This window comes from Triticum urartu, chromosome 3, assembly GCF_003073215.2.
Source record: "Triticum urartu cultivar G1812 chromosome 3, Tu2.1, whole genome shotgun sequence".
Lineage (NCBI taxonomy): Eukaryota > Viridiplantae > Streptophyta > Magnoliopsida > Poales > Poaceae > Triticum > Triticum urartu.
In genome coordinates this window covers 293,827,714-293,899,802 of record NC_053024.1, presented here as the reverse complement: position 1 = coordinate 293,899,802, position 72,089 = coordinate 293,827,714, and positions in this window count along the sequence as shown.

The window sequence follows — 72,089 nt, the reverse complement described above, 5'->3', positions numbered from 1 at the left end:
TTTTGACCAGGACTGGCTAACAAAGGCGAAGTTGATTCGGTGTTCGGCCCCCCTCCCTGAGGGTTTGGAAAATCTGGTATTGGAGAAGATGCTCCAGCCCGCACCTTGCCCAGAGCCTTTGAAGGAATATACTGTGGAGGATAATGCGGGCGGACGCGGGCCCCCAACGCTGCCCATTCTAGCCGAGGGAGCGAGCGTCTCCTTGAGGGAAGGCGACCAGAAGAGGAAAAGGACTGCGCCGGGGGATTCTGAAGCCGAAGCTTCCAAACGGGAGAAGAAGTCTCCCACAGAGGGTCCTACCTTGGGGAGCGCTGTTGCCGCACAAAGTCCGCGGGGGGATCAATTCTCCCATGAGTCGTAAGTGACCCGAAATACTTTTAATAGTACAGATATGCCATCTTTTTCTTCTGAGAAAATAACCGCCACATATATTTTTGCAGTTCGGGCCTTAGCCCCTCTCAAATGAGCTCATCTTCGGGGGATCTTCTTCCAGAGATGATGGAGAGCGAAACGCCTCCTCCGGACTCCTCCGCTCCAGAAGCAGGCGACCCTGAAGTGTCGTCGCGGAGGGCCTCTCCGAGTCCGGTGAGGCCAGAAGATAATCCCATTGACCCCCGAAGCTCCCAGTGTCTGGCTCCCGAAGAGAGCAGACAAAAGAGTCTGGCCCCGTCTAGTGTGCGATCGGATGTTCTGAGGGAGTTGGTGGGGCGAGCGGCCATCTCAGATGAACACCATGTGATGATAAATACGGTGATGGAGAGAATATCGTCTGCCGAAAGCGGATTGCATGAAGCTTTTATGAGTCTACTGACAGGCTTTGAGGTACGTAAAAGAATGTATGATAATCCTGCACATGCTAGGTGTGCCCTGTGTAGATAGTAGCCCCTGAGACTCTGGTTGTTGTCGGAAACAACGATGAACAGAGGATCATATTCCCAGGAAATAACCATACTGCCTCTATGTGCAGGTGATGGAAGCTCCGGTGGCTAGCCGGACTAGCAAGTTTGCCCATTTAGAACGGCAGTTGGATGCGGCAGACACCGACATCGAGCTTGTTAACAAAAGGCTTGACGAGGCACAGGGTAAGTGCAATATCTGGTAAACGCCACATAGGAAGAGCAGCATGATGCCAGTATCTTTAATATGTTGTGACTGCAGATGGAGCTACCACTATTGAAGCCTTGCGGGCAGAACTTGCCCGAGCCAAGGAACAAGCGAGGTTGGGTAATGCGGCTGCTGTGAAGGCGGCCGAAGAGTTGCAAGCCGAGAAGGCCGCGCATGGCGAGACCCGAGACAAGATGGCCAAGATGGCTATAGAATTAAAAGCCGCCGCCGACCGTTGCCGGGTTCTTGAAAAGGAAAACCAAGCGAAGGCATCGGACCTTGAGAAGGCTGCTGCGACAAAAAAGGATCTCCGCTCTGCTATGAGGGCAAGGAAGGAGGAGCTGGGAAATCCTTGATGTTGCGGAGGAAATTCGGAGATCCATGGTATGCCCCTCTAGATCGGCTGTGGAGTTTGGAGGATGTGTATATGGATTTGGTGGCGAGCACTGCCGATGCGGCCAAGTACTTCCAGGGTCAGACTGACCGTGGAGTAGACCAGCTGATTTGGAGAAAATTCCATTCTCCCGAGCATCCACTTTCATTGACTGACCAATTAGCCGAATGGGCCGAACTAAATAGGTTGTCCGGACTCTCTATGAGGTCTGTTGTGGATTAGCTATGGCCGGGAAGGTCAAAACCGAACAGCTATTTCAGCTTGGTGCAGCAGGTCCTTGACGTGGTGCCGCGCATTAATGCAATGAGGAGGTCGGCGTGCATAGAGGGCGCACGGATGGCCTTTGCCCGTGTTAAGGCATATTGGGTGGAGATGGATGCTACCAATGTTGCAGCGGGGGATTCGGCTATAGGTCGAAAGGCTGCCGAGCACTACTTTGAAGAAGTTCTTGAGGGTGCCCGTTTGATAGAGACCCAGTGCTCAAAAAATATTATGTTTGAATGATATGTAATCTCATTGTAAGCGAAATGCTTTTATAAATTTATATAAGGCTATTTTTATACTTTTGCCTGAAAGTAATATGATGCCTCCTGGGCGGCCGTTTATGTATACATGTGTATAACCTGAAAGATTGCAGCCGTCGGCTTCAACCCTCACGCATATAATGCGGAGGTGCTCGCAAAAACACGCATTCACACTTAACCCAACATCTTGGTCCTATTAAGGAGGTGATAGCGGAGCGAGCGAGGCAACCAGACTATAATGCTTTAGCACTTTCACTTAGCCATAGGAGTTTGACAGTGGGGCTACTAGATAGCCCCTGGTGGCTCCGCACTCTCCTGATCTCGGGGTGCGTACATGCCTGGCCGGGAAACGGCCCTTCGTTAAGGCGGATGAATTCTAACATTCCCACATGTCATCGAGTGGTTGACCAGTCTCACGTTATATCATGACAGTCAGTTTTCAGCTTTCTCTACTGAGGTGCTCGTCCGGATGAACCAGGGTACAATCGCAGTAGTTCTCCTGGTGCTACCTTAGCCGGCAAGGCGGAACGTAAGGCACCAAAACACAGGAGCCGGGCAAACCCAACATTTGACAAAAGACGATGATTCAGAGCTGATGCATATAGGGCCAAACTCGCGACGCCGAACACTCCCTAAGGTATTCGGTCTTTGTGGTATAAACCGGGCCTAAATAGTGGCCTTTGTAAGAAGCCCCATGTGTCCAGGTACGTGCATTGTTCTGGCATGGCCACATGCCAAGACGTCAGCATCCATCTCAATGGTGGATATGTATCAACAAGAGACAGTAAAAAAGGTTTACGCAGGGTCTTAATCTAAAAAGAATCCTTGGAGCGGGTCCCTGCTGCACGTCTGCGCCCGTGTCTCCGTTGTGCCGTATCCTGGACGGGTGTAGCACGATGATCGTCTGTAAAAGAGAGGAAGTTAAGTGAAAAAGTTGTCGTGAAAAAGGATAGTTTTTAAAGAAACCATGTATAATTCAAGATGATAAGAAATTGCCACTTGTCTGCGCGCGTTGAGCCCCTTGTATTGACAAATAGGGGTGTGACCACTTATTTCCGTATAAATAGCGGCGCCGGACTTGATTAGTTGTATCTGAGGTCTTGACGACCTATTGGATGCTTTCGCTTGTCCGGGCGCCTTTAGTGTGCTGCGGCCAAGGCAGCCTCACTCTCTTTGGCGTGCAGAGATCGCTTGATATTTCCATGCACTGTAATGATGCCACGTGGACCGGGCATCTTGAGTGTGAGGGAGGCATAGTGTGGTATTGCATTAAAGCGAGCGAAAGCTTCGCGTCCGAGCAGTTATTGATAGCCACTTTGAAACGGAGCGATGTGGAAAGTTAAATGCTCGCGACAGAAGTTATCGGGGGAGCCGTATGTAACTTGTAATAGGAGGGAGCCCGTACAACGAGCCACTGGGCCTGGCGTTACTCCTTTAAAGGTAGTATTGCTATGGCGAATTTGTGTTGGGTCTAACCCCATCCCGTGGATTGTATCCTGATATATTAGGTTTAGGCTACTGCCGTCGTCCATCAAGACCCTTGTGAAGTGATATCCGCCAATTACTGGGTCTAATACCAGGGCAGCCCATCCTGCGTGTTGGATACTTGGTGAGTAATCGCGATGGTCGAAAGTGATCGGTTGAGATGACCAGTGGCAGGACTTCGTGGTGACATGCACTTGGGTATACTTTCCTGGGAGTGCCACATTGTTTTTTCCCTTGATTACGTGTAACACGTTTACTATTTTGACATCTGGTGGAAATTGCTTTGGTTCCCCCGTGTCTTGCTTGGGGGGCTCGTCCTCGTCTTCAATTGGTGTATCCTCCCCCTTGTGTACGGCGTTGAGCTTGCCGGACTGCTTGAAGACCCAACATTCTCTGTGGGTATGATTAGCAGGTTTACCAGGGGTACTATGAATCTGACATACTTGGTCCAGAATTTTGTTGAGGCTGGACAATTCATCCCTGGTGCCTTTAGGGGGCGGCTTTTGTCCTGGCCGAGAGCTTTTGAATCCGGCATTTACTGCCGTGCCCTTTGTGATGTCTTCTTTATTCCAGCGTTTGTTATTGCTGTTGCGCCGTGATTTCCCGTTTCCATCTCTAACTTCAAATGTACTGGGGTCGCTGGTGCTGCATCTGGCTAGCCAGCTGTCCTCTCCCGCGCAAAAGCGGGTCATGAGGTTTGTTAATGCGGCCATCGTTCTCGGCTTATTTTGGCCGAGGTGTCTGGCGAGCCATTCGTCACGGACGCTATGCTTGAAAGATGCTAAGGCTTCGGCGTCCGGACAGTCGACAATCTGGTTCTTTTTAGTAAGAAACCTGTTCCAAAGCTTTCGGGCTGACTCTCTGGGCTGTTGAGTTATATGACTCAAATCGTCCGCATCCAGAGGTCGGACATAAGTCCCTTGAAAATTTGCCCGAAAGGCGTCTTCGAGCTCTTCCCAACTTCCAATGGAGCTTTCGGGGAGGCCTTTGAGCCAGTGACGAGCTGGCCCTTTGAGCTTGAGGGGTAGGTACTTGATGGCGTGGAGATCATCTCCTCGAGCCATATGGATATGAAGGATGTAGTCCTCAATCCAGACCCCAGGGTCTGTTGTTCCGTTGTATGCCTCTATGTTTACGGGCTTGAATCCCTCTGGAAATTCGTGGTCCAGCACCTCATCGGTGAAACATAGGGGGTGTGCGGCACCCCTGTAGCTGGGTGTACCGCGTTGTTCGGATGTTTGTTGTGTTGCATTGTATGCTGGGGCGCGCTTGCGTGGTCCATAGATGGATCTTGTTGCACCATTCTTTGGGTGCGAGCCCTCGCATTGGTTGCGTGTTTTATGGTGAGTGGCGTTGTATGCCACTCTGTGTTGGTAGAGGGGTCGTCCATCCGACCAGGTGGCTGCTTTGATATTTGGTTGTGGGGGGTCTGAGGCTTCCTCGTCGAATTCGGGTAGCAACTTCCGCTTTGGGTAGCTCTTGTAGGGGCGATTGTTGCCGTACCTTGCTGCTGTGTTGAGTATTTTACTCCATCTGATTTGGAGTGTGTCTTGCGCGGCCTTGAGCCTTTTCTTCTGCTTTTTCAGACTCCTGTGGTGGCAACAAGCCTTTTACGGGCAGTCTGCTGCTCCAGGTGCCTGTCCGGCGTTATGTCGTCCGGACCATGATCCTTGATAGGATTTGTTTGTTCGGTTTGATTATCCGGATTGCCGTTGTCCGGCAGCGGTTCGTCCTGCTCCAGCGCTGGGTCTGTGTGATCGCTATTTCTGTCGAGGCGGGATTTGGGGCGGCGCTTGCGTCGCTGCTTTGACTGCTTTTCGAGGGAACAAGCCTTCGGTGCGTCCTTCCGCTCCTCGTCGTCATCTTTTGGTGCGTTCACCATGTATACGTCATATGACGAGGTGGCGTTCCAGGGCCCAATAGGCGCTGGTTCTTCATCGTCTCCTTCATCGGCGTCCATACCGTCGATGTCTTCGGAGTCGAGGTCGAGCATGTCAGTTAAATCATCGACGGTGGCTACAAAGTGGGTGTTGGGTGGGCTTTGAGCCCAACCTTGCTGACCGTAGTCCGGCCAGGGCTCTCCTGATAAAGAGAGAGACTTCAGTGACTTCAGGATATCGCCGAAAGGCGAGTGCTAAAAGATGTCCGCGGTAGTGAACTCCATGATCAGCGCCCAATCGGATTCGATCGGCAGGGGCGCGGCGGGTTCGGAGTCCGGAGAGGAGTCCGGCTCCTTGGAGTCATGAGTCTCGCAGAGTACGGGGCTGGTGTTCGGCTCAATCGCCATTGGGGTCGCAGCCCCCGAGGTGGCGTCCAACCATCCATCCTCGATCGGTGCGGTTGGTTCCGAATTAAGGGTCGAAGCTGATGCGGGTGCGGCCTCCAGGGCACTGTTCAGTGGCAGAGCTAGATCATGCTCGTCGGGACAGTGCGGCGCGCTCGGCAGTGGCTCGAATCCGTCGAAGATCAAGTCCCCGCGGATGTCAGCCGTGTAGTTTAAACTTCCAAATCTGACCTGACGGCCAGGGGCGTAGCTTTCGATCTGCTCCAGACGGCCAAGTGAATTGGCCCGTAGTGCGAAGCCGCCGAAGACGAAGATATGTCCGGGGAGGAAGGTCTCACCCTGGACTGCATCGCTATTGATGATCGTAGGAGCCATCAAGCCTGACTGCGACGACACAGAGGAACTCTCAATGAAAGCACCAATGTCGGTGTCAAAACCGGCGGATCTCGGGTAGAGGGTCCCGAACTGTGCGTCTAGGCCGGATGGTAACAGGAGGCAAGGGACACGAAGTTTTACCCAGGTTCGGGCCCTCTTGATGGAGGTAAAACCCTACGTCATGCTTGATTAATATTGATGATATGGGTAGTACAAGAGTAGATCTACCACGAGATCAAAGAGGCTAAACCCTAGAAGCTAGCCTATGGTATGATTGTTGATGTGTATGATGTCCTACGGACTAAAACCCTCCGGTTTATATAGACACCGGAGAGGGTTAGGGTTACACAAAGTCGGTTACAATGGTAGGAGATCTACATATCCGTATCGCCAAGCTTGCCTTCCACGCCAAGGAAAATCCCTTCCGGACATGGGACAGAGTCTTCAATATTGTATCTTCATAGGCCAGGAGTCCGGCTGAAGGTATAGTCCGGCTATCCGGACACCCCCTAATCCAGGACTCCCTCAAGGCCCATGCCCAATACATGGACACGGTGAGGCAGAACAGTGAGGAGCAGTTCTGGGAGGCGCAGGTCGACGCCGTACAACCACCATCTCCTCCTGGAGTACCTATTGGCATAGGGGCAGATTGCCGTGGAGCGGGCGGAGCAGGAGGCGCTGCTCGACTCGTACCGCTCTGCCCGTGAGGGCCAACTTGAGCGCTGGCGGTACCGCATGCGGGTGGCGGAGGCTGTGGCCGCCTACAAAGAGGGCGATGAAGCAGGCGAGGCGTTGTTTGGCGAGACCGAGGATGAGGCAGAGGACAATGCCGGCTCCGACGAGTCCCCGCTCCGCTGGCGTCGATGAGGCATGCTCCGCCGAGGCCCCGCGACGCCAACAACGAGGCAGAGGACACCACCGGCTCTGCCGATGCCTTGCACCGCCGGCACCGAGGCGAAGGATTTCACTGGCTTCGGCGAGGCCCTTCTCCATTGAGGACCCTCCGCGACAACAACGAGGCAGAGGACATCGCCGGCTCCGTTGAGGCGCCGCCCCGCTGGCACCTAGGCGGAGGACCTCGCCTCTTCGGCGAGGCCCTACTCCGCCGAGGCCCTGCCCCGCCAACAACGAGGCAGAGGACATTGCCGGCTCAGCCAAGGACCCACACTACCGGCAACGAGGGGGAGGATTTCCCCCACTCCACCGAGGCGCCGCCCTGCCAGCAACAAGACAGAGGACATCGCTGGCTCCGTTGAGGCCCTGCCCCGCTGCCAACGAGGCCGCGCCACACAGAAAACGAGGAAGAGTAGAACACGGTTGGTCGCTGCCGCTCGGCTCCAAGTAAGGCCACCACTTCTACCCTCCGGTTGATGCTAAGCTAGGCGGTTTGACCATTGACGGCCGATTAGCTTCTTGGCGGCGATGTGGAGTCAAAGAGCTATGTTGGAGAAGGACGCTGCTTCAGTTACTTAACTGCTGGTGTAGTTGGGTCATTGACACGTGGGCCCAACAGGCATCTGGGCCACATGCCAGTTACGCAACTACACGTGCAGTTAAGTCACTGAAGCTCAGTCTGCTGGAGAAGAAGCTTCTGTTCGGGTCAGTCGGACACAGGTGGGTAGCTTCGGTTAATTAATTATACCTCCAGCACACCCCTTTTTAGTTCAAGAATGTATGAAATGTAATGAAATCTGGCATGTTTATATGAAATCCGATTGTGTATGAATGAATTTAGTTCGATTAGTTCGAATTCTTGTATCACTGGCATTGGATGAACATGCAAAACAATACGTACTAGCATTATTTCCAGGGTGATCACTTGCAGCAGTTTCACATGTACTTCCTCCGGTCCTTTTTAGTCTGCGTACAAGTTTTGTATGCAGTCAAAGTATCTCTACTTTGACCAATCTTATAGAAAAAAGAATGAACATTCACAACCGACTTGAAAGAAATCTAATATGCGAAGTAAAAAGGAACAGAGGGACTAAAAAGAGTTTGAGCACCTTTTTAGCGTTCCTGTACATTGCAATCAAACACACAGGCCTGGCAATTCATAGAGAACATTCAAAACAATCCATGATTATGCATCTCAGCGATTCATATGTCAGAGCCAATATTTACTTCACAACTAAAGAATAAAGAAAAATTGATCGATGCTGGGCGTCCCATTCGAAAATATCAAACGCATGTCTTCTTGCGAACATCAATGAGCAAAATTTGACAAGGTTGTCCAATTCCAAAATGTCAAATGCGTGTTGTTTTGCGCACATCAATGAGCATACTTTGAAAAGGTTTTCCCATTCCAAAATATCAAGTGCCTACAATTGTGGAATGAGCAGAGTTTGCCATTAGTTTAGACATTGACATGGCACCTCGTGCTAAATAAACTAGTTGTTCTTCTTGTGCAGTTCCACAAAAATCAAGCAAATTCGTGCGTAGCTTGTATGATTTCGCCTTTATATGTTGCAACGCCTTGAACATATCGGCACCTCCTTTCTTGTGGTGGAAATGAATGATTCGATGTATTCATGAAAATTTTGTGCAGTTCCCATTGAAATCAAGCCGAGCACCCCTGTTTGCACAAATACAAAAAAAGTGATTAGTATAAAGCAAACTGTACTATGAATTGACAGTTTAAACAGGCACCTACATGGTCCATGTAGAGCACACTTTTAAAAAAGTTCAACTCACCGGAAAGAATCCTAGAACAACATTGTACTTGCGCATCACAACAAAAAAGATGGAGATCTGTCAGTCCTTCTGAGCTGAAGTTAGTTTGGTCTTGTGGGGAGTAATTTAACAATCCTTCAACTGCTCCTTCTAATGAGAAGATAGACAAGGCTTCTTCATCCTGGGATAATCAAAACTAGTCAATTCACGTACTCCATATTCTTATTTAGAGGATGATGATCCTGTTGTGCAAAGACAAGAGGACAACTAAATTCTAGCATCCCTGTTTGCTCGAAAAAAGGAAAGGAAATATTTAAAACAACACAGATGAAGCACTTCTCAAGGAGAATACCACTTTCTCATGACAATATCTAAATAGTAGCACAACACCAATAGAGATGGCAAAGCTCAATCATATGGATGAAATCCGTGGGCGAGTACCAACCTTTCTCAGGAGGCTTATTGTGTAGAGCATATAGATCAAGCACTTCTCCGGAACCATCTGTTGTTATCTACTGTGGTTGCCATGCTTACTATATACTACTCGATTAGTTTAATGTTTCCAACATCTTCTTGTGTAGTTCCACTAAAATATATGGTATCTTCAAAGAAGATCCCTATTTTCACAAGTAGAGATAATTACATATTACATTAAGAGTGGCATCAAATCAGTGGCAAAACAATTCCTCGTTCCAGCCATAGCAATAAATTAAGATGCAAAACTATATAATTACTTGTGTCATCACAGTTCCAGTGCTTCATTACAGCACCGGGAGTTGATTTTTGTTTTTCTTCCGCTTGTTCTCCCCCTTCATCACTTGGTTCAATAACAGAAAAGCTTCGCCTTCAATGTAAGATTTGGCATGTCAATTAGGGAGCACAAGTATAGTACTAAACAACGACATTAATTTTCTGATGGAAGTGGCAAAATACAAGCCAACAGTTGTGAAATATCCTTATCTTACCTCAATGGGATATTACAGTGCACATACAGATTGGAAGTCTTGTCTCCGTTTGTGTAGTTCATTAAACTCAAGCAATATTACCGTACAAGTAGCACAACATATGAAAGCACACTACACAATCGTGTGAAAGAGGGCTAGTACTGACCTCTCATGATGCGGAATTCAAACAACTCACAAGAAGAAGATCTGAACCAAATTTGCCAACATGGATAGGAAGTAAGATCTCCTCTTGTGCAGTTCCACTAAGATCAAGCAATTAAACAATGTTGTTGGTGTGACATTTTGGTTGAACTGCACAAAACATTCTTAAAACAAAAGTGTTTTGTTTAGTGCAACAGAAGGTCACAATAACAATGAGGTGAAGTAGATAACCCTGTTTACAGAGAGGTGCAAAGGAAACAACTAGTGGTCAATAACGGCGGATGACACAGAAGCCAACAAAAAGAAGCATCTAACTTATCTAAATGGGAAACAAAGCAAGATTGTAGCATTTTTCTAATGGTGGCATTGATTCATATTAACAGAGAGATTATATTAACAATAAAATTCGTTAAACGTGTAATTTGCTTTTAACTGTGGCATTGCATCAATTTTCCAGCGGCATTATTAGAGGGTGTATTTTTACATGGACTTTTTGATATAGGACTAAAAAAGTCCCTTTCAGTCCCATCTAAACCAAATTGGCGGGACTTTTAGGGACTAAAAGTGGGCATTTGGGACTAAAGAAAGAAGACCCTGAGGGAGAGTCTTTTTGGGACTTTTTCCAACAGTTGCCCCTGGCCCGCATCGCACCTTATCTCTATTTGTTCATTACTAGGGGTAACATGGTCTTTTAGCATGTCATTTAATAACCTCTAGTCCATGTTTAGTCCCTGGAACCAAGCAGGTAGGGACTTGGGAATTTTTAGTTGGGACTAAAAAAGTCCTAGGACATTTTAACCAAACAGGGCCTTAGATTAACAACAGCTAAAGAGTTGCACGAGACAGTGGACGCACCAGCACCATGTGCATCTACCAATGTATGAAGGGGTGATGGACAGTCTGTTGCAACAGAGAACAAACAACCAAGGAGCGTATTTGTGTTGGTCCCCTTTTTGTTATCTTTAGACACTTTTCCCTATGTGAGCGCAACAAATCTAGTCCTGCTCAAACTCTACAGCATTGTCCCCCAAAACAAAAAGCCAGTTCTATCGGATTACGTGTTCTGGCAAACCCTTGTGAGGTTCAAACTCTGGGGTGCGCATTAAGAACACTCTCTTACTAGCTCGCTCGCTCAACGATCTCACGGCCTAGCTCGACGGACCCAAGGAACAAGAGACACTAGGGTTTATACTGGTTCGGGCCACCTTGCAGTGTAATACCCTACTCCATTTTGTGGGTGGATTGCCTCGAGGGGCTGAGGATGAACTAGTACAATGGGTGAACAGCCTCGGGAGGTGAGGTGTTCTTGAGCTATATGAACTGGTGAGCATGTCCGTCCCCTCCCCTCTATGGTGGTGGCTAAGTCCTATTTATAGTGGCCTTGGTCATCTTCCCAAATATTAGGCGGGAAGGGATCCCACAACGGCCAAGTTTGAAGGCGGACAACTAGTACAAGCTATCCTAACAAAAGGTGGTCTTCGCCTGCCAAAGGCTCTGGTGGTGATGCTGCTGTGGGCTCCGCGATGACCTCCGTCCTGGCGGTCATGGTCTTGTTGCACTGATATGGAAATCTTTGCATGATGCCTCGGGACCCTGCGCCTGCGCTTGGCTCCTTAGCACTAAAGAGGAAACTGGTACACTGCGCCCGCTGGCGCCCGCCTGGCCTTGGTCATCATGGTTCACGTCACGCAGACCTCGTGAGGTGCCCCTTGCATAGATATCTACGCTCCTTAGGAGCCGGCCAAGTGAGGCTACCCCTACGGAGGTCTTGGTGTCGTCCACCTCGTGAGGCTCGGCCCCTCGCGAGGGTCTTGAGTTGTTGCTGCTGAAGATGGGTCGTACTAGGCTGTTGGTGGAGCCACGCTCTGGGCTGTAGGCAGGCAAGTCTGGGTACTCCCATTCCCAGGACGCCGACAATAGCCCCCGGGCCCAAGGCACGCTCGAGCTTGGCTTTGAGGCGAAGCCAAAGGGCAAGTGGGGAGCGCCGCGGGCCCCAACCGCCTGCAGCCTTGATTGCCGCATGGTGATCGATGGGACGTGGGCGCCTCCGCTTCCCCATGTTGACTCGGCAACCGTCCGACTTGGCGAGACCCTGCTGCATGCAGAAGAAAACCATCATTACCTACGATCATGGAGGCCAGCGGTTGGCATCCTTCTGGCTATAAATGAGGAGAGGGGCGGATCCCCCATTGCTCATCTCCTTCTCCACGCCGCCTGCTTCTTCTTCTTCCTCCTCATCTCTCCGTCTTGCCGTGACACTCATGGCGCCGATAAGGAGATTCTCCGCCACTGAGAAAGGGAACCCCCCCCCTGCGTAGAGCAGGGGCCACTTCCGCCGAAGAAGAGGTTCGTTTGCTCCTACGACACCATCGTGAGGCAGGAGGTGAGGAGGCCTTGGTACTAGCGGCCTCCTCCCGGCTACCCGCTGCCTTTGTACGCCCATGCGCAAGTCTCCCGAGGAGGAGGCAGTGCCCGACGCTGCTCGCGTCACGACCGTGGTGGCTAGGCTGTGGTGGCACGTGCTGCTGGCCCACGAACTCATGCCGAGGGCTCCTCGCGCGAGCTCGTGGTGTGGGCAGCGAGCCACCACACACATGGATCAGATTCCCATAGTTCTTCGCTATAGAGATGCCGCTGAGAGGGCCGCTCGAGCTATGGTTGCAGCATGCCGATTGTAGCACCCCGAGGACGGGGGCGAAGGTCGAGGCCGTCTCCCCAGGCAAGATCTTCCTAACTCGTGGATGGGGCGAAGTCGCCTGCGTTTGCTGCACGGAGGGGGCCCTCGCCATCCACTTTGAGTACAACGGCGCCTCCACTATGTTCTTCAAGGTCTTTGACGAGGAAGGCTGCTGCCTAGAGTGCTGCCCTGGAGGGGGCCGTTAGGATGCCGCGGTAGTGGGCGCCGAGCCCGCCACCGGGCCTGCTGGCAGTTCCTCCAGCAGCAGTGATGGCTCGTGGGAGTCCAGCAAATCTCCAGCTTGACGAGTCTCCAGAGACGAGCGACAACAGCTGTCGGTGTTCTGGGAACGGAGGACCCCAGACTTTCCTGCCTGCGGCCCACGGCATGGCTGAGCTAGTAGGCCCGTATGGCCCATCTTCATCGACAAGGCATTCAAGACCCTCGCGAGGGGCCAAGCCTCGCGAGGTGGACGATGCAAGACCTCCTCAGGAGCAGCCTCACCAGGCAGGCTCACGAGAGGCAGAGAGATCAAGGCAAGGCAAACCTCGCGAGGTCCTCGTGACGTGAGCCATGACGATCGAGGCCAGGCGAGCGCCAGCGCGCGCAGTGTCCTTGCTTCCTCTTTGGTGCCAAGGGGGCAAGCACAGGCGCGGACTACTGATGCATCAAGGAAAGGTTTCCATATCGGTGCAACGAGACCAAGACCAGCAAGATGGCAAGACAGAGGTCACCGTGGAGCCCAAGACGGCGTCATCACCAAAGCCTTTTGCAGGCGAAGACCGCTTTTGTCAGGATAAGCTGTACTAGCTGTCCCCTTTCAAATTGGTCGTTGTTGGCTCCCTTCCTGCTCAATATTTGGGGAGAGGACCAGGGCCTATATAAGTAGAACTAGCCACCACAGTAGAGAACGATGAAAAGAGAGCAGAAGAACACCTCAACCTCAGGAGGCTGTTCTTCCCCTTGTACTGTTCATCATCAGCCCAAGAGGCAATCCACCACCACCACACTGGAGTAGAGTATTACACCACAATGGTGGCCCGAACCAGTATAAATCTTGTGTCTTTCTGTGTTGTGAGTTCGTCGAGTTCGTCCGCGAGATCTTAGAGAGCTAGGGCATGGATCGGTAGGGAGGAAACCTTCGCGCCAAGGTTGTCAGAATCGCGATTCTGTTATACGATTCTACGACTTTACGATCCAAACTAACCCCTCTGATTATATGATTTTAGTTCATAGAAGCTACGTTTTTACGATCCTGATAGTGAAGATTCTATGATTTGCGATCCTACCATCAGAGCTCCGATCCGATTAAAATCGCGATTCTGACAACCTTGCTTCGCGCGCACCCCAGTGTTTGAACCTCGAGGGTTTTGCCGGAACCCGTGATCCGACATTTGGCATGCCAGGTAGGGGTGCGCCGAAGTTTCCTTTCCTTGCTCTGCGCCCTATTGCTCCGTCGTCTCCATGGCAGATGCGCGCCGCGCTCGTGCTGAGCGCCGGGCTGCCCTCGCCGCCCATGTCGCTCAGACGGCTCCCGTCGGTGGGCCACCTCGTCATTCCCCTTCGCATGCCATCAACGCCGCCACCGGCCCGGCGGGGAACGAGTAGCAAGCATCCTCGCTACACCCCTCGGTGCAGCGGGACGGCCGCACCGCTACTCCATCGCTGACCCCGGCCGGTTCTTCTTCCCATGCACGTCGCCCTCCCATGAACACATGGGCCGCGCTTCTCATGGCGCACGAGCTCCTGCGCTACCGACCAGTCGATGACCTCTACGAGGACTAGCTCGATCGCATCGCCGAGCTTGTCCACGCCGCATGGGGCTCCCCTGCACCGTCCCTCTCTCCGCCTCGCCCTCCTCCAGCTACGGGCGACATAGCTCACGGAGCGCCTCCACCACCTCTGCCCCAAGACGGCGCCCTGGCGCCAAGAAGCGAGGCTCCGCGACGCGACCCGCCGCGTCCCACGCCCACGCGTGAAGAAATAAGTTGTCAAGAGGACCCTCGACCGCAAGAAAACGCTCCTGTGGCACCGCGCCGGGACCGGTTGCTGCGGCAAGACCGCACGCCACCTATAGCGGCAGGGCGCGGACCCCATCAAGACCAAACTCCACCCCCAAGGTGGGCCCCAGTGACCACAGCTGGCTGCCGCGCTTTCACCCCCGAGCTGCGTAGCGTTGCCTGGCCGGGCAAGTTCAAGCCGGATCTGCCTCCTCGCCAAGACGGCACCCCCGACCCCACGGAATTCTTGCAGCTCTACGAGCTGAGCATCGAAACGGCCAACGATGACGAGAAAGTCATGGCGAATTGGTTTCCCATGTCTCTCAAGGAGGGCGCACGCTCCTGGCTCCTGAACCTGCCTCTAGGCTCAATTTCCTCCTGGGACGAAATGCGCAACCGCTTCATCGCCAACTTCCAAGGCACTCGCGACCGCATCAAGCAACAACCAGGAGAGACCCTGCAGAAGTACATTCAGCGCTTCAACAGCACACGGATCAAGATCCCCAAGGTGACCGACGAGGCCATCATCTTAGCATTCTCCGACGGTGTCCGTGACATCAAGATGAAGGAGGAGCTCGTCATCCATGAAGAGCTGCGCACGACCCTGGAGCTATTCAACATCGCGACCAAGTGTGCTAGAGCTGAGGAGGGGCGCCTCTCCCTCCTCGAGCTCCCTGTTGCAGACCCAGAGGAGAAGAAAGCCAAGGCCAAGGCGTGAAGCGCAAGGGAGCAGCCGTGCTCGTAGCGGAACCAGACAGCAAGCGTGGCAGAGACTAACCAGAGTCATCTAAGAGCAGCCGTCCGTTCTACGCCTTCCACATCCTAAACACCCACAACACCAGTGAATGTCAAGCTCAGAGCCATTTGCGAAGGATGCTTCGGTCGACGCCCCGAGCGCGGCGACCAGGGCTACGGCCGAGGAGGAGGACGTGGTGGCGGACGCTGGGACGACCGTGGCCCGCGCCAGGAGTGGCGCGATCGGCCTCGTGAGGACTGCTGGCAGGATCAGCCTCGCGAGGGCGCCTGGAGGGATCAGCCTCGTGAGGAACGTCCTCAAGGCAACGCGGGACTACCTCCGCTGCCGCCACCGCCAAGAAGGAATGACGAACACCATCAAGACGAGGGGGCCGGGGGCTTCCAAGAACCGTGTGCTATCGCCTACATCTTGGGCGGAGCCCAGGCCCCAGCCTCGCAGCGTATCTTCAAGCAGTTTGCTCGTGAAGTGAATGCAGTGCTCCTCAAGCTCGAAGCCACACGCCCGCTCAGATGGTCCCATTGCCCCATCACGTTCAACTCGGCGGACCAGCTCAAGTGCGCAGCTACCGTCGGCGCCCTCTCGATTCTTTCCCCCCCAGTCATCAGCAATGTGCAAGTTACCAAGACCCTCATCGATGGCGGCACAGGGCTCAACATCCTGTCCGTCGACACGTTCGACAGCCTCCAAGTGCCATATGACTAGCTTCAACCCACCAAGCCTTTCTCAGGAGTGACCTACGGTTCCACCACACCGATAGGGCAGGTCCGCCTCCCTGTCACCTTCGGGGAACGCAAGAACCACCACACCGAGCTCATCGACTTCGACGTCGTGCACATCCGTCTGCCGTACAATGCCATCCTCGGGTACCCTGCCCTGGCCAAGTTCATGGCAATGACCCATCATGACAACAATGTCCTCAAGATGCCGGGAAGTGGCAGGATCATCACGGTCCCATGTGAAGAAAGAGATGCGGTGTGCTCCCTCGAGCGTGCCTTCCAAGCTGCAGCAATCGACGACCCCGACAGCAAGGGTGAGGGCCCTCCTGAGGCCATCCCCAAGAAGAAGAAGCAGCTGTGCCGTGCAGGACCTCAGGAGGGTGGCGTTATAGCCGGAGCCTCGTCAGGATCAGCGCCCGCTCCAGGGGCGCCTCCCTCCATCGCATAGGAAGGCGCGCCCAGCGCCCTTCTCGGGCAGGGCTCGGGGTGTCGGTGTCAAAACCGGCGGATCTCGGGTAGGGGGTCCCGAACTATGCGTCTAAGGCGGATGGTAACAGGAGGCAGGGGACACGATGTTTTACCCAGGTTCGGGCCCTCTTGATGGAGGTAAAACCCTACGTCCTGCTTGATTTATTCTTGATAATATGAGTAGTACAAGAGTTGATCTACCATGAGATCGGAGAGGCTAAACCCTAGAAGCTAGCCTATGGTATGATTGTATATTGTCCTACGGACTAAAACCCTCAGGTTTATATAGACATCGGAGGGGGCTAGGGTTACACAAGGTCGGTTAAAAAGGAGGAGATATACATATCCGTATTGCCTAGCTTGCCTTCCACGTCAAGTAGAGTCCCATCCGGACACGGGTCGAAGTCTTCAATCTCGTATCTTCATAGTCCAACAGTCCGACCAAAGGATATAGTCCGGCTGTCCGAAGACCCCCTAATCCAGGATTCCCTCAGTAGCCCCTGAACCAGGCTTCAATGACGATGAGTCCGGCGCGCAGTGTTGTCTTCGGCATTGCAAGGCGGGTCCTCCTCCGAATACGCCACGGAAGAGTTTGAATACAAGGATAGTGTCCGACCCTACAAAATAAGTTCCACATACCACGGTAGAGAGAATAATATTTCCACAAATCTAATCTGCTGACACGTTTTGGCAGCATGACATCACGCCATGGCCCGGTAATTATTTGAACCGTTTTTATTTAACCATCCCCGCACATAATGCGAGGCGGTTTCTTCACATGTCTTGTCAAAGCAGAGATCGTGTTCCCCTTATTACGGGATTCTCATCAATACGGACTTGGGTAACCCAACCGCGCCATCAATTATGGTGCTTGGGGGATAAGCGAGTTTTACCAGGGTAGTGGGGGCGCATAGTTTAGTCCGCCCTTATAAAGGGATAAGATCTCACCTTTTTCTACCCATGCCTTCTTCCTCCTTGCTCATCCATTCTCGCGCACTCGAGCTCCAGTGCCCAAGTCCACATCCTTCTCCTCAACTCTCTCCAAACATGTCCGGAGCGGGAGGCAAGTGGATGGCCTCCTCCGTCACGGAGGGACACATCGAAAAGCTACGTGGAGCCGGATACTTAGCCATGGATATCGCGCACCAGCTGCCAACTGTGGGGAAGATCGGCCCTACCCCGGAACCTCACGAAAGGGTGGTTTTCCTCCCCCATTTCGTCCGCGGATTGGGGTTTCCCCTCCATCTATTCGTCCGCGGCATCATGTTCTATTACGGGCTAGACTTTCATGATCTGGCCCCGAATTTCATCCTCAACATCTCGGCGTTCATCGTCGTGTGCGAGGCTTTCCTTCGCATCCGGCCCCACTTCGGCCTATGGCTGAAGACCTTCAATATCAAGTCGAAGGTTGTAGGCGGCCAACAAGCGGAATGCGGTGGAGCCATGTTGGGTAAAATGCCCAACGTTACATGGCTCGAGGCCTCCTTCCTAGAGACCGTAGAGGGGTGGCAATCGGGGTGGTTCTACATCATCGAGCCGCGCGACACCAACTGGGTGGCGGCCCCCGAGTTTCGATCCAGAATCCCCACGCGACTCACTTCCTGGAAGGAGAAGGGCCTGTCCTGGGGTTCATAAGTGGAGCTGGACGGACTCCAGAAGTGTATCCGGAACATGAAAAGCAAGAAACTTCAGCTTGTCAACATAGTCCAAGTCATGCTCTTCCGCCGGATCCTCTCGTGTGAACAACGGGATTTCAACTTATGGGAGTTCGACCCGGCCAAGCACCAGACTCTAAGAGAGCTCTTCGACACGACGCTTAAGGACATCTGGAGGGTGCTGTTCAAGGGCGCCGAGGTCCCTCCTTCTCTTACTGAGGACCGCGGGCTAAGCGCGAAGCGCCCTGCGAATCCAGTAAGTTCTGTACATCTGGTAGGGTGTTTATTTCCCATAGCTTAGCCATGTGCGGGGTCTAAGCTCCCATGCCTTTGACAGTACTGAGTGGAGACATCGGAGCAGATTAACTGTCCGGCCCCTCTGCCCGAAGACCCTGCAGACGCTCTCCTGATGAAGATGCGGATTCCGGCTCCTTACGAGGTGCCGGAGAAGACCAAGAAGAAGGCCAAGGGAAACCGAAAGAGTTCCCGGCGCCAGGTGGTATCGGACTCATCGTCTGATACCTCCAAGGCACACTCCTCTCATGAAAACAAGGATAAGGAAGATAAAGATTCTCCCCCTCCAGCCGGGGGAGACAAGAAAAGGAAGGCCGCCCCAACCGGGGAGGCCGAAGGGTCCAAGAAGGGAAGGACTCTCCTTCCGGACTGCTCCACCTCCGCCGCCGATGGCGAAGACGAGTGGCTTCTTAGGGCCAAGCCCCTGGTGAAGTCGTAAGTATTCAGATACCAGAGTAACTCATAGCATACCTTTGTCGCACTGCTTCTCCTAACGTCGAATATGATTATGCAGTCCGCCCCAAGCCCGTATCGACGCATCATCGTCGGACGGTTCCTTGGACTCGTCGGACATGAACAGTGGTACACTTCCAACCGCCTCCTCTCCTTTCCCTATGGACAATGCCGAGGTATTATCTCAAAGGTCACCGAGCCGGGGGGAGACAGTCCCGGAGGTGCCTCAAGGAGACCTTCCGGACTCCAGGAGCAAAGGGAGCAAGGCTCCTGGGGGCTCCAAGTTCGGCCCTCAGCCGAACACCACGTCGGAACCTCCAGTGGTTCCGGACTCGGGCAGGCGGCCCCTTTCCAAAAGGGGCAAGCCATCCGTGCCGGTGACCTCTGTCCATCCAGAGGCACCAGCCGACCTGCTGGGAGCGCTTCGCGGCGCTTCCATCGACGAAGAGCACCGCACTATTATGAGTGCGGTGATCAAGAAAGTTCAGTCCGCCAAGAGCGGACTGACTAAAGCCTGTGCCAGCCTTCTAACAGGCTTTGAGGTAAGTATTAAAAATATAGGAAAAAATATTACCGCATAGACAATAGCCCCTGATGCTCTGTTTGGTGTTCACAAAGAAAAGCCGAATAGAGGATCAAATAATATCTGCAGGAGTCTAATATAAGTATGTCTATATGCGTATGTAGGCTTCGCTGCTGACCTCTGCCGCACTGACTGCGGAGGTCGCCGCACTGAAGCAGGACCTCGAAGGGTCCAAGAAAGAGCTCGGCCTTGCCAAGAGGTAGCTCGAGGAGAAGAAAGGTAAGTAATACCTTGTCTATATAAAAAAGAAAATGTGGTTGCGAAATGATAGGATCATCATGAATTTCCTAGGGGCCACGACCGAAGTGGCGACCCTAAAGCAAGCTCTGTTCGAGGCCGAAAACAAAGCAGCCAAGGAGCGCACCGAGCGGGAAAAACAAGAGACACGGGTGGGCGAGGTGCAGCAAGAGCTCTAGGCTCTCGTGTAGAAGCATGACGCTTTGGATCTTGATTCGAAGATGCGAGAGTCCGAGCTTGTCGCGGCCCTCGAGAGCACAAAGCATGCCATGGCCGAAGCCCAAAAGGCCCTCCAGGAGATTGAGGCGATGAGGAAGATAGCGGCGGGTAAGGCATTCAATATGCAAAGCAAGCATGTGAAAGTAAATTACTTGTTACTTACCCGAGTCTGGAGCTCTCCAGGAGCATCCGCAGATTTGCCCCGCAGCGTGTCGGATGCCGCGAAATTTTACCAGGCCGAGGACGGAAGCTCGACGGAGAAGTTGTTATGGTCTCAGTACACTGGGACCGAACACCTGATACCTATGAGCGACAAGCTGAAGCAACTGGTCGAGTTGCACAAGGCTGCCGAACAGGCCATGAAGGGCCTTATAGTCCGGATGTGGCCTGGCGACTCCCTTCCCAACAGCTACTTTGGCCTGGTGAGGCGGCTTGTGGATGCCTGTCCACGGCTGGAAGTCATCAAGCGGTCCGTCTGCATCAAAGGTGCACGCCGGGCCTTTGCTCGTGCGAAGGTGCACTGGGCCAAGATGGACGCCGAGAAGCTGGTGAAGGAGGGGCCGTCGCAGGGTAAGGAGCATCGCCACCCCGAAATGTATTATGAGGGTGTCCTGAAGGGTGCCCCTCTTGTGGCGGACGAGTGTGTGAAAGATGTAATATTTGAATGAACTTGCTCGTGTGATCCTGTATTATGAAAACTTGTTCATATGTACTATGCAACGCTTTTTGAATTTAAAATATTACCTTTTGTGCGGCTGTTTATCAAATCTGAGAGATGGCCAGTCATCGGCTTCTGCCCCCATGCCTGAGTGTTGGGGTGTTCAGGATAAATCTGAGCACTCTTTTTCCCATTGTTGGGTCCGTCGAGGGAGGTGCTCAGCTCAACGAACAAGGCAATCGGACTATAATGCTTTATCACTCTCACTTAGCCATAGAATTCTACAATTTTAAATTTTGGCGAAGCCCCTAGTATTCGAAAGGCCGAATTCGGGGTGCTATACACGCCTTAAGTCAGACAAAGCCGACTCCTCGCTCTAAGCGGCATAAGTCTTTAGGGACTCGAGACCTCTCGAACAGCGACCAGCTCTCACCTTATCATGACGGTCAGTTTTAGCTTTCTCTACTGAGGTGCTTAGCCCAGCTGTACCGGGGCACAATCGTAGTAGTTCTCCCAGTGCTACCTTAGCCGATATAGCGGAACGTAAGGTACCAAAACATGGGAGCCGGGCAAACCCAACTATTGACCCAAGACATGATTCGGAGCTGATGCATATAATGCTATAAGTTCGGGGTGCCACACTGTCTAAAGTGTTCGGACTTCTCACGCCGTATTATGGCGTATGCTTAAGCCCCTGGCGTATTGGCAGTACTAGAGTGTACGGGGGCTGAATGTCATGAATGAACATATATATATATATATATAAAGAAGAATAGAGAATGCGATAATAGTCTAGTGCTATGCATTGTTTATTCAATAAGGTGCGTCGAAGCAGAATGATACAAGTAGTGGGATAAGCAAAAAGTAGGACTATTTGACATGTACCCTCCAAGGGCAAGCTGAGGAATGGTATTTAAAGCAGGTATTTCACTCGTTATCAAAAGCCACCTGGGAGTCCCGTGGTGCGACGTAGCTTTCTGCCTCCTTGGTTGTTGCATCGTGTGTCTGGCAATCATACTGTCGGACAGGGTTTCCAGAGAGTAAAGTCCTGAAAGAGAGAAAAATAACAAAGCGGGAAGCCCCTAGTGCAGTTGAGCCGCGTCTTGGGGCGTGCCGTAGTCATGCCCCCCTCCCCACCTGTGCCATGGTATTTTCAATGCATAATTATGTGCGCGTGGCACGGATTTCGCTGTTTGGCAGGGACTGGGGCGGGGGCCACATTCCTATGCGAGCTCGGAATGTGCCAGGTGGCTTTGTTGCCGATAACTCCAGGCGCGCTTGAAGGTGTCCGGGTCTTTAATCGCCGAACTGTTGGATTGCCTTAAGAGGCTGCTTTGCGCTTCTGCTGCGAGGACCGCAGTGTGCTCTTCCGTGCGGAGAGAGCGCTCTGTGTTTCCATTGACTGTGATGACCCCCCGAGGTCCTGGCATCTTGAGCTTGAGGTATGCATAATGCGGCACCGCATTGAATCTCGCAAATGCGGTTCGCCCGAGCAGTGCTTGATAGCCACTGCGGAACGGGACTATATCGAAGATTAACTCCTCGCTTTGGAAGTTATCCGGGGATCCGAAGACCACTTCTAGTGTGACTGAGCCTGTGCAATGGGCCTCTACACCTGGTATGACGCCTTTGAAGGTCGTTTTTGTGGGTTTGATCCTTGAGGGGTCTATACCCATTTTGCGCACTGTGTCCTGATAAAGCAGGTTCAGGCTGCTGCCGCCATCCATAAGGACTCGGGTGTGGTGAAATCCGTCAATGATTGGGTCTAATACTAGTGCGGCGAATCCGCCATGACGGATACTAGTGGGGTGGTCCCTGCGATCGAAGGTGATCGGACAGGAGGACCATGGGTTGAACTTTGGGGCGAGTGGCTCCAACGCATATACGTCCCTTAGCACACGCTTCCGCTCCCTCTTGGGGATGTGGGTTGCGTATATCATTTTCACCGTCCGCACTTGCAGGGGGAACCTCTTCTGTCCTCCGATGTTTGGCTGTCGGGGCTCCTCCTCATCATCGTTATATGACCCCTTGTCTTTGTTTTCAGCATTTAACTTGCCGGCCTGCTTGAACACCCAACAATCCCTGTTGGTGTGGTTGGCTGGCTTGTCGGCGGTGCCGTGTATTTGACACGAGCAATCGAGTATACGATCCAAACTGGACGGGCCCGGAGTGCTTCTTTTGAATGGATTTTTCCGCTGACCGGGTTTAGAGCCTCTGAATCCGGCATTGACTGTCGTATCTTAGGTATTGTCGCTATTGACGCGGCGCTTATGTTTGTTGCGACGTGACCTGCTGTTGCTATCCTTGGTGTATGAGGTACCGTGGTTCTTTGATATGTTATTGCTGCGAGCCAGCCAGCTGTCTTCTCCCGTGCAAAAGCGGGTCATGAGTGTCGTGAGGGCTGCCATGGATTTCGGCTTTTCCTGGCCAAGGTGCCGGGCAAGCCACTCGTCGCGGATGTTGTGCTTAAAATCTGCTAGGGCCTCTGCATCCGGACAGTCAACGATTTGATTTTTCTTTGTCAGGAACCATGTCTAGAATTGCCTGGCCGATTCCTCTGGCTGCTGAATTATGTGGCTCAAGTCATCGGCATCTGGTGGTCGCACATAAGTGCCCTGGAAGTTGTCAAGGAATGCGGCTTCCAGATCTTCCCAACAGCCAATGGATTCTGCTGGCAGGCTATTGAGCCAATGTCGAGCTAGTCCTTTGAGTTTAAGTGGGAGGTATTTGATGGCGTGTAGATCGTCACCACGGGCCATGTGGATGTGCAGGAGGAAGTCCTCGATCCATACCGCAAGATCTGTTGTGCCATCGTATGATTCTATATTTACGGGTTTGAAACCCTCTGGGATTTGGTGATCCATTACTTCGTCTGTGAAGCAGAGGGGGTGTGCGGCGCCTTTGTACTGGGCTATGTCGCGACGCAGCTCAAATGAGTCTTGTCCGCCGTGTTCGGCCCGGCCGGATTTAATTTTACTATATCCGGCGTGGCGGTTATCATCCCGCGTGGTGGCGCGCCCTCGTGATCCGTAGATCGATCTTGCGTGTTTTGCCTTGTCCTCCAATATGTCTCGCAGGTCTAGCGTGTTTCCCCGTGCCTTGACATTTTTATTTGAGTGGCCTCGGGGTGCGGGCTGAGCTTTTGGCTGAAATGCCTCTTTGTCACGGCCACGAGGTGGCCGATTAGCCACGTCATACGCTGGAGATGTGGGTTTTAATGCTTCCTCCTCCAGTCAGGGTAGCAACCTGTGCTTTGGGTAACTCTTGGAGGGGCGTTCGAGTTCATATTCCTCGGTAGCAAGGACATCAGTCCATCTGTCAGCTAGCAAATCTTGATCAGCTTGAAGCTGCTGCTGCTTTTTCTTAAGGCAATTTTTCGTGGCTATAAGTCGGCGCTTGAAGCGCTCTTGCTCGACGGGATCCTCAGGCACAAAAAATTCGTCATCGTCGAGGCTTGCCTCGTCTTCGGAGGGAGGCATGTAATTATCATCCTCCACCTCTCATCTTCCACTCTCTCGGGAGGGCTGGCTTCTCCATCCTCCTGCTCTAAATCTTGCTGGAGGGGATTGTTGTCGTCTTCGGCACTGTCCGGAGTGCTATTATCTCCTGTGCCGGTGTCACCGCTTTTTCTTTGGCGAGACTTAGAGCGGCGCCGCTGACGTCGGCGCTTGGGTTGTTTCTTGGAGGGGTCATCCTCCGCTGTCTTGTCGCCATTGCCTTCTTTTGGTGTGTCCACCATGTATAGATCATATGATGAGGTGGCTGTCCAGTGCCCTATGGGCAGTGGTTCCTCTTCGTCTCCCGCATCATCGTCCATACCGTCGATGTCTTTGGAGTCGAAGTCGAGTATGTCGGTCAAATTGTCGACAGTGGCTACTAAGTGGGTGGTGGGTGGGCGGCGAATTTCTTCGTCAGCTGCATCCCAATCCTGTCGAACATAGTTCGGCCAGGACTCTCCTGACAGGGAGAGAGACCTTAATGAGTTCAGTATGTCGCCGAGGGGCGAGTGTTGAAAGATATCCGCGGAGGTGAACTCCATGATCGGCACCAAGTCGGATTCGACAGGCACAGGCGCAGGCGGTTCGGAGTCCGTGGCCGGGGAAGAATCCGGTAGTTTGGCGTCACGGCTCCCGTGAAGGGTAAGGTCGATCCTCGGCTCGATCGCCGCTGAGAATACGGCCTCCGTGGCGGTGTCTATCCGCCCATCCATGGATGGCTTAATTGGCTCCGAATTCAGGGTCGGAGCGGTTGCCGGTGCGGTCTCCTGAACACTGTCCGATGGTAGAGCTAAATCATGCTCATCGTGACCGTGCGGCGCACTCCGTAGGGGCTCGAATCCGTCGAAGATCAAGTCTCCGCGGATGTCGGCCGTGTAGTTTACGCTTCTAAACCTGACCTGGTGGCCAGGGGCATAACTCTCGATCTGCTCCAGATCGCCAATCGAGTTGGCCCGCAGTGCGAAGCCGCCGAATACAAAGATCTGTCCGGGGAGAAAAGACTCACCCTGGACTGCATCACTATCTATGATTGAAGGCGCCATCAAGCCTAACGGCGATGACACAGACGAACTCTCAATGAAAGCATGGGGGCTTTCTTCTGGAAGGCCATAGACCTTGCCCACATCGCGAGGGAGGCGCTTGGGCACCACTTGGAGGCATCCTTCACGACATGTTTCCCTCAGGAGGGCACAGGGGAAGGATCGCCCACCGTTCAGGATTTCATCACCAAGACCACCCAGGAATTGCAAGACTCAAGGGCCATGCGCGGTGACCGCTGCTCACGAGGAGCAGCTTCCCATCCAGGCGAGGATGCCGGGCGCGCGTCAGCATCGACGTTCCAGGGCTCAACAGGGCCACTTCTCAGGAGCTTTTCTAGCCTTCGCGTGTGGGACACTACGAGGGCCCACCGCACAGCTATGTTCGCATGCCCTTTGGCCTGCCGAGCGTGTCGTCCGCCTACCAGTGCAACTTGTAGCGCATCCTAGCGGCTCAGGAGGCCAGGCACCATGTCGTCCTGATGGAGATGGAGGCGGTCCCCAAGGAACCACCTGAGACCCCAGAGCCTCCCGAGGCTCAGGGCTCCGGTGGCTCGTGAAGGGAAACCCTTTTGCCACACAACTTCAGCTGCCCCAACTCTCCTTCGTCAACATAACAAGGTGAAATCTTTCCAAGTTCATTTAGCTGGGAGCGCCCCTCGGGCTGCATCATTCCCAAGCCGCGTGGGTCCGTCCCTGTGGCATCTATCCCGTTTTATGTCTTTAGCTTACCTTGTTGGGAGCGCCCCTCGGGCTGCATCATCCCCAAGCCGCTCGGGCCTGACCCAGTGGCACGTATCTCCCATGCACTTATTTAAGCCTGGTACTCTCATGTTTGATCTACCTATGACTACTACCTTCTTAATCATCGCCTCCCATGGGGCCTCCTCATGCCGGCACCGCTCTTGTGCATGGGTCCGTCCCTACCACGTCGATAAACCTGAGTGGTCAAGCTCTGGCTCGCGGCACGCCCCGCGCATGTCACCTCACCAGGCCCTCAGTGCCTTCACCCCCTCGTGGAGCAACCAGCGGCAGGCTGGTAACCATAACGGCAGATCATGTTCTTCCTTGTGCTGGCTCGCAGGAATCTCACGAGGATAACACCAGGTGGCACCGCGAGCTCCCACCTCTTCCAAGTAATCCGCGTGCACGTTAAAAGGGGGCTCCTGAGCATCACGACTCAGGAGCTCTTACTATCTCTCCAGCCCTCACCCCCTGGCCTTGACCATGGCACGCGACCTGGCATACCAGCGGCGGTTGAGCTCGCTCGAGGGCCGGGACCTGATGACGTAGAGCACAAAGGAGAGCTTGAAAGGGGGAGGACTCGTATGGGCCTGACCTAGCTACGATGCGGATGTTCGCGCACAGGTCTGGCGCATAAAGAAGAATCGACCCGGACCGCCAAGATAAGTCACGAGCTCAGATCAACCAATCAGTGGAACCTAGGGGACACGCTCGCCGCAGCCCTGTTGCGGCAACGTCGCCTCCCCTTCTTATCTTACCACGGCTTCTTGAGCGCTAAAGGGGACCCCCTAAGCATCACGCCTCAGGAGCTCTTACTAGACCTCGGGCCGCTCACCTCCTGGCCTTGACCATGGCACGCGACCTGGCATACCAGCGATGGCTGAAGCTTGCCTGGGGACCGGGACCAGTCAGCGTAGAGCAACAAGCTGTCGCGAGATTGGAAAGGGCGCCCTCCGAACGGCAAACCCGCGCGACCTCGCCCCAGCCGCGGGTCATGAAGATCTTACTGACAGAGACTGCTTCAACCTCTGCTCCGGTCGCCAGAGCATCGCAGTCGGCATGCTGCAACCAGAGCTCGATAGGCCCCCTCGGCGGCATCACGTCGGAGAAGAAGCGCGGGAAGCGGATCCAGGAGCTTGGGGGCATCGCCTCCCACAGCACGAGCTCACACGAGGAGTCCGCGGCATGGGCTCCAGGAGCGACGGCGCTCGTCGTCGTGGCGCGTCGACCTTGGCCGCGATGCGCGTGCCGGCGCTCCTTGCTCCTTCCTCCCGAGCCCCTGGCTTGAGCGTGCAAGGGCAGTGGATACCCAGGAGGAGGCCGCTCGCACCAAGGCCTCGTTAGCACCTGCATCTTCGCGGCGTCGCGGCGGTGGACCGACCTCTTCTTCGGCGGGAGCAGCGCTGGCACGTCGAGGGGAACCTTTCCCTTCTCCTCAGCCGAAAACCTACGGATCAGCGCCATTGAAGTTTCTACTAGCAGTGGAGTAGAGGAGGAAGAAGCAGGTGGAATAGGAAGAAGTGGGGGACGGGGGCTCCGCCACCTTCCTCATTTATAGCAAGAGAAGGCCAACCAGCGCCCCCACGATCATAGGTAATGATGGTTTTCCTTGCATGTCGCAGGGACTTGTCAAGCCAGGCGGATTCAAAGGCAGCGTGGGGAAGCGGAGACGCCCACATCCAATCAACCGCCATGCATCAACCGAGGCCGCATGCTTTTGGGACCCGCGGCGCTACGCGCTTGACCTTTGGCTTCGCCTCGAAGCCAAGCCCGAGCGCACCTTGGGCCCGGGGGCTAATGTCGGTGTTTTGGGAACGGGGGTCCCCAGACTTGCCTGCCTGCGGTCCATGGCGTGGCTGAGCTAGCAGGCCCGTACGGCCCATCTTCATCGACACGGCATTCAAGACCCTCGCGAGGGGCCAAGCCTTGTGAGGCTGACGATGCAAGACCTCCTCATGAGTGGCCTTGCCAGGCAGGCTCACGAGGGGCGGAGAGATCAAGGCAAGGCAAACCTCACGAGGTCCTCATGACGTGAGCCATGACGATCGAGGCCAGGCGGGTGCCAGTGCGCGTAGTGTCCTTGCTTCCTCTTTGGTGCCAAGGGGGAAAGCACAGGCGCGGAGTACCGAGGCATCAAGGAAAGGTTTCCATATCGGTGCAACGAGACCAAGACCAGCAGGATGGCAAGATGGAGGTCACCGTGGAGCCCAAGACGGCGTCATCACCAGAGCCTTTTGCAGGCGAAGACCGCTTTTGTCAGGATAAGCTGTACTAGCTGTCCCCTTTCAAATTGGCCGTTGTTGGCTCCCTTCCCGCTCAATATTTGGGGAGAGGACCAGGGCCTATATAAGTAGAACTAGCCACCATAGTAGGGAACGACGAAAAGAGAGCAGAAGAACACCTCAACCTCAAGAGGTTGTTCTTCCCCTTGTACTGTTCACCATCAGCCCAAGAGGCAATCCACCACCACCACACTAGAGTAGGGTATTACACCACAACGGTGGCCCGAACCAGTATAAATCTTGTGTCTTTCTGTGTTGTGAGTTCGTCGAGCTCGTCCGCGAGATCTTAAAGAGCTAGGGCGTGGATCAGTAGAGAGGAAACCTTTGCGCGCACCCCAGTGTTCGAACCTCGAGGGTTTTGCTGGAACCTGTGATCCGACAACAGCTACGTGCCACCGAGCTCCCGTTGTGCTCGGAGCGCGGCAGCAGTGTCAACTTGTCATCGTTGATGATCTGGATGGGGTCAGCGTCGGCCCCTCGTGGCCCACGGTTAATGATGGCGTCGGCGGTGACGCATGTAGCTAGGACCCTGGAAGTTTTTCCTTCTTTTGTTCCCTGCGAGGAATCGAGACGAACCCCGTGGGGGCGTGTAAAGGAAATTGTAATGCTTTTGCTGCGGTGTTTATCATTCCTTCTATAAGACTTGTGGTCGCACGTCTCTCTTTGGCACTATCCCCCTTTTCGTCCTCGCGGTAGCTTAGTGCTCTACGCCAGCAGGTTCCAGTCCCCAGGCAAGCTTCAGCCGTCGCTGGTATGCCAGGTCGCGATGTCGTGGTCAAGGCCAGGAGGTGAGCAGCCTGAGGTGCGATGCTCAAGAGGTCCCCTTTGGCGTGCAATCAGTGTCCCGAAGGCAGAAAAGGAAGGAGACATTGCCGGAGCAAGGCTGCCTGCATCAAAAATTCCAATTGCGACGTCGTGCTAATGCGAATATGTGACTTATCTTGCCGAGACAAGGTAGTTCCTTGTATGGCGTCCGGTTTGCGCTTAAGCGGCGGTGTTATTGGGTGAGGCTCACGCCAGCTCCCCCATTCCTTTCTCATCTAAATGCTCTGCATCCTCGGGTCCCGACCCTCGAGCAAGCTCAGCCGCCGCTGGTATGCCAAGTCGCGGTGCCGTGGTCAAGGCTAGGGGGTGAGGGCTGGAGTGTCAGTAGGAGCTCCTGAGGCGCGATGCTCAGGAGCCTCCCTTTAACGCGCAAGCGAATCACGCAAAAGGAGGGCGGTCAGTGAGGCCACCTGTAACCGCGCCCCGTAGATTCCTGTGGGTTAGTGCATGGGAGAATACAAGTCATAACCGCGTTTGCTGTCCTGCCACTGATCTTTCCGCGAGAAGATGAAGGCACTGCGGATCTGGTGAGGTGACGTGCGCAGAGCGGGCCGCGAGCCAGAGCTCGATCGCACAGGTTTATCAGCGTTGCAGGAACAGACCCGAGCACAAGCACCGTGCCAGCATGTGAAACCCCTATTGTTGGATGAGCAAGCGGCCATTAGCAGCGCGGGAGGCCGCGATGGGTAATAACCAGGTAGGAGATAATCATAAAGTATCTCATGAGGAGAGACAAGCTAGTTCAGGTAAATGCAAGAACGATACATGCCGCAGGGACGGACCCATGCAACCTAGGGATGATGCAGCCCGAGGGGCGCCCCAAGAGAGTGAGCTAGAGATGCAAAAAGGGATACACGTAGCAGGGACAGGCCCGTGCAACTTGGGGATAATGCTGCCCGAGGGGCGCCCCCAATTGAATGAATCGGAAAAGTCACCTGGCACCGTTGCTGAAGGGATGTTGAAGCAGCTGAAGACGCATGTTGAAGAAGTTGCTCCTCATGATTCGCTTGGATCCTGAGCCTCGGGAGGCATCGGGGGCCCGGGCGGCTCATGAAGAACCGTTGCCATCTCTACCGGAACTGCGTGATGCCGGGCCTCCTGAGCCGCCAGAATGCTCTACAGGTGGCGCTGGAAGGTGACAGCCACGTTAGGCAAGCCGAATGGCTTGTGAACATAGCTGTGGGGTGGACCCTCGCACCGACCAACGCGCGAGGGCCAGAAACGCTCCTGGGATGCGGCCCTATTGAACCCTGGGATGTTGACGTAGACGCGCAGCTCATCGTCCTTGCTAGGAAAAGGAGCTACACCAGGTGGTGGGCGGCATCGCCGTACATGGTTCTCGCCTCTTGAAGCTCCTCGGTTGCCTTGGTGATGAACTCCTGAGCACCGGGCACTCCATGCCGTGTGCCCTGGTAAGGGAAGCGTGCGTTGAAGCATGCCTCCACGTAGTGCCCGAGCGCCTCCCTCGTGACATTGGCTAGCTCAGAGGTCCTCCAGAAAAGAGCCCCCGAGCCCAGCCCGAGGAGGGTGCCGGGCGCACCTTCCTATGCGAGGGAGGGAGGCGCCCCATCCATGAGCGCAGGTCCTGAGGTGGTGCCGCTGGAGACTCCGCTCTCCTGAAGCTCCTGCTGTGCAACTGCTTCTTCTTGGGGACAATCTCAGGAGTGTAGACGGCTCCTTCGTTATCTAGGTCTTCGGCCGCCGCAGCTTGGTAGGCGCGCTCTGGAGAGCACACCGCATCCTTCTCCTCGCAACCGACCATGATGACGCCGCAGCTCCCTGGCATCTTGAGGATGTTGTAACCATGATGGGTCACTGCCATAAACTTAGCCAGGGCTGGATACCCAAGGATGGCATTGTATGGCAGGCGGATGTGGGTGATGTCAAAGTCGATGAGCTCAGTGCGGTCATTGTCGCACTTGCCGAAGGTGACAGGGAGGTAGACCTGCCCTATCGGGGTGGTGGAGCCGTCGATCACTCCTGAGAAGGGCTTGGTTGGTTGCAGCTGATCATACGACACTTCGAGGCAGTCAAACGTTTCAACAGAAAGGACATTGAGCCCTCCGCCACCGTCGATGAGGGTCTTGGTGACGACGACGTTGCTGATGATGGGCGAGCAGAGCATCAGGAGGGCGCCGGCAGTTGCCATGCACTGGAGCTGGTCGGATGAGCTGAAGGTAATGGTGTACTTGGACCACCTGAGCGGGCGCGTGGCCTCGAGCCTTGAGAGGGCCGCGTTCACCTCGCGAGCAAACTTCTTGAAGATGTGTTGAGAGGCTGGGGCCTGAGCGCCACCCAGGATGCAGGAGATGGCGCGAGGCTCCTAGAAGCCCCCAGCCCCCTCGTCCTGGTGATGGTCGTCGTTCCTCCTTGGTGGTGGCGGCAGTGGAGGGAGGCTAGCGTTGCGCTGAGGGCGGTCCTCACGAGGCTGGTCCCTCCAGGCACCCTCACGAGGTTGGTCCTAGCATCGATCCTCATGAGGTCGGTCGCGCCACTCCTTGCGGGGGCCGCGGTAGTCCCAGCCACTTCAGCCTCCTCCACGGCCATAGCCTCGGTCATTGCACTTGGGGCGTCGACCAAAGCACCCGTCGCAGGTGGCCCTCAGCTCCTGACAGTCGTTGGTGTTGTGGCTGTGCATGTTGTGGAAGGCGTAGAACGGGCGGTTGGCCTTGGATGACTCGAGGTGGTCGCAGCCGCGCTTCATGTTTGGCTCCTCCGCGAGCACGGCAGCCCCCTTGTGCTTCACGTCCTTGGTCTTGGCCTTCTTGTCTTCTAGGTTGGTAGCTAGAAGCTTGAGGAGGGAAGGGTGTCCCTCCTCAGCTCTCGCGCACCTGGTCGCCATGTTGAACATCTCTAGAGCTGTGCACATGCCCTCGTGTATGGCGAGCTCCTCCTTCATCTTGACATCATGGACGCCGTCAGAAAATGCTAAGATGATGGCCTTGTCCATCACCTTGGGGATCTTGAGGCGAACACTGTTGAAACGCTGGATGTACTTCTGCAGGGTCTCCCCTGGTTGCTGTTTGATGCGCCACGGGTCTCCAGCGGCAGGCGGGCGGTCACGAGTGCCTTGGAAATTGGCGACAAAGCGCTCGCGCATCTCTCCCCAGGAGGAGATCGACCCCGTGGGTAGGTTCAAGAGCCACGAGCACGCGCCGTCTTTGAGATCCATGGAAAACCAGTTCGCCATAACTTTCTCATCGCCATTGGCCGCCTCGATGCTCAGCTCGTAGAGCTGCAAGAACTCAGCAGGGTCGGGGGTGCCATCGTAGCGCGGTGGCAGGTCGGGCTTGAACTTGCCGGGCCAGACAATGCTGCACAGCTCGGGGGTGAAGGCGCGTCAACCCGCCATGGTCACTGGAGCACGTCGTGGAAGTGGATCCCGGTCTTGGTACCCACACGCCGCCGTCGCAAGTGGCGTGCGATCTTGTCATGGTGGTGTGGGGGGTGCAGGAGCATCTTCTTGCGGCCATGGGATTTCCCTGCAGCTTCCTTCTTCATGCGTGGGCACCCTACGCGGTAGGTCACGCTGCGGGGCCACGCGTCTTGGTGTGAGGGCAACTTCTTGATGTGGAGGTGGCGGAGGCGCTCCATAGGCTATGTCGCCTGCTGTGGGAGGTGGACGAGGCAACGAAGGGGACAGCGCAGGAGAGCCCCCAGTGGCGCTGACGAGCTCGGCGATGCGGTCCAGCCAGTCCTCGTAGAGGTCATCGATGGGGCGGTAACGCAGGAGCTCGCGCGCCATGAGCAGCGCGTCCGTGGGCCTGTGGCGAGCGTGGGACAACGAGCCGGCCGGAGTCAACGACAGGGTGGCAGTGCGTCCGTTCCGCCGCACAGAGGGGTGCAGGAATGAAGCTTGCTACTTGTTTCCCGCCGGGCCAGTGGTGGCGTTGATAGCGGGTGATGGAGAGCGACGGGGTGGACCGCCGATGGGCGACGTCTGGGCGACGAGAGCGGTGAGGGCGGCCCGACACTCAGCACAGGCCTGGCGAGTGTTAGCCATGGATGCGGTGGAGCAGTGGTGCATCGATCGATGGAAGAAAGGCTTCAGCACACCCCAACCTAGCGCGCCAAATGTCGGATTACGGGTTTCGGCAAACCCTTGTGAGGTTCGAACTCTGGGGTGCGCACAAAGAACACTTTCTTCCTAGCTCGCTAGCTCAATGATCCCACAACCTAGCTCGACGGACCCAAAGAACAAGAGACACCAGGGTTTATACTGGTTCGGGCCACCATGCGGTGTAATACCCTACTCCAATTTCTGCGTGGATTGCCTCGAGGGGCTGATGATGAACTAGTACAATGGGTGAACAGCCTCGGGAGGTGAGGTGTTCTTGAGCTATATGAACTGGTGAGCTCGTTCGGGTGGAATTTATCCCCTCCCCTATATGGTGGTGGCTAAGTCCTATTTACAGTGGCCTTGGTCCTCTTCCCAAATATTAGGCGGCAAGGGATCCCACAATGGCCAAGTTTCAAGGACAACTAGTACAAGCTATCCTGACAAAAGGTGGTCTTCGCGTGCCAAAGGCGCTGGTGGTGATGCTGCTGTGGGCTCCGCGATGTCCTCCGTCCTACCGTCATGGCGGTCTCGGTCTTGTTGCACTAATATGGAAATCTTTGCCTGATGCCTCGGGAACCCGCGCATGCGCTTGCCTCCTTAGCACCAAAGAGGAAACCGGTACACTGCGCCCGCTGGCGCTCGCCTGGCCTTGGTCGTCATGGCTCACGGCACGCAGACCTCGTGAGGTGCCCCTTGCATAGATATCTCCGCTCCTTAGGAGCCGGCCTAGTGAGGCTGCCCCCAGAGAGGTCTTGGTGTTGTCCGCCTCGCGAGGCTCGGCCCCTTGCGAGGGTCTTGAGTTGTTGCTGCTGAAGATGGGCCGGACCAGGCCGTTGGTGGAGCCACACTCTGGGCCACAAGCAGGCAAGTCTGGGTACCCCCGTTCCCAAGACGCCGACAGTAGCCCCTGAGCCCAAGGCCAGTGCTGGATAGCCAGTCTGTACTAGTACTTCCCCCCCCTTCCTTTCCTCTTTGAACCACGTCCTAGATTCATGCTATACAATTTTGCCCACTACATTCCCCCCTTTCCTCTTTGAACCACGTCCTAGATTCATGCGATACAACTTTCCCCACTACTTTCCCCCCTTCCTTTCCTTTTTGAACCACGTCCTAGATTCATGCTATACAACTTTCCCCACAAGTTTCCCCTATTCCTTTCCTCTTTGAACCAGGTCCTAGATTCATGCTATACAACTTTCCCCACTACTTTCCTGTTTGACCCAACACCTAGATTCGAGTGCTGAAGCGGAAAAAGCTCACATGCAGCTAGAGCAATGCATGTGGAATAAGTGAATTATACCTTAAGGTTCTTGGGGTGTGGTTTGGTGGGCGACCGGAGGCCGTTCTTCCCACACTATGTATGGCAGTGAGGAAGAAGGGGTCGGAGGCCCTCCCGCACCGCCGCTGGGTGAAAGGGAACAACTGCGCCGGTAGTGGATTCCTTCCCTCACCGATGGCGACGGCGTTAAGCCTCCTTCCCTTCCCGGCAGACGGATCCTACCGACTCTTTGACCAGCAGTGAGGGGAGAGAGAGAGGCCAACTAAGTCTTGTTTAGATCTGGAGAGGTGAGAGAGAGTGAAGAGAGCAACTACAAGCGCTGAGGCTCGAGCGTGTATATATATAGTAGAGAGAGTGTGAAGAGTGCAAACCCTAGAAAACAAGCACCGAGTCTGCAGCATATATAGATGGAGTGGCTTTCTTTTTCTCTCCATAAAAATCATTTTAAATTGTGCACGAAATGGAACTCTTTATTTAACGTAGTGAAGAAAAATAATAGGGGCAATGCTAATACGTGAAGAAAATTTAACGCTCGAAGGAGTCAACTCGCAACTAATAGTGCATGCCTCCCGGTCGCTCTTACTAACGTTCACGTGTGGTACACGACCCTCCGAAGTGAACAACAACTAAACCACACATGGTCAAAATATCGGAAAGGTGGGCTGCACCATCCTCCAATTTTAAATATTTCGGCCTAAGTCAGTGTGCCACTGTATGTACTAAGGGTTACAGCGGGTGCTAAGAAACTATGGCGTATTGAGAGTAATTGCTAAATTCACTTTGGTCACTATTCTCAAGAATACGGTCACTATATACGTGATGAGGTGATTGTACGGTCACTGCGAGATCGTATAGCTCCGTATCCATCCATTTTGACCAGTCAAAGAATCCTCCTGGCACCGCCCAAGATCACTTTCTATCTCTGTTATGCGGGGCCTACCTATCATTGGGTGGAAGAAAGAAGTTGAACAAAAACAAAATTATGCTCAAGTGTGATTATCGAACCTGAGACCTCAGGTTTGATGAGCGAACAGGCTAACCAGCTAAACCACCCTCACGTTATGATTAACGAGAGGAAAATAACTTTTTATATGTTCCTGCATTCGTGTGACAATCATGCCTTTTTTTGTGTGGAAGTCATTGGGATTTAAATCATAATTGTGTCATGTGGCTTTGGTGGTAAGGTCTTTTGGGATTTAAAGCAGTGTTGGTAGTGCAGAAATAATGCAACGTTAGTCACCTTATCTCTCTCCACGTAATATGTTGGGTCCCGCCAGTTAGAGGGTGAAACAAACAAATTAATAAGAAAAAAATAAAAGCGCCAGTGGTGTATCTTACCTCACACATCTCGCTACTGCTCTTGAACACTGTCCAATTGATCCCTCTGATCGCTCATGTACTATTTGAATCCTTATTATAACATGCACACAATACACATGCATGCACTCGCACACTAGCATGCAGTGGGCAGACACACACTAGGTAGCACACAACACACACACACACTGGCGACCGACGACGAAGTTGAGTCTGTAGGGTCATACTTTGGCAGCCGCACGACAATCATCTGCACAAGGCGAGTAGAGCGACCTAGTGTGGGTGTCATCATAATCATCATTGATGGCCATTGAGGGAGTCCTAGAGTAAGGGGTCTTCGGGCGTCCGGCCTATTAGCCATGGGCCAGACTGATGTCTGTGAAGATACGAAGTCCGGACACTGTACCCGTGTCCGGATGGGACTCTCCTTGGCGTGGAAGGCAAGCTTGGCGACCGAATATGTAGATTCCTTTCTTTGTAACCGACCTTATGTAACCCTAGATCCTCCCCATGTCTATATAAACCGGAGGACTTAGTCCGGATAGAGGGGACTCATTATCATAGCCATACAAGCTAGGCATCTAGGGTTTAGCCATTACGATGTCGAGGTAGATCAACTCTTGTAACACTCATATTCATCAATATCAATCAAGCAGGACGTAGGGTATTACCTCCATAGAGAGGGCACGAACCTGGGTAAACATCGTCTCCCTTGTCACTTGTTACCATCGAACTTAGGCACACAGTTCGGGACCCCCTACCTAAGATCTGCCGGTTTTGACACCGACATTGGTGCTTTCATTGAGAGTTCCTCTATGTTGTTGCCAAAAGGTTTGATGGCCCCTTCAATCGTCAATAATGACACTGTCCAAGGAGAAACTTTCCTCCCCAGACATATCTTCATATTTGGCGGCTTCACATTGCGGGCCAATTCGCTTGGCCATCTGGAGCAGATCAAAAGCTACGCCCCTGGCCATCAGGTAAGATTCGGGTGCTTGAACTATGTTGTGGACATCCATGGAGACTTGATCTTCACCGGATTCGAGACCGCGGTAGCCGCTCCCGGTCACCCCGATGATCATGACCTAAATCTGTCATCTGGCCACATCCAGAAGATTGCTCCTGTAACCGCGATCTAGATCAAGCTGCTCCATCCAAGGACGGGAGGATCAACCCCACCACGGAGGCCACAGATTCCACAGTGTTGGAGCCGCACATAGAGTTAACCTCTCACAACGTTTTTGTCAGCGGAACTCTGGACTTGTATCCGGTCGAAAATTCCGAACCACGTGAGTCCGCGGACGCCGAGATTAATCGTTTGTCGATCTTCGAATTCAGCGCCGCAGATGTCTTCCAGCTCTCGGCTTTGGGCGATGTGCTAAACTCATTAAAAAACCTGTCTAATAACCCAGAAGTATAGGTGATCGCAACAGTTTTCGAGGGTAGAGTATTTAACCCAAATTTATTGATTCGACACAAGGGGAGCCAAAGAATATTCTCAAGTATTAGAAGCTGAGTTGTCAATTCAACCACACCTGGAAACTTAATATCTGCAGCAAAGTGTTTAGTAGCAAAGTAATATGATAGTGGTGATAATGGTAGCAAAAGGTAACAGTAGTAAAAGCAATGTTTTTGGTATTTTGTAGTGATGATAGCAATAGCAATGGGAAAGTAAATAGGCGAAGAACAATATATGGAAAGCTCGTAGGCAATGGATCGGTGATGGAGAATTATGCCAGATGCGGTTCATCATGTAACAGTCATAACCTAGGGTGACACAGAACTAGCTCCAGTTCATTGATATAATGTAGGCATGTATTCCGAACATAGTCATACGTGCTTATGGAAAAGAACTTGCATGACATCTTTTGTCCTACCCTCCCGTGGCAGCTGAGTCCTTACGGAAACTAAGGGATATTAAGGCCTCCTTTTAATAGAGAACCGTAACAAAGCATTAACATATAGTGAATACATGAACTCCTCAAACTACGGTCATCACCGGTAAGTATCCCGATTATTGTCACTTCGGGGTTAACGGATCATAACACATAATAGGTGACTATAGACTTGCAAGATAGGATCAAGAACACTCATATATTGATGAAAACATAATAGTTTCAGATCTGAAATCATGGCACTCGGGCCCCAGTGACAAGCATTAAGCATAGCAAAGTCATAGCAACATCAATCTCATAACATAGTGGACACTACGGATCAAACCCTAACAAAACTACCTCGATTACATGATAGATCCCATCCAACCCATCACCTTACAGCAAGCCTACGATGAAATTACTCACGCACGGCGGTGAGCATCATGAAATTGGTGATGGAGGATGGTTGATGATGACGATGGCGACAGATTCCCCTATCCGGAGCCCCGAACGGACTCTAGTTCAGCCCTCCCGAGAGGTTTTAGGGCTTGGCGGCGGCTCCGTATCGTAAAACGCGATGATTTCTTCTCTCTGATTTTTTCTCATCGAAACTCAATATATGGAGGTGGAGTTGGAGTCGGAGACGCAACAGGGGGCCCACGAGGTAGGGGGCGCCCCCTAGGGGGGCAGGCGCGCCCCCCACCCTTGTGGCAAGACGGTGGGCCCCCTGGCCTTCATCTTTGGCAGGTATTTTTCTTATTTTCTGAAAAGTGTCTCCGTGAAGTTTCAGGTCATTCCAAGGACGTTTGCTCCTACACATAAATAAAACCATGCTAATTCTGCTGAAAACAGCGTCAGTCCGGGTTACTTCCATTCAAATCATGCAAGTTAGAGTCCAAAACAAGGGCAAAAGTGTTTGGAAAAGTAGATACGTTGGAGACGTATCAACTCCCCCAAGCTTAAACCTTTGCTTGTCCTCAAGCAATTCAGTTGACAAACTGAAAGTGATAAAGAAAAACTTTTACAAACTCTATTTGCTCTTGTTGTTGTAAATATGTAAAGCCAACATTCAAGTTTTCAGCAAAGGTTATAACTAACCACATTCGCAATAACGCATAGGTCTCAAGTTACTCATATCAGTAGCATAATCAACTAGCGAGCCATAATAATAAAACTCGGATGACAACACTTCCTCAAAACAATCATAATATGATATAACAAGGTGGTATCTCGCTAGCCCTTTGTGAGACCGCAAAATATAAATGCAGAGCACCTTTAAAGACCAAGGACTGACTAGACATTGTAATTCATGGTAAAAGAGATCCAATCAAGTCATACTCGATGTAAACTAACAATAATGAATGAAAATGACAGCGGTGCTCTCCAACTGGTGCTTTTTAATAAGAGGATGATGACTCAGCATAAAAGTAAATAGATAGGCCCTTCGCAGAGGGAAGCAGGGATTTGTAGAGGTGCCAGAGCTCGGTTTTGAAACAGAGGTGAATAATATTTTGAGCGGTATACTTTCATTGTCAACATAACAACCAAGAGATGGCGATATCTTCCATGCTACACACATTATAGGCGGTTCCCAAACAGAATGGTAAAGTTTATGCTCCCCCTTCCACCACAAGCATCAATCCATGGCTTGCTCGAAACAACGAGTGCCTCCAACTAACAAGAGTCCCAGGGGGAGTTTTGTTTGCAATTATTTTGATTTAGTTTGCATAAAGCATGGGACTGGGCATCCCGGTGACCAGCCATTTATCTCATGAGTGAGGAGCGGGGTCCACTCCTCTTGAGAATAACCCACCTAACATGGAAGATACAGACAGCCCTAGTTGATACATGAGCTATTCGAGCATACAAAACATGATATTTATTTGAAGGTTTAGAGTTTGGTACATACAAATTTACTTGGAACGGCAGCTATATACCGTATATAGGTAGGTATAGTGGACTCATGTGGAAGAACTTTGGGGGTTTAAGGAGTTTCGGTGCACAAGCAGTATTCCCGCTTAGTACAGGTGAAGGCTAGCAAAAGACTAGGAAGCGACCAGCTAGAGAGTGACAACAGTCATGAACATGCATTAAAATTAATCAACACTGAATGCAAGCATGAGTAGGATATAATCCACCATGAACATAAATATCATGAAGGCTATGTTGATTTTGTTTCAACTACATGCGTGAACATGTGCCAAGTAAAGTCACTTAAATCATTCAGAGGAGGATACCACCCTATCATACCTCATCATAACCATCTCAATAGCATGTTGGCACGTAAGGTAAACCATTATAACTCATAGCTAATCAATCATGGCACAAGAAACTATGATCTCTAGTTGTCATTGCAAACATGTTTATTCATAATAGGCTGAATCAGGAACGATGAAGTAATCATATTTACAAAAACAAAAGAGGTCGAGTTCATACCAGCTTTTATCATCTCGGCCAGTCCATCATATACCATCATAATTGCCTTTCACTTGCACGACTGAACAATGTGAATAATAATAATAGTGCACGTGCATTGTACTAAGCTGGAATCTGCAGGCATTCAATAAACAGGGGAAGACAAGGCAATATGGGCTCTTTTGTCAGATCAACAATAATGCATATAAGAGCCACCTCAACAATTTAATTATGGTCTTCTCCTATCGACCCCCAAAGAAATAAAACTATTTACACGGGAAAGCTCCCAACAAGCAAAAGAAGAACATGAATTTTTTTTGGGTTTTCTTTTCAATTACTACTATAAGCATGGAAAGTAAAACTAATTAAAAGCTACAACTAATTTTTTTGGTTTTTTCTAAGGTTTATTAAACACACAAGAAGAAAGCATAAAAGGAAATTAAACTAGCATGGATGATACAATGAAAAAGTATGAGCACCGGCATCTAGCAATGAGTGTGTGAACATAAATGTAATGTCAGTGAGAAATACGTACTCCCCCAAGCTTAGGCTTTTGGCCTAAGTTGGTCTATGGCCATGGCTGGCCTGGCAGATATCCATAATAATAGTTGTTGGGGTCGTACTGTGATGCAACAGCTATCGCCTGCTGAGCTGCAGCGTGGCAACGAGCAGCCTCCTCTCTCCTCTCGTACTCATCTGCCTCCTCTCTGGTAATAGTATATCCTCCTCTTGCCTGATAATCAAAGAAAGCAGGAGCGGGGAGAGTAATACGGACAACACGGTGTCTGTCAAAGATTAGTCGATACTGGAGAGGTGATTCGTTCCTCTCGACAAACTGGTGGTGAACCATAGCATTAAAATCTAGATAGGCATGAGGTAATTCAATATCATCTTCGCGCACATCTATACCAAGAAAATTAGCTATGCGGGTTGCATAAATTCCACCAAAGAAATCTCCATTACGTCTATTAAGATGCAACCTACGTGCAACAATGGCTCCCAAATTATATGATTTGTCTCCTAACACAGCACTCCTAAGAATACTGAGGTCAGGGACACACACGTGACATGCTTCATCTTTACCACTTATGCATCTGCCTATGAAGAGAGCTAAATAATGTATGGCAGGAAAGTGAATGCTCCCTATGGTAGCTTGTGTAATATCTCTAGATTCTCCCACAGTTATATCAGCAAGAAAATCTCTAGATTCAGATTTGCAAGGATCCCTTATACTACCCCATTGTGGAACTTTGCATGCAGTGGTAAAATCCTCTAAGTCCATGGTATAAGATTTATCATAAAGATCAAACAGGACAGTTGGAGAATTACGTGAAGTGGAAAATTCAAACCTCCTCACAAAGGAGCTAGTGAGCTCATGATACTGACTACACTTCTCTTCCTCGAAGCTCATGAGATCAGCGTTACACAAATATGCATTGAATTCTTGTTTTATTCCCGCTTGATCCATAAAATATTTAGAAGGCCACTCACAAGGACGCACTGGAGTGTCTCTCGGTGGCTCTTCGTCAGCATCACGCATTGCAAGCCCAGGTCCTTGCTTCTTTGAAGAACCACCTTGGAACATTTTCCTAAGCATTTTTCTTCCTCTGAAAAATTCTGAAATTTTTTAGTAACTTCAAAATAAAAGTAAACCAAACTCAATAATATTGATAGTAACTACTCCTACAAGTGCCTAGGGCCTATATCATGCATCAAAACTACTTTTGACCATATAAATTTGACATGCAAGCTCAAGAACAGGGTCACCTAAGCAGCAGAAATTTACAATGAATAAAGCGCTAGAACAAAAACTAATTGGACCAATGGAGGAGTCACATACCAAGGAACAATCTCTCCAAGCAGTTTTGTGAGAGGTGCTTTGAGCAAGGAGATCGAAAATGGCAGCAAAACGAGCTTGGACTCGAGTTTGAACTGGTTATTCGTGTTTGGAGGAGTAAGATGAAGTGTGTGGGTGCAGGAATAAGTGGACGAGGGCTACCAGTGGCCCACGAGGCAGGGGGGCGCGCCCTCCACCCTCGTGGCAAGGTGGTTGGCCCCCCTGGTGTGTTCTTTGTTCCATAAATCCTCAAATATTCTAGAAAAAATCATATTTAATTTTCAGGGCATTTGGAGAATTTTTATTTTTGAGGTATTTTTATATTGCACGGATAATCAGATAACAGACAGAAAATTATTTATTTTTATTTTATTTAATATAAATAACAGAGAGTAAAAGTGGGGTACAAAAGGTTGTGCCTTCTAGTTTCATCCATCTCATGATCATCAAAAGGAATCCACTAACAAGGTTGATCAACTCTTGTTAACGAACTCATTCCGAATAACATGGAACCGGAGAAATTTCGAATAACACTATGTTACCTCAATGGGGATATGCACATCCCCAATAATAAGAATATCATATTTCTTCTTGACAGTTGGAAGAGGAAATTCAAAACCTCCAAATATAATCGATGGAATTTTTCTAATAGAGTTGATACTATGAACTTGAGGTTGTTTCCTAGGAAAGTGTACGGTATGCTCATTACCATTAACATAAAAAGTGACATTGCCTTTAGTGCAATCAATAACAGCCCCTGCAGTATTCAAAAAGGGTCTTCCAAGAATAATATACATACTATCATCCTCGGGAATATCAAGAATAACAAAGTCCGTTAAAATAGTAACGTTTGCAACTCCAATAGGCACATCCTCACAAATGCCGACAGGTATAGCAGTTGATTTATCAGCCATTTGCAAAGATATTTCAATAGCTGTCAACTTATTCAAATCAAGTCTACGATATAAAGAGAGAGGCATAACACTAACACCGGCTCCAAGATCACATAAAGCAGTTTTAACATAATTTCTTTTAATGGAGCATGGTATAGAGGGTACTCCTGGATCTCCAAGTTTCTTTGGTATTCCACCCTTAAAAGTATAATTAGCAAGCATGGTGGAAATTTCAGCTTCCGGTATCTTTCTTCTATTTGTAATAATAGCTTTCATGTACTTAGCATAAGGATTGGTTTTGAGCATATCAGTTAATCGCATACGTAAAAAGATAGGTCTAATCATTTTAGCAAAGCGCTCAAAATCCTCATCATCCTTTTTCTTGGATGGTTTAGGAGGAAAAGGCATGGGTTTCTGAACCCAAGGCTCTCTTTCTTTACCATGTTTCCTAGCAACAAAGTCTTTCTTATCATAACATTGATTCTTTGATTGTGGGTTATCAAGATCAACAACAGGTTCAATTTCTATGTCATTGTCATTACTAGGTTGAGCATCATTATGAACATTATTATTAACATTATCATTTGTTTCAGGTTCATTACCAGATTGTGTTTCAGCATCAGAAATAGAGACATCATTTGGATTCTCAGGTGTTTCAACAATAGGATCACTAGAAGCATGCAAAGTCCTATCATTTTTCTTTTTCTTCTTTTTAGAAGAGCTAGGTGCATCTATATTATTTCCATGAGAATCTTGCTCAATTCTCTTAGGATAGCGTTCAGGATACAAAGGTTCCTGAGTCATTCTACCAGTTCTAGTAGCCACTCTAACATCATAATCATTATCTTTACTATTCAATTCATTGAGAAAATCATTTTGAGCTTTAAGTACTTGTTCTACTTGAGTGGTAACCATAGAAGCATGTTTACTAATAAGTTTAAGTTCACCTTTAACATTAGCCATATAATCACCCAATTGTCCAAGCATATTTGAATTGTATTTTAATTGTCTACCAAAATAAACATTAAAGTCTTCTTGCTTAGCCATAAATTTATCAAACTCATCTAAGCATGGGCTAGCAAACTTAGTAAATGGGATTACAGCTTTATCATATCTGTAGAGAGAATTTACCTTTACTACCTGTGTCGGGTTAGCAAGACCATGAGTTTCTTCGATAGGTAAAGGATTAATATTATATGTTTCTTCGACAGGCGGTAAATTAAGACCGTGTATTTCTTCAATAGGAGGTAAATGCTTAACATCTTCAGCTTTAATACCTTTTTCTTTCATAGATTCTTTGCCTCTTGCATATCTTCAGGACCGAGAAATAGAATACCTCTCTTCTTCAGAGTTGGTTTAGGAATAGGCTCAGGAATTGGCTCCGGAGGTGTCCAATTATTTTCATTTGTCAACATATTATTCAATAGAGTTTCAGCTTCATCCAGTGTTATTTCCCTGAAAACAGAACCAGCACAACTATCCAGGTAATCTCTGGAGGCATCGGTTAGTCCATTATAAAAGATATCAAGTGTTTCATTTTTCTTAAGAGGATGATCAGGCAAAGCATTAAGTAATTGGAGAAGCCTCCCCCAAGCTTGTGGGAGACTCTCTTCTTCAATTTGCACAAAATTATATATATCCCTTAAAGCATCTTGTTTCTTATGAGCAGGGAAATATTTAGTAGAGAAGTAATAAATCATATCCTGGGGACTGTGCACACAACCAGGATCAAGAGAATTAAACCATATCTTAGCATCACCCTTTAATGAGAACGGAAATATTTTAAGGATATAAAAGTAGCGAATTCTCTCATCTTTAGTGAACAGGGTAGCTATATCACTCAGTTTAGTAAGATGTGCCACAACAGTTTTAGATTCATAACCATGAAAAGGATCAGATTCAACCAAAGTAATTATATCAGGATCAACAGAGAATTCATAATCCTTATCAGTAACAAAGATAGGTGAAGTAGCCAAAGTAGGGCCAGGTTTCATTCTATCATTTAGAGATTGCTTACTCCATTTAGCTAATAATTTTTTAAGTTCGGTTCTATCTCTGCAAGCTAAAATAGCTAAAGAAGCATCTTGGTCAAATACATAACCCTTAGGAATAGCAAGTGGTTCTTCATCATCACTTTCATCAGTATCATCAGATTCAATATTTTCAATTTCTCTAGCCCTAGCAAGTTGTTCATCAAGAAAAGCACTAAGTGGCACAGTAGTATCAGGCGTAGTGGTAGTTTCATCATAAGTATCATGCATAGCAGAAGTGGCATCATCAATAACATGCGACATATCAGAATGAATAGCAGAAGCAGGTGTAGGTGTCGCAAGCTTATTCAAAACAGAAGGTGAATCAAGTGCAGAGCTAGATGGCAGTTCCTTACCTCCCCTCGTAGTTGAGGGATAGATCTTGGTTTTTGGATCTCTCAAATTCTTCATAATAATAAGCAGATGTATATCGCAAGTGACTCAAAGAATAGAGCTATGCTCCCCGGCAACGGCGCCAGAAAATAGTCTTGATAACCCACAAGTATAGGGGATCGCAACAGTTTTCGAGGGTAGAGTATTTAACCCAAATTTATTGATTCGACACAAGGGGAGCCAAAGAATATTCTCAAGTATTAGCAGCTGAGTTGTCAATTCAACCACACCTGGAAACTTAATATCTGCAGCAAAGTGATTAGTAGCAAAGTAATGTGATAGTGGTGATAACGGTAGCAAAAGGTAACAGTAGTAAAAGCAATGTTTTTGGTATTTTGTAGTGATGATAGCAATAGCAACGGGAAAGTAAATACGCGAAGAACAATATATGTAAAGCTCGTATGCAATGGAACGGTGACGGAGAATTATGCCGGATGTGGTTCATCATGTAACAATCATAACCTAGGGTGACACAGAACTAGCTCCAGTTCATTGATATAATGTAGGCATGTATTCCGAACATAGTCATACGTGCTTATGGAAAAGAACTTGCATGACATCTTTTGTCCTACCCTCCCGTGGCAGCGGGGTCCTTACGGAAACTAAGGGATATTAAGGCCTCCTTTTAATAGAGAACCGGAACAAAGCATTAACATATAGTGAATACATGAACTCCTCAAACTACGGTCATCACTGGTAAGTATCCCGACTATTGTCACTTTGGGGTTAATGGATCATAACACATAATAGGTGACTATAGACTTGCAAGATAGGATCAAGAACACTCATATATTGATGAAAACATAATAGGTTCAGATATGAAATCATGGCACTCGGGCCCTAGTGAAAAGCATTAATCATAGCAAAGTCATAGCAACATCAATCTCAGAACATAGTGGACACTAGGGATCAAACCCTAACAAAACTAACTCGATTACATCATAGATCCCATCCAACCCATCACCGTCCAGCAAGCCTACGATGGAATTACTCATGCACGGCGGTGAGCATCATGAAATTGGTGATGGAGGATGGTTGATGATGACAATGGCGACGGATTCCCCTATCCGGAGCCCCAAACGGACTCCAGATCAGCCCTCCCGACAGGGCTTGGCGGCGGCTCCGTATCGTAAAATGCGATGATTTCTTCTCTCTGATTTTTTTTTCTCATCAAAACTCAATATATGGAGGTGGAGTTGGAGTCGGAGACGCAACAGGTGGCCCACGAGGTAGGGGGCACGCCCTAGGGGGCCAGGCGCGCCCCCCACCCTCGTGGCAAGACGGTGGGCCCCTGGCCTTCATCTTTGGCAGGTATTTTTCTTATTTTTTGAAAAGTGTCTCCATGAAGTTTCAGGTCATTCCGAAGATGTTTGCTCCTGCACATAAATAACACCATGGTAATTCTGCTGAAAACAGCGTCAGTCCGGGTTAGTTCCATTCAAATCATGCAAGTTAGAGTCCAAAATAAGGGCAAAAGTGTTTGGAAAAGTAGATACGTTGGAGACGTGTCACTGTCCTTGGTGGAGGACTCACAACTGAACTATATCCGGCTCGAACTAGGGGCTGACGGTGGAGAATTTTGCTTCCCACCTGCTACCCACTTCATAGCCACGGTCGAGGATCTGACCGACGAACTTGATTACGACTCCAAGGACATCGACGTTATGGACACGATGTCGGAGAAGAAGAGGTCCAGAACCTGCCGTTCACCGGACGTTGGACGACCACTTCCTCATATGATGTATACATGGTGGATGCACCAAAGCAGAACAGCGGCGATGACAAAGAAGATCCAGCTACGGATAAACCCTCCGAAATACAATCCAAGCGCCAGCGTCAGCGGCGCCGCTCTAAGTCACACTTCAGTAAAGACAGCAACACCGGCACAGGAGAAGACAACATTCTGGAGGGTGTCGAAGACAACAAAGACCCCGTTGACACAGCTAATGAACAAGATGAATGGGAAGATGGGCAGGTTAGCCCTGGTAAACATGACACACACGAAGATTCGGAGGATGACAATTAACTTCCGCTCTCTGAGGATGAGGTGAGCCTCAGCACCAAGGATTTCATTGTGCCTGAGGAACCTCTTGAGCAGGAGCGGTTCAAGCGCCAACTAATAGGCACTGCAAGGAGCCTAAAAAAGAAACAGCAACAGCTTCCAGCTGACCAAGATCTGCTCAATGATAGATGGACCGAAGTGCTAGCCGCCGAAGAATGCGGCCTTAGTGGCCCAGCCAAAAGCTACCTGAAGCTTAGATTGCTACCCCAAGGCGACCACAAGGCGCTCAATCCCGTGCCATCATCGCACAAGGCGGCAGGTCGACCACAACTTAGTCCGGGTAAAGCAGCAACTCAAGACGAACACCAGAACGCCCTACCTCGCCGTAAAGGCAAGAACAAAACAGCTCAGGGTTGTGCATACGACCTTCAACATGACTTGGGTAGTAGAGCAGGACACCCAAGAGCGATCTACGGATCGCGAGGACATACCTCGACACGCGACGATGACCACCTATTCGGACGTGACAAACCTAGCCACGCCCGGGCCGAAAACCGAACATGGACTGCATCGGAGGTACGTCGCGGTGTGGACCAACATAGAGGCTCCACACACCCTCTTTTCTTCACAGACGAAGTAATGGAGCATGAATTCCCAGACGGGTTCAAACCTATAAATATCGAATCATACGACGGAACAATGGATCCCACGGTATGGATCGAGGACTTCCTCCTCCATATCCACATGGCCCGCGGAGACGACCTTCATGCCATCAAATACCTACCACTAAAACTCAATGGACCAGCTCGGTACTGGTTAAACAGTCTGCCCAGAAATTCTATTGGCAGCTAGAAAGATTTGGATGACGCCTTTCACGACAACTTCCAAGCAACATATGTCTGGTCATTGAACGCCGATGACTTAAGTCACATTGTCCAGCAGCCCAGAGAGTCAGCCAGGAAGCTCTGGACTAGGTTCTTAGTTAAAAAGAACCAAATCGTCGACTGTACGGACGCGGAAGCCCTCGAGGCCTTTAAACACAGTGTCCGGGATGAATGGCTGGCACGCCACCTTGGTCAAGAAGGACCTAGATCCATGAAATCCCTCACTGCTCTAACGACCCGCTTTTGCGCGGGAGAAGATAGTTGGCTCGCTTGTAGAAGCAAATAGCGCCAGCGACTCGGGCACTTCCGAAGTCCGAGATGGCAATGGCAAGCCACAACAAAGCAAACATAACAGTCGCAATGATAATGAAAGATCACGTGACACAGTGGTCAACGCCGGATTCATCAATCCCAAACCCGGTCAACGGAAAAAGCCATTCAAGGCGAACAGAGACGGATCATCCAACCTAGACAGGATACTAGACCGACCTTGCCAGATCCATTGTCACCCCAATAAACCAACTAATCATACCAACATAAACTGTTGGGTCCTCAAGCAGGCCGGCAAGCTCAATGCCGAACACACGTGAAGGAGGCCGCCAAGCAATAGGGACGACGGAGTGGTTCGCCAGACAAATACCGGGGGTCAGAAGCAATTTCCCCCCGAAGATCGATCAACTCCTGAGAAGAAATAGCAGTTTGGCTCCCGTTGCCCATTTCATATACCCGTTAAAACTATACCGCACATACATAACTACGCACTTAAATTACCATGGGCATTGGCGGAAGCATAATACAGACAAGTCTACATGCACTCCGGTAACATTTTTATTCACTTTCCTTTTTCTTTCTTCATTATCTCTTGAAAACACATGGCGCAAAGGAGAAACATCTACGACCGACTCCATCGGAGTTCGGATCCGTACACTCACCTACGGGGCTACTTCCTTCAAGGATTCCCCTTGCCAAGGACAGGCAGCGCAGACGTGCGACAGGAGGTCAAAAATAACTTTTTGTAGACCGCACTCTTTTTTCGAGCCTGTAACATGCCTTTTTCCTCTACCTTCGACCCATGGCATATCAAATAGCCGGGGTCATGGCCTTTATATATATCAAGTAATCTTTGGCATATCGCTCAGGTCCTAGTTCACATTACCCGAATTAATCATCCACGTCTTTTCGCAAATGAATACGTCCTCTATGGTTGCTTCACAGATATACCCCGGGCTTAACTTGCCAGGGGCTCGGTACGGGAACAAATGAGTTGCCAACAAAGTTCTAACAACTTTTACAGCGTACTTCGGCGTCGCGAGTTTGTCCTTATATGCATCAGCTTCGAATCATGTCTTGGGTCAATAGTTAGGTTGCCCGGCTCCTGTGCTTGCTATCCTACGTTTCGCTCTATCAGCTAGGGTAGTAAAGGGAGAACTATTGCGATTGTGCTACCGGTTCACCTGGATCAGCACCTCAGTAGAGAAAGCCGAAAACTGTCTGTCATGATGCGGCGAGAGCTGGTCAACCACTTGATGACTTATCGGATTCTCTAGCGATTCCTCTGTGTCACACGAAGGACCTCTTTCCGGTCAAATATGTACATGCGTCGTATGGATAAACCGCATACATACCAGGGGCGATGTCGTAGAACCACCATAAAACTCCTATGGCTAAGTGAAAGTGTTAACTCCCTATAGTCGGGTTGCCTAGTTCCCTGAATTGACACCTCCTTCATGGACCAAGACATTAGGTCAAGAGTGATCAAATGCTTTTCCGAACACCCCCATACTTCCTATGATGGGGCTGAAGCCGAAGATTGGAAAACTTTCAGCTTATATTAAAACGGCCGCACAGGAGGAATACAAACTTTCAAGCAATATATAAAAACATATTAACTATAAAATTGTCTCGTACAATTTTCATACACCTCACTCGAACATTATGTCTTTCGAGCATTGACCCTCTATCAAGCGGGCGGCCACTAGGACGTCTTCAAAATAATGCTCTAGTTCGTGGCGGTACTTTCCCTTGGGTGGATTCTTCACCGCAACATTGATGGCCTTCATCTTCCCCCAAATGTCTTGACTCGGGCAAAGGACATCCGTGCACCCTCGATACACACTGATCGCTTCACAGCATCGATACGTGGCACCGTGTCAACAAGCCGCTGCACCAAGCCGAAGTAGCTATTCGGAACAGGATCAGTTGGCCATAACCGGATTATGACATTGTTTATGGTAGCACCAGATGTCCTATGAAGCTCGGCCCACTGGGACATTTGCTCATTCAGCAACAGGGGGCGCTTCGACGTGCCGAATTGTGACCAGGAAATCTTCTCCGTTGCATACCCCTCTCACGCCTGGTAAAACTGTGTTGCATCGAAAGAACTCTTTGGCAAGTCTAAAAACTCATCTTGAGAACTCCACAATTGGTTAAGTTGAGCATAGTTCGGATTGCCGAACTTAGTTTGCAGCAAAAATGGCTCACCAGCCGCAATCTCCCTAGCTTGGCGGATCTCCTCACGGGCGGCTCTGGATTCAGACCTCCCTTCTCTCGCCTCTCGTAAGGCCATGTCAATTTCAGCCATCTTGGCTTCATTCTCCTTCTCAAGGAGTGCACAGCGGCTAGCAACATTTTTTAGTTCGAGCGCCATCGTGGATATCTTCTCCTCGTCTTGACGCCGAGCAGCTCGTTTGGCTTTTAACTCAGCCGATGCCTTTTCGGCAGCCGCATTACTACACCGGGCATGTTCCTTGGCCCGGGCCAGCTTCGCCCGAAGAATTTCAACGGCGGCAGCACCATCTACAGCCAGGCATATTACAGTATATAACTTTCAGCATCATGCTTATATAACAACAATGTATGTGAAGGGACTGCCCCCAACACATACCTTGCGATTCGTCAAGACGCATATTGATTAACGCAATGTCATCCCCGGCCACATCAAGCTTCCATTGCAGCTCGGCCATATCCTTAGACTGGGAAGTAGCCAGGGGGGAAGCATCCTATGTTCAAGTTAATCAGATTAATCCTTGAATATTTCTTCTTGATCCTCCATTCGCCTCTCATGGGAAGCCAACCTGAGTCTCAGGGGCTACTATCTATACACATGTATATTTTGTGAGTAAAAAACAATTGCACATATTACAGTACAAACCTCGAAGCCTCTTAGTAGGCTCGCAAAGGCCTCATCCAATCCGCTCTTCGCGGACAGGACCTTTTCAACCACTGTGCCCATCAAGGTACGAGGTTCCTCTCAGACGGACGCCTGCCGCAGCATGTTCGTCAATATATCCAGCGCCTCTGGGTCTTTGGAGGCCGCCGTAGGAGTACGACCACCCTTTGAAGGGATCCGTTCATTCGTATCCGGTTGTATACCGGATTGTTTGGGGCCATCATTGTTGTTCCCCGGACCCTGGGCCGTTGAAGTATCACCTTCGGGTAACATCTTCATCATCCCTTGCACCACTTGTTGGTCGGTGGGAGACCCTTCACGACGACACCTCGAAGTCGTCCGCCCTATTGGACGGAGAGGCCGGTGGGGGCATCTCACTTTCCATCATCTCTGGGAGAAGGTCCCCCAAGGAGGAGGATTGTTAAGGAAGCCTGTGTGTTGAGCTGCAAAAAATATATACCCCAGACATTATAAAAAAAGAACGGGACATGTTTAAAACAGCCTTGTTCACTTACGATTTGGACTGAGGATTGTCCTCATCACGAGACTGCGCTTCGACATCCTCCAAGCCCGAGCCACCCACCTGAGGCCTCTTGCCTCGCTTAGGAGCCTGTTTCTTCCAATCTTCGGAGGCGTCCCTTTTCTTCCCATGAGGGGAGGAGACGGTGGTCCTCCCTTCACTCTTGTCTTCGGATGAGGGAATTTTGATTCCTCCGGACACAATGTCTGAGGTACAATTTCTTCCCATGAGGGGAGGAGACGGTGGAATAGGGGTCATCTTTGGTCTTTCCACTCTCTGCCTCGCCCTCTTTCATAGGCATCCGGTATGGTGTCGGGGCTAGCATCCTTGTTAAAACAGGATTCGCTGGTGTCGGTGTTCTGGGAACGGGGGTCCCCAGACTTGCCTGCCTGTGGCCTGCGGCGTGGCTCAAAGGGGGGCCCAGCACGGCCCATCTTCACCAACACAAATCCAAGACCCTCGCGAGGGGCCAAGCCTCGCAGGGCGGACGACACGGAGCTTCCTCAGGCACGGCCCCGTCAGGCTGGCTCGCGAGTAGGCGGAGAGATCAAGGCGGGGTACCTCATGAGGTGCCCGTGACGCAAACCATGACGGCCAAGGGCGCCAGACGGGTGCCAGCCCGTGTAGTGTCCTCCTTTCCCCTTTGGTGCAAAGGGGCAAGCGCAGTCGCGGAGTACCGAGGCATCAGGCAAAGGTTGCTGTTTCGGTGCAACAAGACCAAGACCAGGAGGACTGCAAGACGGAGATCATTGTGGAGCCCAAGACGACGTCACCACCAGAGCTTTGTGCAGGCGAAGACTACTTTTGTCAGGGTAGCTAGTACTAGCTGTCCCCCTTCAAATTAGCCCGCCATTGTTGGCTCCCTTCCCGCTCGATATTTGGGAAGAGGACCAGGGCATCTATAAATAGGACCAGCCACCCACAGAGGAAAGGGGGTTCGATCAGAGAGAGAGAGAGAGAGAGAGAGAGAGAAAGGTGACTGAACTCCTCCCAGCAGTTCATCGCCCCAGCCAAGAACAGACCCTCGCGAGGCTGTTCTTCCTTGTATCAATCATTACCATCAGCCCAAGAGGCAATCCACCACACCACACACTAGAGTAGGGTATTACACCACAACGGTGGCCCGAACCAGTATAAACCTTGTGTCCCTCGTATTATTCTTTCCATAGCTCAGATCTTAGCGAGGCGGAGGGGCGCAGGTAGGTAGGAGGCGAAATCTCTGCACGCACCCCAGTGTTCGAACCTCAAGGGTCTGCCGGAACCCGAAATCCGACATTTGGCGCGCCAGGTAGGGGTGCACCGGAGTTTTCTCTTCCGCCACCGCCACGGCCTGCCTCGCGATGAGTAGCGCGTCGCCTGCTCCGGCCGCCGGCGCCAGCATGGGGGCCAGGGGGCTCCGAGCCCTGTCCCCAGCCCTGCAACGGGTACGGTGGCCGGACAAGCTCAAGCCAACGACGCCGCCGTGCTACGGCGGCGCGACAGATCCGCTGGCCTTCTTGCTGGCGAGCGAGGATGCCCTCCTCGAAGCCAGAGGTGACGATAGGGTCGTGGCCAACTGGCTCCCCATGGCCCTCACCGGCGCTCCGTGCACATGGCTGCTCCACCCACCGGCAGCCTCCGTGGCCGCTCGGGAAGAGCCCCGCAACCTCTTCCCCGCCCATCGCGCTAGACCAACACCCCCGGTCGTTGCGGCTCTCCTGGGCGGCTCACAGGCGCCGCCTACAAGTCACCACGTCAAGACGTTCATCCGCCGGGTCAGCGCCGCTTCCACGCGGCAGGGGGCTCTCCCAGACCGGGCGGCGCCCGAGACCGGCCTGACCTTCAGCTCGGAGGACCACCCCTCCAACTCGGCCTGCTCGGGTGCGCTCCCCATGCTGTGCACCCCCACCATCTGCTAGGTGGCCGTCACCAGAACTCGCATTGATGGCGGTGCGGGCCTCAGCGTGCTCTCGGTCGAGGCCTCCAACCTCCTCTGCATACCCCTGGAACGGTTGCAACCCAGCCGGCCCTTCTCAGGCGTTGGGGGCGGATCATCCAGCTCCTTGGGACAGATCCAGCTCCCGGTAACCTTCGGCACCTACAACAACTTCCGCACGGAGCTGGTCGACTTCGACATCGCCCCCATCGGCCTCCCCTACAATGCCATCCTCGGCTACCCAGTGCTGGCCCAGTTCATGGCCGCGACGCACTCGGCGTATAACCTCATGAAGATGCCCGGGAGCAGCGGTGTCCTCACCGTGCACGGGGACACCGGAGACGCGCTACGGGTGCTCAAGCTCGCCTTCAAGACGGCGGCGTCGGCACAGCCCGCCGACTTGGAGACCCTCGAGCCCAAGGGGGCTGCACCCGCCAAGAAGAAACAGTTGTTCACCCAAGACAAGGCAGAAACCAAGCAGATACCCGTCGATGAGGATGGGTCCACCAACACCACTTTCACCATAGGCGCCAACCTCAAACCCGAGTAGGAGGAGGCCCTGGTCGGGTTCCTGCGCGCAAACAAGAAGGTATTCACTTGGGAGCCTGACCAGTTGGCAGGGATCCCTAGGAGTGTAATCAAGCATCACCTCAACGTGTGCCCCAATGTGCACCCTGTGAAGCAGAAGGCCAGGCGGCAGTCCACAGAAAAGCAGGCCATCATCCAAGAGACCCGCAAATTAGAAGCCGCTGGGGTCATTCGCGAGGTCCGATACCCGGATTGGTTGGCCAACCCTGTCGTCGTGCCAAAGAAGGGAGGGAAGGAGCGCATGTGTGTCGACTTCACCAACCTCAACAAAGCATGCCCGCAAGATCCGTTCCCGCTCCCCCGCATCGACCAGATCGTCGATTCCACCATGGAATGCGACCTGCTATGCTTCTTGGATGCCTTCTCTGGGTATCACCAGATCAAGATGGTGGTAGAAGACATCGAAAAGACAGCCTTCCTAACCCCGTGTGGGGTGTACTGCTACACATGCATGCCATTCGGGCTGCGTAACGCAGGGGTGACCTTTCAGCGGCTGATGCACATCACCTTGGGCCCGCAGCTCGGGAAGAATGTTGAAGCTTACGTCGATGACATTGTGGTAAAATATCGGGAGGCCAGGACCTTGATACAAGACCTGGAGGAAACCTTCGCTAGCCTCAACGCAGTGAACTTACGGCTCAACCCAGAGAAGTGTGTGTTCGGAGTCCCCTCGGGCAAGCTCTTGGGTTTCCTCGTGTCCCATCGAGGCATCGAGGCTAACCCGGAAAAGGTCAAGGCGGTGGAAGACATGAGCCCGCCAAAGACCCTCAGAGAAATGCAGAAGCTCACGGGGCGCGTGACCACGCTAGGGCGCTTCATCTCCAAGTTGGGGGAACGAGCGCTGTCCTTCTTCCAGCTAATGAAGAAAAAGGGGCCCTTCGAGTGGACTGAAGAGGCCGACAAGGCGTTCCAGGATCTCAAGAGATACCTGACCAGCCCACCGGTCATGGTGGCTCCGCGCCCTCAAGAGCCCCTGGTGCTTTACCTCGCCGCCACTCCCTACTCCACCAGCGCAGCCTTGGTGGCAGTCAGAGAGGAGCGTCGAATCAAAACCACGATAGCAGCCCGGGACAAGGCAAACAGGAACAAGGAAGGCCCACAGAAACTGCCACCGCGGCTGAGGAGGATCAGCCGCCGCAGAGGGGCGCACCAGAGGCGGAAGAGGCCCCTCTCCCAGATGGCCAGTCTCAGGAGGCCTCATTGCCTCAAGAGGCGCCATGGTCTCCGAAGGGAGCCACCAGCACTGACGCACTCCACCTCGTTGAGCACCCAGTGTACTTCGTCAGCACGGTGTTGCGGGATGCAAGGGCACGGTACCCCATGCCTCAGAAACTCCTCCTCGCGCTACTGGTGGCCTCGCGCAAGCTGCGGCACTATTTTCAGGGTCACCCCATCAAGGTCGTCTCGTCATACCCCCTGGAGAGAGTGCTCAGGAGCCCTAATTCAGCTGGAAGGGTCGCTGAGTGGAACATAGAACTGCAAGCGTTTCAGCTCGAATTCAGCACGACCAGAGTCATCAAGGGAGCAGCGTTGGCGGATTTTGTGGCAGAATGGACGGAGGCGCCAGGCCTCAAGGCCGACGAGGATCGGTCCCTATCCCCGGGAAGCGAGGCGCCAGAAGGCTGGGCATGTACTTCGATGGGGCGTTCTCCAGGCATGGCGCTGGGGCTGGGGCGGTGCTTATATTGCCCACTCAGGACAAGCTCTATTACGCTGTGTAGCTCTGTTTCCAGCAAGGTGAAAAGGTCTCCAACAACATAGCGGAGTATGAGGGTTTAATAGCGGGCTTGAAGGCCGCAGCTGCCCTGGGGGTGAAACGTCTCACCATCAAGGGCGATTCGCAGCTCCTTGTCAATTTCTCCAACAAGGTGTACGAGCCAAAGGATGAGCACATGGAAGCCTACCTTGCGGAGGTCCGCAGGATGGAGAAGCAGTTCTGGGGGTTGGAGTTGCAGCATGTGCCCCATGGCACCAATCAGGAGGCCGACGACATCGCCAAACGGGCGTCCAGGCGGTTACCTCAGGAGCCTGGCGTTTTCGAGGAGCGGCTCTTCAAGCCCTCAGCTCTGCCGTCATTATCAAACATGGCTCAGCCCCCGGAGGAGCTTCCCCAGCCACCTGCCTCCGGAGCTCCGGCCTGTGGCACGGCCTTAGGAGCACGCCTGCTCCTGATGATGGAACCTCAGGAGGGATGTTGGATCGCGGAGCTCCGGAGTTACTTAACGCAAGGGACCCTGCCGGAGAAGGAGGAGGAAGCGGAGCGAGTGGCACGCCAGGCCATGGCATATTGCATCAAGGATGGAGAGCTCTACCGGAAGCGACCAAATGATGTATGCGCTGCATCTCCAGGGAGCAAGGGAAGGAACTGCTAGAAGATATACACGGCGGAGACTGTGGACATCATTCATCATCATGGACCCTCATCGGCAAGGCGTTCCGCAGTGGGTTTTATTGGCCCACCGCGCTCAATGAAGCCGTCGAACTAGTGAAAGCTTGTGAGGCCTGCCAGTTCCACGCAAAGTAGATCCATCAGCCAGCAGGAGGCTTGCAGACTATACCCCTTTCGTGGCCATTCGCAGTCTGGGGGCTGGACATCTTGGGCCCGTTTCCTCGGGCGCCAGGGGGCCTACCGCTACCTCTACGTCGCCGTGGACAAGTTCACCAAGTGGGCTGAAGTAGAGGCTGTCCGCACCGTTCCCACGGGTTCCGCCGTCAAGTTCATCAAGGGCATCGTGAGACGGTTCGGGGTGCCGAACCGCATCATCATGGACAACAGTTCGTAGTTCACCAGTAACCTCTTCAAAACATACTGTGCTAACCTTGGAACGCAGATATGCTATGCTTCGGTGGCGCACCCCCGAAGCAACGGCCAGGCCGAGCGAGCCAACGCGGAGGTCCTAAGGGGCCTCAAGACCAGGACGTTCAAGAAGAAGCTGGAGGCCTGCGGCAGAGGTTGGTACGACGAGCTTCAGTCCGTGTTGTGGTCCATCCGCACAACCGCAACCAAGCCGACTGGAGAGACCCCGTTCTTCCTGGTCTACAGAGCCGAAGCAGTCCTCCCTCACGAGGTCAGACGTCGCTCGCGCGGGTCCTAGCGTTCGACGAGGCGCAGCAGGACGCCATGCGGGGGATGGACCTCGTGCTGGGGGAGGAACGTCGCTGAGAAGCCGCGCTACGAGCGGCGAGGTACCAACAAGCACTGTGGCGATAACACTGCCGCAACATCCGCCCCCGAACTCTCGAGGTAGGAGACCTCGTGCTCAGGCGGGTTCTCTCCAGGGAGGGGCTGCACAAGCTCTCTCCCATGTGGGAGGGCCCGTTCAAAGTTGTTCATGTTTCCAGGCCCGGCTCCGCACGCTTGGAGACTCGGGAGGGGGTGCCAGTCCAGAACGCATGGAACATCCAGCACCTCCGGAGGTTCTACCCCTAAAAAGGCCCAGAGCCTGTGAAGAAGGCGAATGCCTGTGAAGCTATCGCGTTTTGGAAAAGGCCCAGAGCCTGTGAAGAAGGCGAATGCCTGTGAAGCTATCGCGTCTTGGAAAGGGCCCAGAGCCTGTGAAGAAGGCGAATGCCTGTGAAGCTATCACGTTTTGGAAAAGGCCCAAAGCCTGTGAAGAAGACGAATGCCTGTGAAGCTATCGCGTTTTGGAAAAGGCCCAGAGCCTGTGAAGAAGGCGAATGCCAGTGAAGCTATCGCGTTTTGGAAAAGGCCCGGAGCCAGTGAAGAAGGCCAACGCCTGTGAAGCTCACCACCCGTGACACTCTCACGTAATAATGAGTTGGTGCTGTACACGCCCCAGAGTCTCAGGAGCGCCGGCCTCAGGCCCTGGGGCTCCCTCCCACGCCCAGTGGCAGCACTTAGCTCCGCGCTGGTGAGAAGACGTCGAAGACTAGATTAGGTGCCGGACGCGGCTTTTCATTTGCTTTCCGCAGTTGGCTTGTTCCTTCTCATTCGAAGTTTTATTGAAGTTGTTGCCGTCTTTGGCTTGTGGTTCTTTGACTTTTCACTCTCCTGCCTCGATTTCTCTTGTGCAAGGCCTCGCGAGGGGGGGGGCAGCCGAGCGCCCTCGCGAGTGTTCCTATCCTAGTCGTTCAAAGGGTTCGCGACCTGGGCCCATTACAGGAGCACCCCTCCAGTCCGTGCCCCACGGGCACCGCGACATAAACACAGGGCCTGGGTCAGTACCCCCCATGGCCGGGGCCGGGAACTATCCACGCGCGGGCACGTAGCCGGAAGGTACGATAACGGAAGTGAAATGATGATTAACAGTAATAACCCAAACACGCCCCCGCGGGGCTCCACACTACTGTCTTTTTTACGCAGGAAAAAGGAAAAGAAAGAACAAATCAGGTGCAACTCACCTCACACCGGCCCGCAGGGAAGGCCTGAGCTGCCTCCGGAGCTCAGGCGGACTCCCTCTCGCGCTTCACTGGGGCGCGACGGCGGGCGGACACGCTGCCACCTCCCAAGCAGATACGACGGCGTGGAGGCTGACCGCGGCCACCGCTAGAAGAGTCGCCGCCTGAATAAGAACCGGAGAAGCTTGGGGAACCCTGAGCGCCGCCAGCCGCGCGAGCGCTGCCCTCCCCATCATCGCCGGAGCTGGGATCCCAGCCGCGGTCGTCGCCCTCGGGGCAGCACCCTGCGCGGTGACCATCTTCCCCAAACACCCTCACGTAGAGGGTGGCATCGCCGTCGAACTTGAAGTGCAGGGTGCACCGACGGCTCAGGCCACGCGCGCGGGAAAACGTCTGCCAACCGCAGGCCAGGGCTAGGCTCCCGGCTGTGGAGACCTCCAGCGAGACCCATGAGGCCCAGCTGCAGCAGCCGTCGGCCTGAAGCCAGAGGCCGCCCGGGGCACCGGCTGGGAGCTCGCCAAGGAGGAAGCGAGGAAGTGGAAGCCGGGTGCTAGTCGGCTCCGCCGACCACACGACGAACTCCGGCAGCACCTCAGCAGTGCGCCCTCCGGCCACAGCAATCCGCCCGTCGCTGTGCTGAAAATCGCCTCCACGGCCGCGGGGAGTTGCCGTGGTGGCCACAGGATGTTTGCGAGGGCGCCCTCGGCCGCGCTTGGGCGGGGGAGAGGCGGGCTCAACCTGGCGAGCCTTCCCCTTCTCTGCGGCCGAGAACCTCCTCGACGGGGCCATGAAGAAGAAGGAGAAGCAAGGGGGGATGAACTGGAAGGGCGCGCGTCGATCCGTACTTATAGCTGGCAAGGGCCAACCGACGGCCCCCACGATCGCAGGTAATTATGACCCGCTTTGCATGCAGGGACTTGTCCAATCCGTGAAGTTGCCGAGGCGCCATGGGGAAGTGGAGACGCCCACGTCCAATCAACCGCCACGCGGCGCCCAAGACTCCAGGCTGTTAGGGCCCGCGGCGCTTCACTCTTGCCCTTTCGCCTCCCTGCACGGCCAAGCCTGGGCGCGCCTTGGGCCCGGGGGCTATTGTCGGCGTTCTGGGAACGGGGGTCCCCAGACTTGCCTTCCTGCGGCCTGCAGCGTGGCTCAAAGGGGGGCCCAACGCGGCCCATCTTCACCAACACAAACCCAAGACCCTCGCGAGGGGCCAAGCCTCGCGGGGCGGAAGACACGGAGCTTCCTCAGGTACGGCCTCATCAGGCTGGCTCGCGAGGAGGCAGAGAGATCAAGGCGGGGTACCTCATGAGGTGCCCGTGACGCAAGCCTTGACGGCCAAGGGCGCCAGACGGGTGCCAGCCCACGCAGTGTCCTCCTTTCCCCTTTGGTGCAAAGGGGGCAAGCGCAGCCGCCGAGTACCGAGGCATCAGGCAAAGGTTGCCGTTTCGGTGCAACAAGACCAAGACCAGGAGGACTGCAAGACGGAGGTCATTGTGGAGCCCAAGACGACGTCACCACCAGAGCTTTGTGCAGGCGAAGACTACTTTTGTCAGGGTAGCTAGTACTAGTTGTCCCCCTTCAAATTAGCCCGCCATTGTTGGCTCCCTTCCCGCTCGATATTTGGGAAGAGGACCAAGGCATCTATAAATAGGACCAGCCACCCACAGAGGAAAGGGGGTTCGATCAGAGAGAGAGAGAGAGAAAGATGACTGAACTCCTCCCAGCAGTTCATCACCCCAGCCAAGAACAGACCCTCGCGAGGCTTTTCTTCCTTGTATCAATCATTACCATCAGCCCAAGAGGCAATCCACCACACCACACACTGGAGTAGGGTATTACACCACAACGGTGGCCTGAACCAGTATAAACCTTGTGTCCCTCGTGTTATTCTTTCCATAGCTCAGATCTTAGCGAGGCGGAGGGGCGCAGGTAGGTAGGAGGTGAAATCTCCGCGTGCACCCTAGTGTTCGAACCTCAAGGGTATGTCTGAACCCGAAATCCGACAGCTAGGCCTTCGGGCAGAGGGGCCAAACACATAATTAATTCCGCCTTCTTTATCCAGCCCTGGAGAAAGATAGCCTGCTCAGTACCGTATTACGATATGCACAATTACAAAAAGTTTTGGAATATAAGTGCTTACCTGGGTATCCGGACTGTTGCAATTAAGGCCAGCGTCCTCGGTAGTGTCCGGCCAATGTTTTTGCTTTCCAAAAAACAACTTCCACAGCCCTTTGTGCGTAGTGTCGAAGAAGTGTTGGAGGGTTCGTGTTCCTCCGGATTGAGATCCCACATGCGGCGAGACCTGCGCTGGCAAGGCAGGATTCGGTGAACTATCATCACTTGAATCACATTGACAAGATCTCTCTCTCTCTCTCTCTCAAGGAGGGCTCAGATGCGGCTTTGTAGAGTCAGCACTTCATCAACTGATTCCCAGTCCAGCTCGTGGTTAATCCATGATGCAAGCTGTGGTGGAGGGCCGGAACAGAACGCAGGAATAGCTGCCCACTGGGTGCTACGGGGTTCTGTGACATAAAACCATTCTCGCTGCCATTGGTGGGAGGTTTCGGTGAAAGAGCCTTTTGGCCAGAGAGTGTTGGTATGCTTGCTCACAACAGCACCACCGCACCCCGCCTGTTCCCCGTTAACTACTTTCGGCTTGACACTGAAGGTCTTGAGCCATAAGCTGAAGTGAGGGGGGATTCGGAGGAAGCGTCGCATGTAATGATAAACGCCGAGACGTGGAGGATAGAGTCCAGGGCTAGATCATGAAAATCTAGTCCGTAATAAAACATTAGTCCCCGGACAAAGGGGTGAAGAGAGAACCCTAGTCCCCGGAGGAAGTAGGAGATGAATACGACCCTCTCGCCAGATCTAGGGGTCAGAATAACCTGTCCTTGAGCAGGAAGCCTGTGGTGGACCTCTGCTGTCAAATATCTGGCCGCCCGAAGCTTTGCAATATCCTCCTCAGTAACGGAGGAAGCCACCCATCGACCTTGAAAGTTGGGTCCGGACATGATGGGAGGCCTGAAACAATGAAGTCAAACTTTGGGTGCTAGAACTCGAGGTTGGGAAGGCTGAGGATAGGTTTGGCATAAAGGGACTGCCTTTGGTTCCTTTATAAAGGCAGTGGGTATTGAACACCTCCTCCTAAGCATAAGAACCTGCCTATTCCTAAGGAATCTTTCCCGCATGACGGTTGGGTTATCCACGCTCATATTGATGAAAATCCTGCAATTAGGGGACATAATCTCTGGTTCGACAAGATGTGTCAATGAAAACCACGCCCCGAAACATGGGACGGCAGGACAGGAAACGGTTTGAAATAATGACCGAGAAGCGTGACGTCACATTACCAAAGTTGTCAGCAGATTGGATTCATGGAATACTATACCCTCTACGGCTGTGTGTTATAGGTCGGGACACGAGCAAATCATCCGAAGACTATTTTTGAAGTTCGGTAGGAGGAACCCGCCTTGCAATGCCGAAGACAACACTATGCGTCGGATACCTTGTCATTGAAGCCAGGTTCAGGGGCTACTGAGGGAGTCCTGGAGTAAGGGGTCTTCGGGCGTCCGGCCTGTTAGCCATGGGCCGGACTGATGGGCTGTGAAGATACGAAGACCGAAGACTGTACCCGTGTCCTGATGGGACTCTCCTTGGCGTGGAAGGCAAGCTTGGCGACCGAATATGTAGATTCCTTTCTTTGTAACCGACCTTATGTAACCCTAGATCCTCCCGGTGTCTATATAAACCAGAGGACTTAGTCTGGATAGAGGGGCACATTATCATAGCCATACAAGCTAGGCCTCTAGGGTTTAGCCATTACAATCTCGAGGTAGATCAACTCTTGTAACACTCATATTCATCAATATCAATCAAGCAGGACGTAGGGTATTACCTCCATAGAGAGGGCCTGAACCTGGGTAAACATCGTGTTCCTTGTCTCATGTTACCATCAACCTTAGATGCACAGTTCGGGACCCCCTACCCGAGATCCGCTGGTTTTGACACCGACAGCCATGTCATCTCACGCAGCTGGAGTTCATATGCATTGCGCCACAAGCAGCAAGAGCTCGGATTTGGCGTAGTGTAGAGCAATGGGTCGACGACCTTAGGTGGCAGGGTCAACAACGGGAACGGCGGACAACAGAGGAGGTACTGCATGAACTTGCGGCAATATAGGCCAACGGGCGACTTGAGTCTGTGCTAGTGCATGTGCATGCACTGCAAGCTGCGGGTGCATGCGTGTGCCGCTACTAAAGGTAGAAAACTATATGTGCCACTAGTTAATCACAATTGGAGGTTTGTGTGGTCAAAATGGATGAATACAGAGCTATCTCGCAGTGACCGTATAATCACCTCATCACGTATATAGTGACTGTATCGACCGTATTCTTGAGTACAGTGACCAAAGTGAACTTATATGACAAGTTCAATGACCAACATTGCATTTTACTCTTTTAATTATTTAGCTTGTACACTTTTCTCTCTTCCAATAATTTTGGGCACTTGTATTCGACCTAAGTCAGTGTGCCACCGTATCTCATACTACTCCCTCCGTCTAGGTGTAAGTCGCGTTAGAAGGTGCAGCGGGACCAAGGTGCAAGCAGATTGGAGGAGGAGAAACTTAACCGATCCTTCCTCCAATCAAAGCCCTGATTTCTGTCTCTAAACGCAACAATTAATCACAACAACTAAGAGATGTCGTTTTAGCTACCATGCAGGGCCACGTATTAACTCACATGCAAGCCGACTTTGATTTCTTGACTAATCAACGCGTAGTTGCACTCCATGCATTGGGTTTACAGGGGAGATAACAAGGCAGAGTAAGGAGTGTTTGGTTACAATGCTTAGGCTGGTCATAGTGGTGAGTAACTTGGACTAGTAACATGCATATGTTACTAGTCTATGTTACTACCTTCATAGTGGGTAGTAACATATGGATGGTAACATGCAAGTCTTCATTAATTGAGATCACTGTTCAAGATATCTTCCGATATGCCGATAAATCGGCTGATTTATCGCTTACCGCTGTCAGACCGATAAGATAAATGGGCCGATAAATCAGCAGACATGGCAATAAATTGGTCGATATGCCGATAAACTGGCCGATTTACCCCTTATCATGGGTCGATCGATAAGTTCCCGATAAGCGATATCCCCAACATTGATTGAGATATAGACTTATTTTACCTCGGGGTGTGTTATGTTACAGTAACATATTATGTTACTACCCCCGTCCTAGTTTATTAGTCCTCATTGTGATTTGTGCTAAATTTTGATCAAAGATTTAACTGATAAAATATTAGTGCATGTCAACAAAAGTTATATTGTTGGATTCATATTTGAACGTAGTTTTCAATGATATAATTTTTGGTGACATGCATAAACATTTCATTAGTTAAATTTATGGTCAAAATTTGACACAGATTACAATGAGGACCAATAAGCCAGGACGAAGGTAGTACCACAAGCATCTCTTTCCTCATTAAGTCCCTGCCGCATAAGCAATTTTTTCTTGGGATGTGCTATGTTACTAGTACCTAAGTTACTCCCACTATGGCTAGCCCAGCTAGCCAGCTTTTGCTTTGCCAACCTTGCCTGGTTAAACGGTTTAGTTCTTTTTCTTACCAGCCTTGCCTCGTGAAAATCGTTGTCATGAGTGGGTCACCGATTTTTCCGTGCGTGAAGTTTGCCGTCGGAAGCGAGCCGATCTGACTCTCTTGAGCTAGCAAGGTTTTTCTAGCCCACCCAAGCTAGCTTGCCCACAAAAGCTAACATATTTTAACAGTTCCAAACGCCCGACCTTGCCCGGCTAGGCTATAAACTGTTCTTGCTAAGGATCCAAATGCTCCCTATGTAACAACGCTCGCTAGCAACGAGGCCAGGAGGGGATTGAGATGCGAAGTTAATAGACGGTGCCTAAACATTTTGGGAATATCTGATTTTCGTAAGATGACTTAACACCTAGACGGAGGGAGTACTACTCCTCATTCCAGGTTTGATGGAATATTCGTCACCTCTTCTCTTCTTGAACGTACTCCATTTGTCTCTCACTTCCTGTGGCTTCGCACTCGCAGGATATTCCTATTCTATGAACTTGTGTGTGTGTGTGTTTAACGTCATGTGTGTGTTAGAGAGAGTGACACATCGACCTACTCCTATAGAGAGATGGCGTGTAGTACGATTTAGCCGCGAGAGTCGGTGCATCCCCTCATTTCCGGGCGTCCGGTCGGGACAAGCGGACAGCTGCCACGCCCGCTCCTGACCATCTTGGCCCACCCAAAGCCCCCAAGTGCCGGGTCGTAAGCTGACAGCAACTCGGAACTATTCCTTCAATTGTAGAATAAATCATATCTATTGATAATATGATAGCCATTTGCGCTAAAGCGACTTTGAAAACCTTAATCATAATACTGGTTATTAATAACCATAATAAAAATCCAGCCATGTTGGCTATTTGAATAATATACCCAATGATTTATAAGCGCATAATTCCAATGGCACAATCCAAATATATACTGGCGACTTATAGTCCAAAGCCAGGCCGGGTCAATAAACACCGGATTATAAGTGATTATGTTCTGACAACTTGTAGTTGAAAGTCGAGCCGGGTTAACGAACACTGGGTTAATTTGATGACTGATAGTCATGCCGGGTCAATAGACACCGGTTCAACATAAAATTTATCAAAAGAGAAAAATCTTGACAAAGGCAAATAAAACCGTGTAGTCGAGGCTTTTCAAGGGCTGCCAGGCCCAAATTCGAGGCTTTTCATGGGCTGCCAGGCCGCTGAGTTAAACCATTTGACAAAGCCTTTTAAGATGGGCCTCCAACTAACGAATCGTCGTTTTAACTTTGACAAGTTCAGGGTCTCAATGAGAGTAACTGTCAAACGTTCGACGGGTCATGCCAGGATTACGTGGATAGGAGTGGCTTACATGATGAAGGCAGGTTAACCCGGGGTTTTAGGTGAATACACCAGGCTTCCAAGCCATGGGTCGATACCAATTACAAGGGTCCTTTCAAGCTCTTTTTTACTTTACACAAAGAGCCCCCAAGTAACTTTGTGAGTTGTGCTCAATGGGTGCCTATGTTTGAGCTGTGCATAGCAACAATACTCTCTCTGGCCCCTTGGGTGTGAAGCTCCTGAGCTTTGTTGTGGCATGATAGCCGAATTAATGGACAGAACTTCCGCTTTGTCAGCTGAAGCCCCCATGTAATCAATAATATGATAAGCCAATAAGGCGGGATACCCATGTTTGAACCGTACATCATGGCAACAGGTCCTCTTCGGCAACTTTTAACTTTTTGCAAGAGATAATTTCTTCTTGAACCGGGATTTTAAACCAGATATTGAGAGCTTCAAAACTTTATGGGAGACATCATTCCCTTGAACCGAATTTTAAACCGAAATCCTCATTTTCACCCGGAAATTTTCTGACGGCCTTTAAACTCGAACTTGCGAGAAGTTAATTCCTTTTTGAACCGGAAATTCTTAAACCGGATTTGAGAGCTTCAAAACTTGGGAGATAAATTTCCCTTGAACCGGATTTCAAACCGGAATCCTTCTTTTTAAGCCAAAAATTTTCTGACGACCTTTAAATTTGCACCAATATGGCAGTTTAGGGTCCTGCATTATATAACTTTGCAAGCCAGAGTAATTGCCCTTTTAAAGAAAACAATATGTAATATAAAAAATATATTGGATAGATTTCACCTGATACGTTAAGCCAGTAGTTATCCACTGCGGAGTTGATGATCACCATGGTGAAGCTTGAAATCAACCACGGCCGAGTTGGCTGCGGGAGCAGACAGATGAATCAGCCGTAGCGATTTAAACCGGAACAGACGGGTGAGCCAATCGCGCTGTGTTGATGTAGGAGAGGCCGCGACTTGCACACGTGTCCGTCTAGCAACACGGTACGGACAAGCGCTAGTGTAAAAATAATTCAGCACACACCCCTTTCACATCTTTGTAATGAATAATGGTTCTGCGAAATAAAAATACCATAGACCAGAGTAATTGTTTTTCGAACAATGTAGTATATACTGATAAGATCTATAGAACTGATAGCACCTGTTATTTCCGTCGGATGAACGTGAATGATGCATCGGGTAATGCTGGACATAGACGGATGACCGCCTACATGTACGCCTGATATAACAGTGGCATCCACGTGGCCTTCCTTTATATTCCTGGCATGCGCTATCCTTGGTATGCGCAGGCACCGCTCGCTAGCGTCCTCGGGCTTCGGCCTTGGGATTGGAGCATCCCATCCTGTGATTTGATGATGGCCGCTCCTCCGTTTTTTATATGCATGCAGTACACCCAGTTGCTTCTATATAGTGCGCCTTTCCTCTAGCCGTGTGTGCTGGTACATGTACTGTTGACTATATTGACTCTCCAATGAGCTTGCTCAACCCCTATCCGCCCAGCCCCTCGCACCGCATCTTATCTCCCTACATCACGAGTACTAGTACACCATCTTTCTCTCCACGTCTCATTTTTTTCTTCTTCCTTTCTACCAACAGTAATGATGAAGCCACGACAACCCCCGGCGAGGCGGTCTGCAGCCACGGCCAGTGACTCTGCCAGACACCTCCGGTGGCGGTTTATCCGGCAGAGGAGACGAGGCAGTAACAGCGACGGCGGGTCATAGGAGCGGTGAAGCACGTGGGGGCGGCTCAAAGCTCACTACAGTGATGACGGGCCAGCAAGACAATTCATACGGCGAAACCAATAGCTTGACTTGGCGACAACGTAAGGACACCGGCGGAGCCGTGTCAACATCGAAAGGACTGGCTCGGGATAATCGGTCGGCGGAGGTGGCCCCGTGGCTGTAGAGGTGCAGTCATAGAGCAAGTAACCGTCCGGCGGAGACCGGCTCGAGGCGAGGCCTCAGCGGGTCAGAAGCAGTGCGAGGCTGTTCGGAACGGGAGCGGCGTTCCACGGTGTTGGAGGTAGCCGAGTGCGGCCGAGCTGACTCGAAGCGAGGCCACGGCGGCCGGTCGGCGCGCGGTGAGTCAACCGCGGTGGGTTTGTTCGAAGCAGAGCCACCCAGCGGATGGGGCAGCCAGAGAGCCACCAGCGACGAAGGCAGGACCGCAGGCCTTGTTCAGTATCGCCGGCTTGGATGTGGAGACGAGGGTGATTTGAGGCCCGAGGTGCGGCGGTTTACGGATGGCGGCAGCAGTAAACCGGCGAGGCGAGGCAAGCTCGGAGGCGGGTCGTGACCGCACGCAGCTGGGGGGTAGCTCACAGATATCAGCGGAGACGACGCTAATAGCGAACCGGCGCGGGGGCGGATCCGTGAACCGGCGAGTTGGTAAAGCAGATTGCTATAGAAGCCACACAGCCGGGTTAGCTCGGCAGCTCGAGGAGTCCTCTGGCGATTTGAAACGGCTTGAACTCCTGGTGGGTCACCCCTGGCACAGCCGTGGAAACTGGCGCAGGGCAGTTCGCAGAATAGAGGCGGAGTAAACCGGCGACGGGGCAGCTCATGTTCATTGGGGTGGCGACTCAGAGATGCACAGGCGACGGGGGTAAATTGCAAAAAACCATCACATTTGGAGACGCTAAAATAGAAAGCCACCAGGTTTCGTAATTTTTTCAAAAAACCACCACGTTTGCGCTGACAGTTTTCAAAAAACGCTGATTGAACGGTTTGGCGCGTCTGAGTGAAAAACTGACCGGTTGGGCCCGCTGTTAGGCGCCACGTGGCCAGGGGGAGACGGCGCCCGTGACGCGCGCCGTTAGACGGCGCCGCACCTGTCTTAACGAGCCAGCCCGACCCAGCCCGACCCGTTCGTCCATTCCCCTCTGTCTCGCCTTCTTCTCTGCCTGCCTCCGCCGCCGCCTCCGCCGTCCATTTGTCGCCGCCGGCCGCCACAGCGATGGTGTCCTGGAAGGACGGCGAAACTAGTAGCGAAGATTCTGTGTCCCCCCTCTTCAACTCGCACGAGGAGGAGACCTATGTGAGTATCATTTCTCTTTGATTTAGGGTTAGGGTTTTCTTCGATTTGAGCTTAGTTTTCACGAATTTGAGTTGGGATATTGAGCACTGTTGCACTAATGTAGATCCCACAGACCATTGTTGACCCGGAGTGGTGCGGTATTGTTGCCGGAGGACCGATGTGCTGTCACAACCTTCCTGTTCATAGGGCTGTTGTGTTTCAAGGAATCAACACTGGCCGTAGGTTTTATGGATGCGCTAATCAGGTTAGTTGCAGGTCCTCTTTGGTAGTCATAGATTATACAGATCCTTGTTTGGTGCTCAGTGAACTGAATATATGTATTTTTGCCTGTTAACTGAATATAGTTCTGTATATAGTTTTGTGAAGATGTTGTTTTATCAGGTGTTTTGAGGAAACAATGTGTCAATGCTTATCTGAATGTGTATGCTGTTAAATGAGCTAAGTTAACTGAATATATGTAGCTGTTAACTGAATATATGTAGCTGTTAACTGAATATATGTAGCTGTTAACTGAATATAGGTGTTAACTGACTTATCTGAATCTGTGGTGCTGCTGTTAACTTTTGTTTTGTCTGAATTATTATAGGAAGGTGACAATTGTGGTCTGGTTCAATGGATTGACCCAGAATGGCCAGAACCCATGAAAAATGCACTATGCAAACTTTGAGACATGTATGAGCAGAGTAGCAAAGAGAATGATGCTAAAGAAAAGCTCATAGTCAAGCTTGGAGAAGAGAAGAAGCTAATCCAAGAGAAGCACCACAACCACATCAAAGAAACAAGCAATTTTTTTTCAACAATTCACAAGAATGTGATGAGGGAGAACTATCAGAAGATTATGCAGGATGGTGATGTAGAGAATGCTGTACTTCAAGCCCAGGAAGAGAAGGCTAAGCTTGAGAAAGACAATATTGAGCTGAGGACATCACTACAAGTCATTAAGCAGAGCAATGATGAACTTGTTAGCAATTGGAAGAAACATGTAGCAGATGAAGGTCTTCAACAGATTGAACAGATGAAGAAGGAGAAGAAAAAGTTAGAGTATATCATAGCTGATTTGCTGAAGGATGGGGAGGCAAACAAGGTTAAGTTGAGGAAAATCAAAGAACTCTGTGATGAGTGATTATTAAGTTGATTATTATGTTGTTCCTGTGAGGCAAATCTGTTGTGAACTTGTTAGCAAATTATGTTGTTTCTGTTGAACTAAGTATCCTAATCTGTTGAACTAAGTATCCTAAAATGTTTCTGTTGGCACAATGTATGAGGCCAACAAGGTTGAACTATGCTGTTTCTGAACCTTAGTCATGTGATGTTTAGTTGTAATGGATTATTATGTCATATTTGAACACTAAGATGTTTGTTGGATGTGAGCATATGGATTTATGTTGATCATATGAACTGTGTTCTAGGTTTCTCATATTGATAGAGGAGCAAAAGTTTGTAATACTATTGTTAGGCTAGAGAGGTAGGTTCCTTTCGTCGACGGTTGTCGAGAGGCTACGGTTAGGCTAGATAGGTAGGTTCCTTTCGTCGACGGTTGTCGAGAGGCTACGGTTGGGCTAGATAGGTAGGTTCCTTTCGTCGACGGTTGTCGAGAGGCTACAGTTAGGCTAGAGAGGTAGGTTCCTTTCGTCAACGGTTGTCGAGAGGCTACGGTTAGGCTAGAGAGATAGGTTCCTTTCGTCGACGGTTGTCGAGAGGCTACGGTTAGGCTAGATAGGTAGGTTACTAACCTAGCCTATCAACAACCGTCGACAAAATGAACCAACAACTTTATTGGCTAACCCAGCCTATCGACAACCGTCGACAAGATGAGCCAACAACTTTATGGGCTAACCTAGCCTATCGACAACCGTCGACAAGATGAACCAACAACTTTATGGGCTAACCATAGGCTAGAAGTTGACAAACAGCAAGTTATCATAACCCATGTAGACACTAAAATTAACTTGCCAACATATCAAGTTATCACAGCAAGTTCATCATATCAAGTTACCATGGCTTGCCAACATCACAGCAAGTTATCTTGCTACCACAGCAAGTACAAAATACAGCAAGTTTTGCCAACATCACAGCAGTTTTGCCAACATCACAGCAGTTTTGCCCAAAATACAGAATTAGTCTCTGAACTAATGGTCTGACTAATTGCCACTAGCATAGAAATAGTCTTTGAACTTGCTTGGCTTCTTCCTAACCCTTGTAGAACCAGAAGCACTAGCAGCAGCAGGCCTTGGAGGAGCAAATGAAGAAGTAGCACCTCTTCTTGGAGCAGATGAGGAAGCACCTCTTCTTGGAGCAGATGAGGAAGCACCTCTTCCTGGAGCATATGAGGAAGCAACAGTTCTTCCAGCAGAAGCAGCAGCAGCTCTTGCACTAGAAGCTTCAGAGACTGCAGCTGTAGCTCTTGCACCAGATGATGATGATGCTGCTTTTCTGGTACCACTAGCTGCACCAGTAGCTCTTGCACCAGATGATGATGCTGCTGCTTTTCTGGTACCACTAGCTGCAACATTAGGTGTTGATGGAGGGGCAGTTCTTGTTTCCTACACATGTAAAGTATTTGCATTACTTTTATAGTACAAAACTAAACATTGCAAAGAAAACATGTCAAGGATTTGCATTGTAATACCTTGTGATTGTTCTTCCTAGAAGCAAGGGATGGCTTCAATTGATCACCACAGTTTGTGTATCTATGCCCTTGCTTCCCACAGTTGCTGCATGTGATGGTTCCAACTCTTGAAGTATCCTTGGGTTTTGGCACTTCAAATTGGCCCTTCCTTCTTTGAGTTTGGTTTCTACCCTTTTTCTTATGGAACATAGGGGGATCTATGTCTCTAGTGTCTGTTCTTGTCCATAGGTCAGGTCCAGGAACTGGGTATATCATTGGCTTGTAAGCTTCTAGGTACATAGGCTTCTTAAAGAACTCATGGACAAAATCTTCAGGTTGTTGTTTTGACTTATAGATTGCACATACAGCATGGTTACATGGTACACCTCTCATGTCCCATTTTCTGCAACCACATGTCCACTCCTTCAAGTTCACAGCATATGATTTCTCACCACTATTCACTTGATATAGATCAGGCCCTGCCATCAACGCTCTGCAATTCCTAGCCCATTCCTTTGACTCCTCTAGCATCTCCATATATGTTGGGGTAATTGTCCATCTGGCTGATTCCCCTCCAGTTCTTTTTTCATTGAACTTCACCATTAATTTGGACCTAGCCCCTTCAACCATAGTTTTAATGGGTTTGCCCCTAATATCCAAGATCATCCTATTGAACACCTCACTTATGTTGTTGACTACTAAGTCAGTTTTACAAGTGGTATCCATAGCATATCTAGCCCATGTTTCTACAGGTATTTTCTTAAGCCAGACCCAAGCATCCTCACTTTCCTTTCTTATTTCTTCCATTGCCTCATCAAACCCATACTTTGTGTATGAATAAGCTGCTGCATCCATATATTGCTTAAGTTCTTCTCCTCTAAATCCAGCACTTTGGAAATTTGCATATATATGCCTTAAACAATA